Source organism: Cryptomeria japonica, chromosome 8, assembly GCF_030272615.1.
Source record: "Cryptomeria japonica chromosome 8, Sugi_1.0, whole genome shotgun sequence".
NCBI classification, from domain to species: Eukaryota; Viridiplantae; Streptophyta; class Pinopsida; order Cupressales; family Cupressaceae; genus Cryptomeria; species Cryptomeria japonica.
The window spans coordinates 365,860,593-365,932,681 of NC_081412.1; positions in this window are offsets into that span (position 1 = coordinate 365,860,593).

Below are 72,089 nucleotides of genomic sequence, written 5' to 3' on the forward strand. Positions count from 1 at the left end.
TATTAATTGAGTAAGATACATATGCATGTCCTTGTATGTTGTTTTTGCTTTAGTGCAGATAATAATTGATGTTGCGGTGGATGATTTTCTTTCGCGCCTAAGGACTGGAGAATCACGTTCAGATAACTAGAGATCAAACTGAAGGGGATCTAAGCAAGAGCAATGTATGGCATAATCAGAGCAGTTATACTTCACCATGGGAGTTTAACTCTAGTGCATATTGAATTCGCAAAATATTGCTTTGGCATGCAAAGACTGTGGTTCGGTTTCAGATCCACGGTTCCTGCAGCCAAGCTCTCAGTTATCTCCTTCATATAATAATTATCCGCCTCTTCTTCTGGGCGTGATTTGAGTTGTCCATTGTAGTTGATCTTTTCTTTATAATAAGCTCTTCATTATTTCTTAGAGTTAGACAAGATGGAAAGGAATTGAGCAGAGTTTTGGTAAGCATTCTAATTTTTCTCTTTTAGAATATGTAATCATTTTCAGGAAGAAATAAATAAAGAATATGTTGTTCTGATCTGTTAAAAGTATTTTGCTGGAAGTTTGATATCACTCATCCAAGGGGGCCCACTTGGTGAGTGATCCTGTGTTTATGATCGTTGAAGTTAGTTTTTACTTAGTTGCAGTAGAAGTTCATGACTGGATTGTTCCTGCAGCCACTAGAAATAGATCCATTGACTGTTCTTGTAGCCAAGACAGAATGGTGTGATTTTTGTTATTTTCATTAGATCATTCCAACATTGTTTTGTGAAGCTTTCATGTAGCCTTTTATGATTTCCATTCTTGCCTTTCCTTTCTGCATAATGTTAGTTACTGCAGTAATGTAGAATAATCATTTAAGGAGCTTAGTACATATATATTACAGACCCATTTCAAGTTTTGCGTTCCTAGATTGATAACTAAATGAACACCAGCCATGAAAATAGTAAACTCTACCATATGAATGTCCAAACTTCGGATTGAGATTTCATTAAGAGGTATTATTATCGTTATAGTTGAGGTAGACATTTTTGGTGTTGTTGCCGGGGATGGTGCCAAGCTAAGAACCTTTTATGATTATTTTAGTTTCTAGTTAATTGTTTGAAATTTCATGAATCTGCATGCATAATAGAAGAAGAGATGCTGGAGGTAGATTTTTGCCCACTCATCCTACTCATTCAGAAGATAATTTTCCAGATATAAACCCTTTTGCTGAACTGTATCAAGTCCCACAAAATTTGAATCACCCTAAATTTGAATTTCCAGAAGGTAGTCTTCAGTTCCTTTTTGATCCACAAGAAGAAGAATTTCCTATAGTAACAACCACCACATGTCCAATGCAAGGGAACCCTCCTCCTGTTAGGAATAATCCACCACCACCACCTGGTCCAACGTTTGAGTTTCCCATTTCTAACTAGCATGATAATGCTAACCTCAAGAACATTCCAGCATCTTCACTTCCTAAATTCTATGGGTTGGTGATAGAGGATCCAGATACATTTTTGTTTGAGTTTTATGTTCTCTATAGGAGTTTTGACTATACTATAGATGCCCATAGACTCAAAATTTTTCCAGCCACTTTAAAGGAATCATCCTTGAGATGGTTTACAAGCTTGGGTAGTAGCACAATCAATACATGGGATGAGATGAAATGGTTGTTTCTTGCAAAATACAAAGATTATTGTAGACGCACTGATCGTCATGGGGATGATATCTTTAGAATGACACAAACTGAAGATGAGAGCCTTGAGGATTATCTGGAAAGGTTTTTGTTTAGTGTCAAGAAGTCCAAGCATAGTACTCTGAATGAAGATTCCCTCAAATTGATATTTTTGAGGGGAATCAGTGATGAATGCACCAATTCCTTAGATCTTATGGGAGGAGGTGACATTACACAATCTACTTGGGCTAAAATAGGACAAATTTGCAAGAAGTATTCCAGATCTACTTCTAAGAAGAATAGGAGATTTAAGCCAGGGGCACCATCATCAACATCTGAAACTGGAGTTTCTAGATTGGAACTTAGCCATCTATTAAAATATTTCAAGGAGGACATTATAAAAATTATGGCTACTCATTTGGATACATTAGTAGCTATGAAGAAGCATGAGGATGCTGATGCATTTCTTGCAGAATTTTGTCCTCATTGTAAACAGCGGAAGAAAGATTGCAGATGTAAGATGGTTGCAAATGTTGAAGTACCTGATTTCAAACCAATTCAAGGTGAGGATGAACAAGTCTTCTATGTTGCTCAAAGAAGGCTAAGATTTCAAAGACAATGTATGCCACCTGATCCACTTTCCTTTTCTGGTTATACTGGTAATTCTTATGCACCAAATAACCAATGGCAACCACAGTATTCTCAAAATTTTGGTAACTATCCACATTTGTATGGGTCACAAGGCCAAGGACAGCAATTTGCTAATCAAATTCCCCAGTGGTAGCAACCACAAGGAAACTGGTATCCACCTCAGGGTCAAGGGAACCAATTTCAAGGGAATTGGCAACCTAAATCTCAATGGAGGGGAAACCCATCATGGCCATCCCAATCTTCTGGATATCAGCCCCCTGCTCAGTAGCCACACCCTCCTTCTTTAATGCATTCTCCTGTAGATACAATTGTACCTCCTAAGCCAACGCAGTTGCCTACTCAACCGTTGCCTAATCCAAATATCAAATCTCAACAACAACAACAAGCTTATTCAGCTGATGCTAATCAATACCCAGCCTATTCTTTATCACTAGATGATATTCACCTCCGATCGGGGACAACTCTACCTAATCCCTCTCATCCGGTTATTACTGAGGTACAAGAAGAGCAGCCAATCTCTGATTCTAAAGATACAATACCTCAGAATCAAATATTACCACCATTTCCCAATAGACTAAAAGACAAAGAATTTTCCACTGAACAATAGCAAAGCTTTGATATTCTTGATCAACTAAAGCACATTTGTGTTAAAATTCCATTGTTGCAAGCAATAAAGGATGTCCCTATATATGGAAAGGCATTGAGAGAAGCATTCCTAAAGAAACCTGGTAGAAAGAAAAAGGATCCACAAAGAGTTCATGTTATGGGTCAATTGGCTAATATTATGTTAGGAAAAATTGCTATTCCAAAGTATTCTGATCCAGGTAGTCCTGTTGTGAGTATAGTCATTAATGGCAGTCAAATAAAAAAAATTTAGTTGATCTAGGGGCAGCCATTAATGTAATGACAAGGGAAGTAATAAAATATCTAGAGATCGATAGTTTAAGGGCTATGCCCATAGTTCTCCAACTTGCTGATGGCTCTGCAGTAAGACCTGATGGTATCATAGAAGATATAGTAGTTATTCTAGATTCCTGGGAATATCCTGCAGACTTTATGATTTTATCTCCAAAAGCAACATTGGGGGGATATCCAGTCATTTTGGGTAGACCATGGCTTGCCACAACTGATGCATATATTGGGTGTAGATCAGGAGACATGACTATTTCAGATGGCAGTTCCACAAAAACATTAGCCTTGTATTCCCTAGCACAACCTCAGATTGAGCAGCAATAGGCTGTTTGGCCTATCTTGGGAGAGGAATATGAAGAAATTGACTCTATTAATCACCTTATGATTAATAGATGGCCACTCATGCAGTTATATGATGAAGAATCAATTCTTTATAAGGTCCTGATAAATGAATTAATAGAAGATCAAGAATTGTAGGAATTGGTTCTGAATATTGCAGGTTTGGACTTTCCTGCAGCCACTGATATCTTGCATACCTTGTTGCCACAAGAATTGTCTTATTGTCATTTTTATGATATAAATTAGATTGATCTTACTATCAAGATAGAGGTGGAATTCAATAAATATTTGAACATCAATAAGAATATAGCAGATACTCAAAAGGATAGCCTAGTGGACTTGCTCAAACTCCATAGAAATGCTTTTGCATGGGATTACAAGGATAGGAATGGAATTGATCCAGCAGTTTGTACTCATTGTATTTACATAAAGGATGAGTGTTTCCCCCTCAGACAACCTCAAAGAAGAGTCAACCCTGCCTTGAAGGAGATAGTTAAAGAAGAATTACAAAAATTGTTGAAAGTTGGGTTTATCTATCCTATCTCTGACAGTCAATGGGTATCACCTTTGGTGATAGTTCCTAAAAAGGGAGGCAAATGGAGAGTATGTGTTGATTATAGAGCCTTGAGCTTAGCCACAAGGAAGGATCATTTTCCATTGCCATTTGTGGATCAGGTATTGGATTCTCTTGCTGGTAAGAGATATTTTTCATTTCTAGATGGATTTAGTGGCTATAATCAGATACAAATAGCTCCCAAGGATCAGGAGAAGACAACATTTACTTGCCCATGGGGCACGTATGCATATTTTGTTCTTCCTTTTGGGTTGTGCAATGCTCAAGCCACTTTTCAAAGGGCAGTGATCAGTATTTTTTCTGACATTTCTCAAGATATTATAGAAATTTACATGGATGACTTTACAACTTATGGCTCTGAATTTCATCAAACATTGGGTAATTTGAAGAAAGTTTTGCAACGGTGTGAAGACTACAACTTGTCTCTAAATAGTGAGAAGTGTTTCATTATGATGGAAGAAGGAATAGTCCTTGGTCATCATATATTTGTACAAGGCATACAAGTGGATCCAGCAAAAATTTAGGTTATTCAGCATATTAATAACCCTGTGAAGCAAAAAGATGTGATAAGTTTTCTTGGCCATGCTGGATACTACAGAAGGTTTATCAAAGATTTCAGTAAAATTGCAAGTCCCTTATATTCACTGCTTACTAAAGATGCAGAATTTTAATGGACCTCAGCATGCAACGAAGCTTTTTTAAAGCTTAAGCATGCTTTGACTGAAGCACCAGTTCTAAAAGGACCAAATTGGTCTCTACCATTCCAAATCCATACTGATGCATCTTATTATGCCATAGGAGCAGTGCTGGGACAAAAAGTTGACAAGTTGGAAAATGCATTATATTATATTAGCAAGAATTTGCAGGGACCTGAATTGAATTATACAGTTACTGAAATGGAAATGTTAGCTGTCATATATGCCCTTAATAAGTTTAGACACTATATTACAGGGTATCCCATATTTGTGCATACAGATCATACTGCAATTAGATATCTCATGAATAAGCCATCAATCACTAGCAGATTAGCTCGCTGGTTATTGTTGATGCAGGAATTTGATATCATAGTTGTTGATAAGCCAGGGAAGTCTAATGTTGTTGCAAATTATCTTTCACGTCTTCAATTGTAGGAAGATTCTACAATGATAGATGACACTTTTCTAGATGAGCATTTGTTTCTCATACAGGCTCATACTCCTTGGTATGCTGATATTGCCAACTATTTAGCTACAGCTAAGATGCCAAGTTCTTTTTCTCCTAAGGAAAGAAGGTTGCTAGTTGAGAAAAGTTTTAACTTTTCATGGATTGATGATTGTCTATTTTATACTGGACCTGACCAAGTCATGTGAACATGTGTCAAAGAAGATGAAACATATGACATCCTGCATGCATGTCATGATGAGCCATGTGGAGGTCATTTTGCTGCCAAAAGGACAACACTGAAAAATACTCAATACCAGATACTATTGGCCTACATTACACAAGGATGTAGCTCAATACACAAGGAAATGTGACAGATGTTAGTGAATGGGCAGACCTACAAAATCTGATGAGATGCCACTATATCCTCAAATATCTGTTACACCATTTGACAAGTGCGGATTAGATTTTGTTGGCCCCATTGATCCACCTTCTAATGGCAAATCTTATATCTTGGTATATACAGACTATGTAACAAAATGGGTAGAAGCTAGAGCTATGCAACATGCAAGAGATAATAAGGTGGCTGAGTTTCTCTATGAAGAGATATTTACAAGGTATGAAGTACCAAGGGAAATTGTCTCAGATCAGGGACCTCAATTTACATCAACATTGATAAAAGCTTTGGTCAATGAATATAATATAAGACATAGGAAATCTACTCCATATCATCCACAGTCTAATGGACAAGTAGAAGTTACCAATAGAGAGCTTGAGGCTATTCTTACAAAAATAGTGTCTATCCACAAGAAAGATTGGTCTCATTGACTTTCAAAGGCAATTTGGGCATATAGAACAACATGGAAAACACCAATTGGATTCACACCTTTTGAGATGGTTTATGGCAAAAAAAAAATGATGCCTATTGAATTTGAGCATAAAACCTTGAGAATAGCTCTACAACTGAATATGACATTGTGTGAAGCACAGAAAGAATGCATTCAGCAGTTAAATGCTCTTGATGAATGGAGGAAGATAGTTGTTCAACTGATAGAATTGATTTAAAACCAAAGAGCAAGATGGCATGATAAATATATCAGAGAAAAGAAATTCAAAGTTGGTGACTGGGCACTCCTGTATGATTCCAGATATAAAGATGCTATGGGAAAACTCCAAACAACGTGGTTAGGTCCTTATGAGCTAGAAGAATTTTTTCAGAATGGAGCAGTCTATTTGTCCACAATAGATCTTGTTCGATTTAAAATCTTAGTGAATGGACACCACCTATGAATTTATCACAAGCCAGCTACTAGAGAAGAGTTCCTGCAGTAGTTTGCTCCAAAAAGTGAAATAAAAGTTGCTGTAGCAACTGCCAATGATTGAGTATCAATTCATGAGCTTCCTGTTCCACTTGAGCAGATTGATAAAGGTGATGTTCCTACAGCCGTTGCAGTGAACTTATTTACCGTATCATAATAAAATATTTCCATGGGAATATTGTTCTTCGTATATAAAGTTCCATCCACTACATTCCATCCCACTTTCTTACCTGTCACTTCATTTCATTTCGCCATCATTTTCGCCCAATTGCAGGTACGTGTATATTGTACTTTATTTTAATTATGCATTTATTAATTCATTATGATTTTATCCTGTTTAAATCCACTCCAAACCCGAAATCTCATCAGTCTGTGTGGACACGTGCTAGGTTAAGTTGGGGGGGTACTTTATGGTCCTTTTTTCAATAAGATTTATTATCAGTTTTTTTGATACCCTAAATTGATTTCCTGACTGACATTACTTATGATGATTATTATTTCACGCAAGTGAATAATAAAGTTTGCTGCCAAAATTAAGATATGTATGTAGATTTTAGTTTTTTGCAAAACTGTCAAACATTTTGGTGAAGTTGTGGAAGTATCAGAGTAAAATATGGGTGGTGATCTAATTCGCCATGAGCCAATGGTCCATGAAGGGTTACTGCAGGATGTTGTCTATGAGCATTATTTTCAAAACCACGGCTGGTTGGATTATTTCTTGAAAATCAGGGATTACAACAATGAAATAGCTGCAGAATTCATGTATTCCTTTGATGAAGGAAAAGCTACAGTTAAAGGGTTGAGGGTAATTGCTATGGAGTAGTGAATTGTAGAGGTCACAGGGTTGCTGTAGGAAGGAGAACTCTTTCCAAAATCAAAAGACGCAAGGAGTTCCAGGGCAGAGTTCACAATTTCCACTGACAGACCCTTAATGGTGGATAGACAAGGGACTAGAAGGGTTTCTTTACCAGCACATTGGCCTCAGGTAGCTTTGTATGTTATGAAATATATTACATGTGAAGGGCGGTATTCAAATCTACATTCACCTCATTTTAAGTTACTTAGTCATCTGCGTCATGGTCGGTGAGTTAATGTCCCTAATTTCTTATACCATCTCATTTCTATAAGTGCTAAGAAGACTCGAAAGTATGGAAATCACACTGTTAGCCATCATGGACTGGTTAAGTTGCTTGTACAGCAGTCCCTGAGAGATGTTTCACAAATGGAATGGGGTGTATTTGAGGATATTCTACAATTTAGGGTTGATGATGCCCCTGTTGCAGATAATCCACCGACTTAAGAAGAGATTGTTACAGAAGATCCTTCTGGTGAAGATGAGGGTTTGCTTGTTGCTGAAGGAGCCACAATTATTATGGAAGAAAATATTGAAGTAGAGTCAATGGAAGAACAACCCTCTACTTCTCTTCAAAGAGATTCACCCATTTTGCAAAGAGAAGGAAAAGAGTTGGAAAATGATGAATCAGATGAAGAATTTGTTATTCGGCCACAGGTAACACAGATTCCTCCTGCAGCCAAGAGGCGTTGAACAAAAACAAAAACTCTTGCAGCCATTTCAAAAGTGTATGTAAGGAGAACAAGGAGGACACAAAAGACTCAACCTGTGAGTAATTCAGCATAGGTTATTGCAGTAGAAACTTCGGAAGAAGAAGATGCCATAGAGAAATCAATGCAAGAAAACCCTATGGAAGAAGAAATTCAAGAAAACCCTGCAGAAGAAGAAATCCAAGAAGAAATCTAGGAAGAGGTTGTAATGGATAAGCTAGCAAATCTTGCTTCTGTGGCATTGCAATGTGAAGGGATTGTTGATGATGTTCTACAACAACCTGAAGAAAATTTGGGAGATATGTCAACTCAGAATGAGGAGTTCACTGAAGAAATTCCACGGTCTAAGGTAGGACCTATTAGACCTCCTTCATCCCTAAGTAGTTTATCTATTGCTTTAACATTTTTTAGGCAATGGGAAATAGAGAAGGATAGGTTGCAGGGGATAATTAATAAGCAGTAAAAAGAGATTGAAAAGAGAGATAATAGAATTGAGGAATTAGAAGCTAAGGTAGAAGTGATTTATGGTATGGTTCCTGAGATGATGTAGTGTAGGGAACCCCCAAGAGTTTATGCAGTACATTTGAAAGAGCGGTATCTGAATTTCAGACTAAACCGCATTGTTAGGGACCTTAATCCATCCTTGGAAACACTTGAAGAATTCTATCATGCTTATCAAACCTCTCCACATGCTATGAGGAATTTGTTATGTGAATTATATTTACATAACTATCATGAACCCCAAGATAGAGAATGGAATCCTTTATTGTATATTGGGGATATCCATCTCAGAGCTTTAATGTCATGGATCCAAAATGAGATTATCATAGGACCACAAGCCAGGGAGTTTGAAAAATTAGAGCTTGACTGTCCATTACCATTGAGAAGGGAATTAGAAGCACCCAGGGTTCTTTATTATGATTGGCAAAAGTTGCTAATAAGAGATGATGTTAGTAAGATAGTACTTCCAATGAGAGAGGAAGTCTATCAAGCGTATGAGCATTTGGTTCAGACCCATAGGACAACTGCACTAGAAGGGTTAACTCAATGCTGGAATAATCTACCAGATCATTTAAAACTGGGAGAACCTTACTCATTATAGAGTTTTCATGCAGCCATACAAAGAGCCTCCATATACATATAGCTAGGCAAGGAGAAAGCCAACAACTGGTTGCCATTGATCTTTCAGCCTTCGATCCTTATGTGGCCACTTTTGGCATGCCAACCAACAGAATAGAATTATGATGCAGTTGCAAAAGAAACAGCTAGATGGTCCAGGTTGGAACAAATGAAAGGATTTTATTGGAATTTACCTTCCAAGGGAACCGGATAGGACACTGTTGGTGATTTCAGAGTTTCAGCAAAAATCAGAAATTTTCCTTTTGCTGCAGGAGCAACAAACCCTTAAAGTTGGGGGGCATGATAAGTTGATGCTTTGACATGTTTTTTATCATGACTCTTAGGTTTTTGGCATCTTTTGGGTTGCATTGTGATAGTAAATTATTGTGAATTGACTATATGTAATCCATGTTTTAAATCTGAACTTATGAAATCATGGTTGAACTTTGTCGGTTAATTCCTGCAGCCATGCCAATTTATTCTTGCAGCCAACTGATTTGTCCTTGTGATATGCGGATTATTTAGGATAATGTCATATGTGAGTTAATGAATGTATTAATTGAGTAAAATACATATGCATGTCCTTGTATGTTGTTTTTGTTTTAGTGCAGATAATAATTGATGATGTGGTGGATGATTTTCTTTCATGCCTAAGGACTGGAGAATCACGTTCAGATAACTAGAGATCAAACTGAAGGGGATCTGAGTAAGAGCAATGTATGGCATAATTGGAGTAGTTATACTTCACCATGGGAGTTTAACTCTAGTGCATATTGAATTCACAAAATATCACTTTGGCGTGCAAAGACTGTGGTTTGGTTTCAGATCAATGGTCCCTGCATCTAAGCTCTCAGTTATCTCCTTCATCTGACAATTATTCACCTCTTCTTCTGGGTGTGATTTGAGTTTTCCATTGTAGTTGATCTTTTCTTTATAATAATCTCTTCCTTCTTTCTTAGAGTTAGACAAGATGGAAAGGAATTGAGCAGAGTTTTGACAGGCATTTTGAATTTTCTCTTTTAGAATATGTAATCATTTTTCAGGAAAAAATAAATAAAGAATATGTTATTTTGATTTGTTAAAAGTATTTTGCTGGAAGTTTGATATCACTCATCCAAGGGGGCCCACTTGGTGAGTGATCCTATGTTTATGATAATTGAAGTTAGTTTTTACTTAGTTGCAGTAGAAGTTCATGACTGGATTGTTCCTGCAGCCACTGGAAATAGATCCGCTGACTGTTCCTGCAGCCAAGACAAAACGGTGTGATTTCTGTTATTTTCATTAGATCATTCTAGCATTGTTTTGTGAAGCTTTCATGTAGCCTTTTATGATTTTCATTCATGCCTTTCCTTTCTGCATAATGTTAGTTACTGCAGTAATGCAAAATAATCATTTAAGGAGCTTAGTGCATATATATTGTAGACCCATTTCAAGTTTTACGTTCCTGGACTGATAACTAAATGAACACCAGCCATGAAAATAGTAAACTCTACCATATGAATGTCCAAACTTTGGATTGAGATTTCAATAAGAAGTATTATTATCATTATATTTGGGGTAGACACATGATTATATCTATCTAAGTATACATGTAATGACTTAATTGAAGTGTTGTGTCTTGCATCTTACATACTTATTCCACTTTTTCACACACACAATATCCTCCTTATGACTAGTGACATCATCACATGATGAAAAGGTTTTTGACTATAAATTTTGGTGGATAGTTGGGTGGTTAATGTTGGTTCCCAAAATTATAGGTTTGACAAACTCTAAGAGTATGCTAGGTTCTATGGTAAATTTTGAAAATTAACTTTGGCCGATGAATGAGATTAGCCAAAATTGTTAAAACTCCCTTGCTCTTCAAGCTTTGCTTTGTGTAGGTGGGTATACGGGTTGAGAATGGTTTAGAAAATTATAGTTATACAGAGAAAATTTTAGGCATATGATTTTCTAATGTACAAATTGATTCCTATTTCTACTATTTAATTTTGAAAGTAAAAGAAAATGTGTTTGTATGGTTTGTCTCCTAGTGATCGGTGACTTCCATCTACTAGGAAATAGAGTCAATCTCGTCCTCTTTAATTGTTTTGTATCACTTTGTTAGACAATTTTTATATTTACACCTTGTATGAATATATCAATTGCTTGACTCTTTTAAATCAAATGAGTTACACTTATTACTATGACTTATTTAAATGAATTTAATCTCTCCTTGAGAGAACCAAGAAAACAAATCATAGAAAGATATTGAAACCTCTTTGAATGTGAGATACCCTTGAAATTCAAATTAGTCTAATAAGTAAACTCTACATATAGGAATTATCAAATAACCTTGGCTACCCTTGTTGGCAAATGCACACTCCAATGAGAAATTGTAGGTGATTGAAGGTATTGTCATTGATGGAAACCTTACAATCATGTGATACCCGCAGGCAGACACAGGCACCGACACCGACATACTCTACACCGGCATACAGATCACCGACATCAAGAAGAAGATTACCGACACCCTGGCTGACAAGAATTTTGTATAAATATATTTTTGTAATTAATTGTAAAATTTGTTGTAAGCCAACTTAGTGGATTGTAAAATGACTCATATAAGTATGAGATCATTGTAGATAATTTAGTAAGTGCAAAATATGAAAAGATAATAGCAGACCTAATGTGTGAATTATTGGGATAAGGGTTTATGTATATTACAGAGCTTAAACCGGTACTAAATCCGGCATAGTAGATGTTGATCTAAAGCAGTACAAGACATTGGATTTGTATAATCCAATTTTGTAAGTTAGTGTGACTTCTTTCGTAACTGAGCAGTGACCTCTAGGCACTTGACCTTCCTGCATGTGTAGGCTCCTATTGTAAATAGTAATATTCCCTTATTGTCCAATAAGCGAATATTGTGGGTCAGAAATCCCATCGAGGTTTTTCCCACACCGGGTTTCCTCATTAAAATATTGTGTTATGGTGTGTCTCTTATGTTGTGGTTATTATTGTTCTTTACTGCATTATTTTTAGTTTACCAGTACACAGTTTTGAATTGCTATTCATGTTATAATTCAAGTTAATTTACATACCGGTCGATACTGATTCACCCCCCTCTCAGTATCTTTGGGAATCCTAACAATTGGTATCAGAGCCTGGTCCTCTATTTTCAAAATCCTAACAACTTGAGGAAGATCTTGACACTGGTAGAGATAGAAAACTAGAGAAAGCAATTGGAAACAACTCTTTCAGACTATGATGCAGAAAAGGTGAAGAATATCAAACTTGAAGATGATATGAAGGCTACACAGGACATCATTCGAGGACTTCAAGAAAATTTCACTACAGCAAGGAACAAAAGAAGATAACTTTGTGAAAAGATGTAGAACGATGAAGATGAAAAGGAAACTCTTAATGATCTGGTAAACAAGTTGAGACAAGAAAATAGTACAATGAAGAATGAAATGCAAGATATGACTATGAGATTTTGTAAAGAAATTGAAGATAGGAAGAAGAATGAAGAGGACTTTGTTAGAAGACTAAATGATGCTAGAAATGAAAACATAAGACTTAGTCATGAAAATGATATGTTGAAGACAGACTTAATGCATACACAAAATGACACAAATGAACTCATGAGACAGAAAGGAATCTTGGAGAGTGAATTGGCTGCTACAAATCAACACAAGTAGAAATTCAAGAAAAGTTCATAGGAACTTGTTGACATGCTAAAGAATCAGAAATCTAATGGTGATACAAATGGGCTTGGATTTGAATTTGGTGAAATCTCTGGTATTGCAAACAATCATGATCTTAGTAAACCAGTAAGAAAACCTAATGCTTAAAAATTTAATGGGAAATGCTTTAACTGTAACAAATATGGTCATAGAGAAAATCAATGTAGATCTAGAAATTATCAGAACACCAATATACCCACCGGTCAATGCTCTCGGTGCAACAAAGTTGGTCATAATTCAAAAAATTGCAGAATGAATGTAAGATGTTATGTTTGTGGAAGATTTGGACACTTATATAATAAACGCAGTACACATACCAGCATAGGATATGGGAAAGCTATTCAGAAAAACAATGTGACTTGTTATGCCTACAACAAAATTTGACATATTGCAAAATTTTGTAGAAGGCATCACTGACAAATAACAAAGGTCCTATCTTGAAAGGTAAAGAAAAGATTGAAGAGGTAAAACAAGAATTCTCAAAGCAATGGATCAGAAAGTTAGATCAGAATGTTGATGGGAATACTCGTCCACCAGCAGAACAAAGTGTCACTCCACTGGCAGGAGACTCTTCATCTAAGTGAAGGAAAATCCTTTGAGGGTTTAGCAACAAATTGAAAAACATGCTATTATACCCTTGGTTGATGGTGAGAAGTTGAATTACTTCTTTACCGACAGATGAGTTAAGTTGTGACTTAACTAGCAAGCATTAAATGCAGTAGTTGGAGAAAATAACATTATAAAGCAAATGTTTTGGCTCCTTTTTCATTCATCAAGCACTCAAATCTTCGAGAGCACGAAAATTCCCAAGCAAAGGCATCCTTAGCGAAAAAGTGAAGCAATTCATCCAAGCACTCATCCCTAAGGCAGATTGAGGTATTTATAACTATGGCTTCCTCATCCAAACCTGAATTTATTGCAAACCCTACTATGATTGAAGTTATCAAGTGCCCTAGACCTGTATTTAAGCTTGTTCCCAAAATTGCGAAGAAAGATGATTTCATAGGTGCATTTTCAAAAATACCTAAGGGAGTAGTATATGCTGAAGATCCTAAAATATACATACATTGTCATATAGAGGAACTAGGAGATGATGAAATCAAGAACATGTATAGGACTGTGATTTGTGATGAAAATGGCAATATCAAACTGGAAAACAAGGTAGTAGAATCCCTAGATTTTGTGGATATTCTTAGCATCCCTGATTTTCCTAAAGATGTGATAAGAATAGTCCTAAGCCGAGTCCATGGTGAATTATTTTGGTTGGATTCAATTCATAAGATCACCAAGGAAGCAGTTAAGGCAGTAACAGGGTTACCTTCCACTGGCAGCAAACCTAACAAAACTAAAAGAGTCTCAAATGATACAGTGATAGACCTAACTAGCGCAACATTTGATAAAAGGTCTCTAAGGGTAAATGATGTGAAGGACATCAATGTCAGATTTGTTAGTATGATTTTAGGCTACAAAGTTACACATGCAAATAGGTTAAACTCAATATCTAGTCTATGTATTAAAAGTGCATATGACATGGTTAATGATAAGGCTAGAATAGATGTGTGTGAATGGCTCAAAGATGAATTGATAGCCAATCTGAAGAAGATCAAAGGAGATAAGAAAGGAAATTCTAAATTTGGAAATTTGCTTGTATGTTTAATGTTGTACATTACTAAGCAATTACCTAGTATTGGTAGAAGAGATTTTGGCTTTGATATACCGGTAGGAAAGCAACTATTGGGTTTATTAAACAACATGGGAGAAAACAAAGAGAAAAATATAAATGAACATTTTCAAGCACTAAAGGCTTGAATGAAGAAAAGAATAAGGTTGTCTCAGGCAATTGTAGATAAATATCAAAAGGAAATATGTTTTGTAATCATGAAAGATGAAATATGGATGGAGGCAGTTGTCCCTAGAACTATCTGGGTAACTGAAATGGGGTATGAAACATATGATAACATCATTGAAACTTATGCAAAAGCCCTCCTTGAAGCACCAAAGGAACCCTCTAAGAAAGTCTTTGGCAATGTAGAAACAATTGAGAGTGGCATTCAGTTTAGGAAAAGAGTTAAGAAAGTTGAACAAATAGTAAGGAAAGGCACTAGACAAGCAAAAGCAATTAAGGAAGATGTATTGAAGAAAACTAGTATCAAAGAAAGTGAGTTGGAAGGACTTCAACCGGAAACTCATATTTCACCGGTTGCAACTTCCTCTGAGAGTGATATACTGGTGGTATTCAAAAGGGTAGAAAGGAAAAGAAAACCCTCACTGGCACCCTCACCTACACCCAGGAGAACAAGACAAAAGCAATAGGCAATGAGGCCTCCAGTTAAGAAGTTAACTCCAAAGAAGAAGAAGGTAAAACAAGATATTGCTCCACTAGATAAACTCCTTAGTGAAATAATAGAGGATGGAAAGTTGAAAAATATTAGCAAACTATATAACACACTTTCCGCTAATGACATCTACAAGAAATCTTACACTTGGACATCTACAAGAAATTTTTTATGGAAATTGTTGATGAAATACCCACTGATCTCTATAGAAGACTTGAAGCTAGAAGGGTAGCTATTGTTGAGCTGGATAAGGAAATAAAAATTGAGAAATTACTTGCAGTTCACCCAGTGAACTCACCTGAAGAGATTGATCAATTAATCAGTGAGGCCAATCAGACAGTATTTTTAACCGCTCACTGGCATGTAGCACTGATGGCAAGAAGAATGAATGAAATTTTAGAAGAGACTGCGGACCAATGGGACATATTCTTTGTTGAAAAGGAGAAACAGGAAGAACTTAAAAGACCCAAGAGTATCAGAGTATATCAAAAGGACAAGGATAAGGGGAAAGGTAAGGTAGGTGGACCTCCTAACCTAAAAATAACAGACAACTTACCCCCACCTCTTTCTGATACTCCACTGGCATATACTGTTGATAATCAACTGATTACAGAGAGTATGGAGACTCCTCGAGAGGATACAAATCATGAGTCTGAGATATTATATACTATGAATATAGACACCCAAGAGGTGAATATTGTGGTAGATAAAGAAACCACTGAGGATAAGAAGGAAGATGTGGCTACTGAGCCACTAGCTGCAGATGTGGTGATTAATGTTAGCACAGATACAAAGGAACCGATAGAGGACACCACTGAGGAATCATCTAAAGCAACAATAAATGAAACTGAAAAATAATTAGAGGTAAATACAGAGAAACTGGAAGTGCATACAAAAACTACATCTGAGAAACCAGTAGTTGAGAGCTCAAAGAAACCTTCTGAGACACACATGGAGAAACCGGAACAGAAAGAGGTTGAGACACAGGTTTAGACCGAGACAGTGCCACCAGCAAAAACTGAAAAGCCTAAACCTTTGCTAATAGAAATGCAAACACAAACTCACCTACCAGAGGTTGAAACAAGCAAGGTTATTACTACAACTGATAGCATGGAGATTGTGAAAATAGTTGGGCAGACATCTGGTACTTCAATAGCATAATTTTGACCTACAAATGTGACAGAGGTCTTACTGGACTCAATAAAGAAAATCACAGAGTGTAATGCACAAGCCTATAAGGCTATTGATGACAGAATTCCTAATCTTAAATTGATAGCACCCAAGTGCATTGTGGATAATAAAGATTCTTTAGGTCAACTAGACACATTGTCTAAATTCATCACCGGTAACATTTTGATAGTTGATCAAATCAATGAGGACACATTCAAAGAGAAAATGAATAAGGAGAAAGGAAAATTCTTTGAGGAAATAGTAAAGAAGAATAAGGAACAAACAGAAACCTTATTACCGGCACTAGGAGAAATAATTTTGGATTTCAAGAAACTGTACAGGGATACATGCAAAACCGACATCTTGACAGAGGACATAAATTAAGAAATCAGCAAAACACAAACTGAGATTAACAATATTGCTGACAATCTAATAGTTGTTAGGTCATGGAGACAACTGAGAGGGGGGGGGTTAATCAGTTGTCAAATAAATTCAAACCAAAAACAACTTAACCAACTTAATGCTTAATACTGATAAACTAGTTAAGTATGTCGATAGGTAGTTTTAATAGTTAATTGTTATACCGATAAAGATTAATGCATGAAACATAAACACAAAGTCATCCACAACACATGACACCAATATTTGTATGTGGAAACCCTGTAAGGGGAAAAACCACGGTGGGAAACCTTACCGACAATCAGATGATACTACTATAGATAGTAAGTGTACATAAATGGGGTCTGCACATGCAGAAAGGCCAACAGCCTAGAGCTCACTGCTCAATCACAAAATGGGAGTCACACTGACTACAGTTGGATGGTTAAATCCAAGAAGAATGTACTACACAAAATAACATCTTCATATGTTGGATTCAGTACCGGTGTAATGCTGATATGCTTTCACAAAAACCTAGCTTCACCTTCAAATGATGTCTGTGTGTATTGCACTGCTTAATCTCGCATATACCTTCACACAATTCTTTTTTGCATTCCACAAATGTTTTTACAAATAAGATCTTACATTTATACTATAACCTAAGACCAATTTTGGTAGGTCGGCTCTACAAGATATTACAATAAAAATATTTTACAAACAATATAATATCTGATGCAATAACCGATTGAACATGTTGTCTTAATGCATTTACAACAATAATTAATCATCTCCATAGCGTGCCATGCTGATCTGGAAAAGATAAACTTGCCAGTGTAACCCTAGATAACCCTGGACCTATTTGCCGGTAAAAGAAAATATGCAAATATGAATATACCAATGATTAATTCATTAAGATAAGATGTCCACATGATGTCTTTGATATTACTAAGTGTCTTCCATGCCATTCCAAGTACCTATGATCATTATATCCTATCGATGAACCATATACTAGTAATTGTGCAATAGTTACCTGCTTGTCGGTGAATGTTGTTGGATCTCCAAAGTGCTAGTGTTTTAGTAAGTGTTGACATCAATGACAAAACCATACCAAAATACCAACAATCTCCCCCTTTGGCATTGATGGCAACACAAGATGGAAAAACCATCAAAGTGCCAAAACAGAAATGCCAAATACCAAAAACCAACAATCTCCAAAAAGATCATAACCATAAATCAAAATACATACAGATAGTGATAGTCTCTCCCAAACAACAATCTCTCCCCCTGGGAGCAACATGTGTTATCCAAAGTTTTTCAATACCAATTTCTCCTCAAAAGATAATGTGTTTTTCCATAGATATCTCTCCCCCTTTGACATCAAATGCCAAAGTTACAACAAAACTAAGTTCATATACAAAATACCAATCAATTCAATATACCAACTACTCCCCCTAAGAAGTAGCTTCCTCATCAAAAACCAGAATAAAAGATTTGTCTGTTAATTATGTCGGTTGATTAAAATCATCAACTGTCTAAGTCTCTATCGGTGATGGTATGACTCCAAGCTGATCTCTGAGATATTCAAAAGTCTCCTTGGGCAAAGATTTTGTAAACTACAAGCTGTTCTTTAGTATTCACATAAACCAATTTTATCTCCTTTTCTTCAACTTTTTCCCTTAGAAAATTTAGTTTGATAGAAACAAGTTTTGTTTTAGAATGTAGTACAGGATTCTTAGATATATCAATTGCTGCAGTGTTATCACAATATATAGTAATAGGTTCCTTGCATTTTACCTTTATGTCTTTCAACATTTGCTTAAGCCATAGTACCCGTGTATAGTTAGTTGCTGCTGCAACATATTCTGATTCTGCTGTTGATCAAGATGTACAACTTTGTTTCTTACTCAACCAAGAAACTAGTCTGTTTCCAAGAAATAATGCTCCGCCGGTGTTACTTTTCCTATCATCCACATCTCCTGCCCAATTTGCATCTGTGTGTGCACATAATTCAAAAATTTCATCTCTAGGATACCATAATCCAAGATTTATAGTGCCTTGTAAGTACCGGAAAATCCTTTTTACTATCGATTCATGATTTTCTCTAGGATTACTTTGAAATCTTGAAACAATACATACTGCATTCATAATATCAGGTCTAGTTTGTGTCAAGTATAATAAACCTCCTATCATAGATTTGTATCTAGTTGGATTAACAGGTGTAGATTCATCCCTTTGAGATAATTTGTCATTTGTAGTCATAGGTGTGCTTACCAGTTTAGAGTTCTCCATCCCAAATTTCTTTAGTAACTCTTTCAAGTATTTGGATTGACTCAAGAATATACCTTTGTCAGTTTGTGAAATCTGCAATCCTAAAAAGAATTTTATTTCTCCAATCATAGACATTTCAAATTCTTGCTGCATTTTAACAGAAAATTCCTTACATAAACCATTTTCTCCTCCAAAGATTATATCATCAACAAATACTTCTATAATCAAGATGTTATCATTAGTTATTTTGTAAGATAAATTGATGTTTGCATTTCCTTTAGTAAAACCAATCTTTAAAAGATACTTATCCAATCTTGCATACCAAGCTCTTGGAGCTTGTTTTAATCCATACAGAGATTTCTTAACCTGCAAACCATATCATTGTCATCTATCAAATAAAATCCATCAGGTTGTTCAATGTATACTTCCTCTTCAAGATCTGCATTCAAAAATGCACATTTAATATCCATTTGATAAACTTTGTAGTTCTTGTGTGTTGCAAAAACCAAGAATAATATGACTTCCTCAATTCTAGCTATCGGTGCAAAGGTTTCATTGTAATCAACTCCTTCCTTCTGAGAGTATACATTACACACTAGTCTTGCTTTATTTTTGACAGCCTTACCATCTTCATTAAGTTTGTTTCTGAATACCCATTTGGTTCCAATTACATTTTTATCTTTAGGCCGGGGAACTAATGTCCAAGTGTTATTTTTCTCAATTTGTTCTAATTCTTCTTCCATAGCTTTAATCCAAAATTTATCTTCACATGCCTCATTAATAGATGATGGTTCAATTTGAGAAATAAGACATACCTCTTCATTTGCCAATCTTCCTCTTGTCATAACTCCTTTAAACTTGTTTCCAATTATCTAATCTTCAGAATGATTCAATCTTACATACCGGGGTGTCTTGGTTTGCTATTGTTCCTTAATTACTGTAGAATCCTCAGATGGTACCGGGGTAACTAGATCTTCATTCTGTACTGGTGGATTTAGTGTAGGTTCATTTCTCACAATTTCTGTTGCTGGTTCAGAGTCTATATACCTTGAAGTTCCTCTGAATTATTCATCAATCTTTACATTTGTACTCTCAACAATTTTCTATAATCTCTTGTTAAAACATATATATGCCTTGATCTTAGATGAATAACCAAGAAATATTCCTTCATCACTTCTAGGATCAAATTTGCCAATACACTCATCTCTTCTGATATAACATTTTCTTCCAAAAATTTTGAAATACTTAAGAGTAGGAGTATTACCAAACCATAGTTCATGAGGTGTCTTACCGGTTTCACCTTTCATGTGAACTTTGTTGAATGTATAGACCACTGTACTGACTGCTTCTCTCCAATACACATGTGGTAAATTTGCTTCTGATAACATACTTCTTGCCGCATCCAAGATAGTTCTATTTTTCCTTTCAACAACTCCATTCTATTGTGGTGTCTGAGGTGCTGATAGTTGTCTTTTGATTCCATTCACTTCATAGAATGTATTAAATTCCTTAGATGTGAATTCTCCTCCTTGATCTGATCTTAAGCATTTTATTTTCTTACCGGTTTCATTTTCAACCATTGCTTTGAATAGTTTGAACTTTCCAAGTGCTTCTGATTTTTCTCTGAGAAAAGTAACCCAACACATTCTATGATAGTCATCAATGACTAGCATGAAATATCTATCACCTTGTAAGCTTTTAGTTCTAGCTGGACCACATAAATCAGTGTGAATCAAATCAAGAGCATTATTGGATTTTTCTGGAATACTTTTGAAACTAGCTCTAACTTGTTTTCCAAATTGACATTCCTTACATATTGTATTATGAGGTTTGATAATTTTAGGTAAATCTCTAACTGCCTTAGTAGTACTGATCTTTACCATGCAATCAAAGTTTACATGATAGAGTCTCTTATGCCATAACCAACTTTCATCTATATGTGCAATCAGGCATGTCTTTTCACTGCTATTCAAATGAAAGATATTACCTCTAGTTTGATTACCGGTTGCAATTTCTAAACTAGTTCTATTCATGATTTTGCATTTTTCATTTTTAAATTGTAACTGAAATCCTTTCTCAGCTAATTGACCAACACTTAAAATATTATTCTTTAATCCTTCAACATAGCAAACATTGTCAATGTTATGCTTACCATCAAGAGATATTGTACCTTTACCTTTGATTGAACAAGCTTTGTCACCTCCAAATCTCACTAAGCCTCCATTGTATTCTTGAAAGTTCAAGAATTTACCTTTGTCTCCTGTCATATGATGTGAGCATCCTCAGCCAATGATCCATTCATCCTTTACTTCAACTTTAGCTGTTAGGGCTTGTTCTACCAGTTGAGCAGTAGGTGTCGGTTGATCTTCTATTATAGCAACAAAAACCCATCCATTGTCTGTTGGATCCTCATCAGAATCATCAGTCACACCATCATCAGCAATGTAACAAGATTTGTCTTTGTTCTTCTTAAATTTGTATCTCTGATATTCAAGATTAGGCTTGTATGTTCTTCTAGCTTCTTCTCTTAGTCTAGCATGTCCATCAGGGCATCTCAAAGCCATATGACCAATCTTATTGCACTTAAAACATTTAAAGGGTGCTTTACCTTCATACTTACTTCCAACTGGACCTTTTGGCATTTTCCTTGCAAACAGTGCTTCAAGTTCTTCAAGTTCTTCATTTTCTTTCCTGCTTTCTTCAAGTTCTCTTGCATAAAAGGCTTTCCAATCAGATTTTTCAAATGATGGAGCAGATGATGTTGATGCTTTAAAGGCTAAATCTATCTTTATAGTAGCAACAAGACCAAATTCTTCAATTTCAAAAGCTGAAAGTTTCCCAATCAATGTATCCCTAGTTATTGATGTATTAGGCATTGTTCTCAACTCATTTATAGCAGTAACCTTCATTTTATATGCCGGTGGCAATCCTCTTAAAACTTTGGAAACAATTTCATCCTCACTTAAGGTTCCTCCACAACATTTAATTTCCAAAACAATTTCATTTACTCTTTCCATAAAAGCAGAAATCCTTTCATCTTCTTCCATTTTCAGATGTTCATACCTGACCCGAAAGCTTTCAAGTTTTGTAATTTTGACTGTGGAATCTCCTTCATTTAGTGTTTCCAAATGATCCCAAATAGATTTATTAGTAGACCTATCTGATAGTCCCATGATTTATTGATCTGGTAATGTGCTCAAAAGTGCTTCTCTTGCTTTGCAATCATTTTCTTCATCTTTTGTCAAGTTAGCTGGACTGGGTTGAACTAGTACAGCAGCAGTATAACCATTCTTTGTAACTTCCCAGATGTCTTTTCCAATGCAATTCAGATGTGTTTCCATTCTGATCTTCCATATGCCATAGTTGGTTCCATCAAGTTTAGGATTGTCCTTCCTGGAATAGTTAGTAGACATTGGATCTCCTCAAGCTGTTAAACTTCTGCAAAAGAGGACTAAGCTTTGATACCAATTGTTAGGTCCCAGAGACAACTGAGAGGGGGGGGTTAATCAATTGTCAAATAAATTCAAACCAAAAACAACTTAACCAACTTAATGCTTAATACCGGTAAACCAGTTAAGTATGCCTGTAGACAGTTTTTATAGTTAATTGTTATACCGGTAAAGATTAATGCGTGAAACATAAACACAAAGTCATCCACAACACATGACACCAATATTTGTACGTGGAAACCTTGTAAGGGGAAAAACCACAGTGGGAAACCTTACCCACAATCAGATGATGCTACTGTAGATAGTAAGTGTACATAAATGGGGTCTGCACATGCCGAAAGGCCAACAGCCTAGAGCTCACTGCTCAATCACAAAATGGGAGTCACACTGACTATAGTTGGATGGTTAAATCCAATAAGAACGTACTGCACAAAATAACATCTTCATATGCTGGATTCAGTAGTGGTGTAATGTTGATATGCTTTCACAAAAGCCTAGCTTCACCTTCAAATGATGTCTGCATGTATTGCACTGCTTAATATTGCATATACCTTCACACAATTCTTTTTTGCATTCCACACATGATCTTACAAATAAGATCTTACATTTATACCATAACCTAAGACCAATTTTAGTAGGTCGGCTCTACAAGATATTACAATAAAAATATTTTACAAACAATATAATATCTGATGTAATAACCGATTGAACATGTCAACTTAATGCATTTACAACAATAATTAATCATCGTCATAGCGTGCCATGCTGATCTAGAAAAGATAAACTTGTCAGTATAACCCTAGATAATTTAGTAAGTGCAAAATATGAAAAGATAATAGCAGACCTAATGTGTGAATTATTGGGATAAGGGTTTATGTATATTACAGAGCTTAAACCGGTACTAAATCTGGCATAGTAGATGTTGATCTAAAGCAGTACAAGACATTGGATTTGTATAATCCAATTTTGTAAGTTAGTGTGACTTCTTTCGTAACTGAGCAGTGACCTCTAGGCACTTGACCTTCCTGCATGTGTAGGCTCCTATTGTAAACAGTAATATTCCCTTATTGTCCAATAAGCGAATATTGTGGGTCAGAAATCCCATCGAGGTTTTTCCCACACCGGGTTTCCTCATTAAAATATTGTGTTATGGTGTGTCTCTTATGTTGTGGTTATTATTGTTCTTTACTGCATTATTTTTAGTTTACCAGTACACAGTTTTGAATTGCTATTCATGTTATAATTCAAGTAAATTTACATACTGGTTGATACTGATTCACCCCCCTCTCAGTATCTTTGGGAATCCTAACAATTGGTATCAGAGCCTGGTCCTCTATTTTCAAAAGCCTAACAACTTGAGGAAGATCTTGACACTAGTAGAGATAGAAAACTAGAGAAAGCAATTGGAAACAACTCTTTCAGACTATGATGCAGAAAAGGTGAAGAATATCAAACTTGAAGATGATATGAAGGCTACACAGGACATCATTCGAGGACTTCAAGAAAATTTCACTACAGCAAGGAACAAAAGAAGATAACTTTGTGAAAAGATGTAGAACGATGAAGATGAAAAGGAAACTCTTAATGATCTGGTAAACAAGTTGAGACAAGAAAATAGTACAATGAAGAATGAAATGCAAGATATGACTATGAGATTTTGTAAAGAAATTGAAGATAGGAAGAAGAATGAAGAGAACTTCGTTAGAAGACTAAATGATGCTAGAAATGAAAACATAAGACTTAGTCATGAAAATGATATGTTGAAGACAGACTTAATGCATACACAAAATGACACAAATGAACTCATGAGACAGAAAGGAATCTTGGAGAGTGAATTGGCTGATACAAATCAACACAAGGAGAAATTCAAGAAAAGTTCATAGGAACTTGTTGACATGCTAAAGAATCAGAAATCTAATGGTGATACAAATGGGCTTGGATTTGAATTTGGTGAAATCTCTGGTATTGCAAACAATCATGATCTTAGTAAACCAGTAAGAAAACCTAATGCTTAAAAATTTAATGGGAAATGCTTTAACTGTAACAAATATGGTCATAGAGAAAATCAATGTAGATCTAGAAATTATCAGAACACCAATATACCCACCGGTCAATGCTCTCGGTGCAACAAAGTTGGTCATAATTCAAAAAATTGCAGAATGAATGTAAGATGTTATGTTTGTGGAAGATTTGGACACTTATATAATAAACGCAGTACACATACCAGCATAGGATATGGGAAAGCTATTCAGAAAAACAATGTGACTTGTTATGCCTACAACAAAATTTGACATATTGCAAAATTTTGTAGAAGGCATCACTGACAAATAACAAAGGTCCTATCTTGAAAGGTAAAGAAAAGATTGAAGAGGTAAAACAAGAATTCTCAAAGCAATGGATCAGAAAGTTAGATCAGAATGTTGATGGGAATACTCGTCCACCAGCAGAACAAAGTGTCACTCCACTGGCAGGAGACTCTTCATCTAAGTGAAGGAAAATCCTTTGAGGGTTTAGCAACAAATTGAAAAACATGCTATTATACCCTCGGTTGATGGTGAGAAGTTGAATTACTTCTTTACCGACAGATGAGTTAAGTTGTGACTTAACTAGCAAGCATTAAATGCAGTAGTTGGAGAAAATAACATTATAAAGCAAATGTTTTGGCTCCTTTTTCATTCATCAAGCACTCAAATCTTTGAGAGCACGAAAATTCCCAAGCAAAGGCATCCTTAGCGAAAAAGTGAAGCAATTCATCCAAGCACTCATCCCTAAGGCAGATTGAGGTATTTATAACTATGGCTTCCTCATCCAAACCTGAATTTATTGCAAACCCTACTATGATTGAAGTTATCAAGTGCCCTAGACCTGTATTTAAGCTTGTTCCCAAAATTGCGAAGAAAGATGATTTCATAGGTGCATTTTCAAAAATACCTAAGGGAGTAGTATATGCTGAAGATCCTAAAATATACATACATTGTCATATAGAGGAACTAGGAGATGATGAAATCAAGAACATGTATAGGACTGTGATTTGTGATGAAAATGGCAATATCAAACTGGAAAACAAGGTAGTAGAATCCCTAGATTTTGTGGATATTCTTAGCATCCCTGATTTTCCTAAAGATGTGATAAGAATAGTCCTAAGCCGAGTCCATGGTGAATTATTTTGGTTGGATTCAATTCATAAGATCACCAAGGAAGCAGTTAAGGCAGTAACAGGGTTACCTTCCACTGGCAGCAAACCTAACAAAACTAAAAGAGTCTCAAATGATACAGTGATAGACCTAACTAGCGCAACATTTGATAAAAGGTCTCTAAGGGTAAATGATGTGAAGGACATCAATGTCAGATTTGTTAGTATGATTTTAGGCTACAAAGTTACACATGCAAATAGGTTAAACTCAATATCTAGTCTATGTATTAAAAGTGCATATGACATGGTTAATGATAAGGCTAGAATAGATGTGTGTGAATGGCTCAAAGATGAATTGATAGCCAATCTGAAGAAGATCAAAGGAGATAAGAAAGGAAATTCTAGATTTGGAAATTTGCTTGTATGTTTAATGTTGTACATTACTAAGCAATTACCTAGTATTGGTAGAAGAGATTTTGGCTTTGATATACCGGTAGGAAAGCAACTATTGGGTTTATTAAACAACATGGGAGAAAACAAAGAGAAAAATATAAATGAACATTTTCAAGCACTAAAGGCTTGAATGAAGAAAAGAATAAGGTTGTCTCAGGCAATTGTAGATAAATATCAAAAGGAAATATGTTTTGTAATCATGAAAGATGAAATATGGATGGAGGCAGTTGTCCCTAGAACTATCTGGGTAACTGAAATGGGGTATGAAACATATGATAACATCATTGAAACTTATGCAAAAGCCCTCCTTGAAGCACCAAAGGAACCCTCTAAGAAAGTCTTTGGCAATGTAGAAACAATTGAGAGTGGCATTCAGTTTAGGAAAAGAGTTAAGAAAGTTGAACAAATAGTAAGGAAAGGCACTAGACAAGCAAAAGCAATTAAGGAAGATGTATTGAAGAAAACTAGTATCAAAGAAAGTGAGTTGGAAGGACTTCAACCGGAAACTCATATTTCACCGGTTGCAACTTCCTCTGAGAGTGATATACTAGTGGTATTCAAAAGGGTAGAAAGGAAAAGAAAACCCTCACTGGCACCCTCACCTACACCCAGGAGAACAAGACAAAAGCAATAGGCAATGAGGCCTCCAGTTAAGAAGTTAACTCCAAAGAAGAAGAAGGTAAAACAAGATATTGCTCCACTAGATAAGCTCCTTAGTGAAATAATAGAGGATGGAAAGTTGAAAAATATTAGCAAACTATATAACACACTTTCTGCTAATGACATCTACAAGAAATCTTACACTTGGACATCTACAAGAAATTTTTTATGGAAATTGTTGATGAAATACCCACTGATCTCTATAGAAGACTTGAAGCTAGAAGGGTAGCTATTGTTGAGCTGGATAAGGAAATAAAAATTGAGAAATTACTTGCAGTTCACCCAGTGAACTCACCTGAAAAGATTGATCAATTAATCAGTGAGGCCAATCAGACAGTATTTTTAACCGCTCACTGGCATGTAGCACTGATGGCAACAAGAATGAATGAAATTTTAGAAGAGACTGCAGACCAATGGGACATATTCTTTGTTGAAAAGGAGAAACAAGAAGAACTTAAAAGACCCAAGACTATCAGAGTATATCAAAAGGACAAGGATAAGGGGAAAGGTAAGGTAGGTGGACCTCCTAACCTAAAAATAACAAACAACTTACCCACACCTCTTTTTGATACTCCACTAGCATATACTGCTGATAATCAACTGATTACAGAGAGTATGGAGACTCCTCGAGAGGATACAAATCATGAGTCTGAGATATTATATACTATGAATATAGACACCCAAGAGGTGAATATTGTGGTAGATAAAGAAACCACTGAGGATAAGAAGGAAGATGTGGCTACTGAGCCACTAGCTGTAGATGTGGTGATTAATGTTAGCACAGATACAAAGGAACCGATAGAGGACACCACTGAGGAATCATCTAAAGCACCGATAAATGAAACTAAAAAATAATTAGAGGTAAATACAGAGAAACTGGAAGTGCATACAAAAACTACATCTGAGAAACCAGTAGTTGAGAGCTCAAAGAAACCTTCTGAGACACACATGGAGAAACCGGAACAGAAATAGGTTGAGACACAGGTTTAGACCAAGACAGTGCCACCAGCAAAAACTGAAAAGCCTAAACCTTTGCTAATAGAAATGCAAACACAAACTCACCTACCAGAGGTTGAAACAAGCAAGGTTATTACTACAACTGATAGCATGGAGATTGTGAAAATAGTTGGGCAGACATCTGGTACTTCAATAGCATAATTTTGACCTACAAATGTGACAGAGGTCTTACTGGACTCAATAAAGAAAATCACATAGTGTAATGCACAAGCCTATAAGGCTAGTGATGACAGAATTCCTAATCTTAAATTGATAGCACCCAAGTGCATTGTGGATAATAAAGATTCTTTAGGTCAACTAGACACATTGTCTAAATTCATCACCGGTAACATTTTGATAGTTGATCAAATCAATGAGGACACATTCAAAGAGAAAATGAATAAGGAGAAAGGAAAATTCTTTGAGGAAATAGTAAAGAAGAATAAGGAACAAATAGAAACCTTATTACCGGCACTAGGAGAAATAATTTTGGATTTCAAGAAACTGTACAGGGATACATGCAAAACCGACATCTTGACAGAGGACATAAATTCAGAAATCAGCAAAACACAAACTGAGATTAACAATATTGCTGACAATCTAATAGTTGTTAGCTCATGGAGACAACTGAGAGGGGGGGGTTAATCAGTTGTCAAATAAATTCAAACCAAAAACAACTTAACCAACTTAAGGCTTAATACTGATAAACTAGTTAAGTATGTCGATAGGTAGTTTTAATAGTTAATTGTTATACCGATAAAGATTAATGCATGAAACATAAACACAAAGTCATCCACAACACATGACACCAATATTTGTATGTGGAAACCCTGTAAGGGGAAAAACCACGGTGGGAAACCTTACCGACAATCAGATGATACTACTATAGATAGTAAGTGTACATAAATGGGGTCTGCACATGCAGAAAGGCCAACAGCCTAGAGCTCACTGCTCAATCACAAAATGGGAGTCACACTGACTACAGTTGGATGGTTAAATCCAATAAGAATGTACTACACAAAATAACATCTTCATATGTTGGATTCAGTACCGGTGTAATGCTGATATGCTTTCACAAAAACCTAGCTTCACCTTCAAATGATGTCTGTGTGTATTGCACTGCTTAATCTCGCATATACCTTCACACAATTCTTTTTTGCATTCCACACATGTTTTTACAAATAAGATCTTACATTTATACTATAACCTAAGACCAATTTTAGTAGGTCGGCTCTACAAGATATTACAATAAAAATATTTTACAAACAATATAATATCTGATGCAATAACCGATTGAACATGTTGTCTTAATGCATTTACAACAATAATTAATCATCTCCATAGCGTGCCATGCTGATCTGGAAAAGATAAACTTGCCAGTGTAACCCTAGATAACCCTGGACCTATTTGCCGGTAAAAGAAAATATGCAACTATGAATATACCAATGATTAATTCATTAAGATAAGATGTCCACACGATTTCTTTGATATTACTAAGTGTCTTCCATGCCATTCCAAGTACCGATGATCATTATATCCTATCGATGAACCATATACCAGTAATTGTGCAATAGTTACTTGCTTGTCGGTGAATGTTGTTGGATCTCCAAAGTGCTAGTGTTTTAGTAAGTGTTGACATCAATGACAAAACCATACCAAAATACCAACAATCTCCCCCTTTGGCATTGATGGCAACACAAGATGGAAAAACCATCAAAGTGCCAAAACAGAAATGCCAAATACCAAAAACCAACAATCTCCAAAAAGATCATAACCATAAATCAAAATACATACAGATAGTGATAGTCTCTCCCAAACAACAATCTCTCCCCCTGGAAGCAACATGTGTTATCCAAAGTTTTTCAATACCAATTTCTCCTCAAAAGATAATGCGTTTTTCCATAGATATCTCTCCCCCTTTGACATCAAATGCCAAAGTTACAACAAAACTAAGTTCATATACAAAATACCAATCAATTCAATATACCAACTACTCCCCCTAAGAAGTAGCTTCCTCATCAAAAACCAGAATAAAAGATTTGTTTGTTAATTCTGTCGGTTGATGACAATCATCAACTGTCTAAGTCTCTATCGGTGATGGTATGACTCCAAGCTGATCTCTGAGATATTCAAAAGTCTCCTTGGGCAAAGATTTTGTAAACTACAAGCTGTTCTTTAGTATTCACATAAACCAATTTTATCTCCTTTTCTTCAACTTTTTCCCTTAGAAAATTCAGTTTGATAGAAACAAGTTTTGTTTTAGAATGTAGTACAGGATTCTTAGATATATCAATTGCTGCAGTGTTATCACAATATATAGTAATAGGTTCCTTGCATTTTACCTTTATGTCTTTCAACATTTTCTTAAGCCATAGTACCCGTGTATAGTTAGTTGCTGCTGCAACATATTCTGATTCTGCTGTTGATCAAGATGTACAACTTTGTTTCTTACTCAACCAAGAAAATAGTCTGTTTCCAAGAAATAATGCTCCGCCGGTGTTACTTTTCCTATCATCCACATCTCCTGCCCAATTTGCATCTGTGTGTGCACATAATTCAAAATTTTCATCTCTAGGATACCATAAACCAAGATTTATAGTGCCTTGTAAGTACCGGAAAATCCTTTTTACTATCGATTCATGATTTTCTCTAGGATTACTTTGAAATCTTGAAACAATACATACTGCATTCATAATATCAGGTCTAGTTTGTGTCAAGTATAATAAACCTCCTATCATAGATTTGTATCTAGTTGGATTAACAGGTGTAGATTCATCCCTTTGAGATAATTTGTCATTTGTAGTCATAGGTGTGCTTACCAGTTTAGAGTTCTCACAACTATTAGGTCCCATAGACAACTGAGAGGGGGGGGTTAATCAATTGTCAAATAAATTCAAACCAAAAACAACTTAACCAACTTAATGCTTAATACCTTTAAACCAGTTAAGTATGCCGGTAGACAGTTTTTATAGTTAATTGTTATACCGGTAAAGATTAATGCGTGAAACATAAACACAAAGTCATCCACAACACATGACACCAATATTTGTACGTGGAAACCTTGTAAGGGGAAAAACCACAGTGGGAAACCTTACCCACAATCAGATGATGCTACTGTAGATAGTAAGTGTACATAAATGGGGTCTGCACATGCAGAAAGGCCAACAGCCTAGAGCTCACTGCTCAATCACAAAATGGGAGTCACACTGACTACAGTTGGATGGTTAAATCCAATAAGAATGTACTACACAAAATAACATCTTCATATGTTGGATTCAGTACCGGTGTAATGCTGATATGCTTTCACAAAAACCTAGCTTCACCTTCAAATGATGTCTGTGTGTATTGCACTGCTTAATCTCGCATATACCTTCACACAATTCTTTTTTGCATTCCACACATGTTTTAACAAATAAGATCTTACATTTATACTATAACCTAAGACCAATTTTAGTAGGTCGTCTCTACAAGATATTACAATAAAAATATTTCACAAACAATATAATATCTGATGTAATAACCGATTGAACATGTCAACGTAATGTATTTACAACGATAATTAATCATCGCCATAGCGTGCCATGCTGATCTAGAAAAGATAAATCTATCGGTATAACCCTAGATAACCCTGGACCTATTTGCCGGTAAAAGAAAATATGCAAATATGAATTTACCATTGATTAATTCATTAAGATAAGATGTCCACATGATGTCTTTGATATTACCAAGTGTCTTCCATGCCATTCCAAGTTTTGGTGATCATTATATCCTGTCGGTGAACCATATACCAGTAATTATGCAATAGTTACTTGCTTGTCGGTGAATGTTGTTGGATCTCCAAAGTGCTAGTGTTTTAGTAGGTGTTGACATTAATGACAAAACCATACCAAAATTCCAAAAATAGGCACATCAAATTCATTTTTGGAAATAGAAAAGAAAACTACAAATCTTGAAGAGAAAATAAAGCATAAGGCAAAGAGCTTAAAATCCAAACTAGGTCCTAAACTAGATTACCTCATTTCTTTGAGAAAGGAAATTTATGAAGCTTTGGTCCCTGGACTCAAGACACCGGAAGAGAAAATGCACATACTCACCAATACAGTTCAGAGAACACAAGCAACATTAACAGATAGCAAAAGATTCAGTGATAGTTTAAATTTGGTTTTGAATGATATTTTTCAGATTGTAACCCACCAGTTATAAGAATCTAGGTAGGAACCACACTCCACTGACAACGAATGACAACCTTTGTCATTGATGTCAAAGGGGGAGTAGTGAGATGAGAAAAATGATCAGAACAGGACATCATCAGCTCAGGGGGAGCATACATTTTTTACAACACAATTTTGGTAAGATACCTTGGCAGATTCTTTTCGGACATCATTTTGGACACTTTTTTATTTTTCTCATGAGTGTTGTCATCAATGCCAAAGGGGGAGATTGTTGGCAAATACACACTCCAATGAGAAATTGTAGGTGATTGAAGGTATTTTCATTGATGGAAACCTTACAATCATGTGATACTGGCATGTAGACATGGGCACCGGCATCGACAGACTCTACACCGGCATACAGATCACCGGCATCAAGAAGAAGATTACCGGCACCCTGGACGACAAGAATTTTGTATGAATATATTTTATAATTAATTGTTAAATCTATTGTAAGCCGACTTGGCGGATTGTAACATGACTCATATAAGTATGAGATCATTGTAGATCATTTAGTAAGTGTGAAATATTAAAAGATAATAGTAGACCTAATGTGCGAATTATTGAGATAAGGGTTTATGTATATTGCAGAGCTTAAACCGGTACTGAATCTGGCATAGTAGATGTTGATCTGAAGTAGTACAAGACATTGGATTTGTATAATCCAATTTTGTAAGTCAGCATGACTTCTTTTGTAACTAAGTAGTGAGCTCTAGGCACTTGGCCTTCCTGCATGTGTAGGCCCCTATTGTAAATAGTAATATTCCCTTATTGGCCAGTAAGCAAATATTGTGGGTCACAAATCCCACCGAGGTTTTTCCCACACTGGGTTTCCTCATTAAAACATTGTGTTATATGGTATGTCTCTTATGTTGTGGTTATTATTCTTCTTTACTGCATTATTTTTAGTTTACCAGTACATAGTTTTGAATTGCTTTTCATGTTATAATTCAATTAAATTTCCATACCGGTCAGATACTAATTCACCACCCCCTCTCACTATCTTTGGGAATCCTAACAACTCTAACCAATATAACAAGTGAAACCAAATTTGAAAGCATTCAATTGCATTCATTCATAGTTTTAGGAAGAAAGCCAATAGATATTCAGGTGTTTTTTAACAATAATATTATCATATCCTTTCTATTTACATCCAAATGTCAACTTATAGCATAATGATGAAAAAAGACATTCCTTTTCAAATTGTCATTTCAACATAAACTAAAATTAGTAAAGACTAACATGATTAGTCACAACCTTAGATAACATTAACAAACAAAATACCTTAGACATCTCCTTGAATGGTGATCGGCTACCATCATGTTTCTCTAACAATGGAGATATGTATTTAGAAAATATGCTCAATACAACTTTGCCAGGTATATGCAATAACATCATCATCAATGTTGCTAACTGAGAATTCAATGTCATACATCTTCTCCAATTGTGCAAATGTATTCTCTATCACATAATCTACATCATTGATGTCATCTAAGGACTAAGACAACATGAGCTTTCATTCATCTCGCCATTCACCTTGATATTTCACATAACCTGTGTCATTGAAAAATGAGGGTATTCTCACTCCTGCAACTTCACCAAATTCATTAGTCTCTACCTCAAGGATACGATGCAAATCTAAATGTTTTTGCAATAACATGTTGGCATCTTTCAATGATTGTTCATTCACAGATTTTTTACTTTGCTGCTCTTGTATTTTCTCCTTGATCCTTTCTTCCAATCTTTTATGTTCTTTAAGGGCACCGTAACTTCTCATATGGGATAAGCCAAAACCTGTCTATGTGAGTTAATGATTTATTAAATCTCTTCTTTACAAGATCTAATGCTATCTTTTGTCTACTTTGACCTACACATCAAGTTGTTGTTCTCCTTTTTGAATCTTATCAACTTTGTTTTTCCAATAGTATTCCTCTTCTTGTGCTGCTAAAAGGTCTTTGTTAGTTTGATTTGTCAATTCCCTAGGCATGTCTTTTATTTTGTCCTTCAACCTTGCATTCTCCTATTCTAACAACTCACTTCTTGATTTGTACATGTTTTTTTTTTGACCAATTATTCAATTTGAGCTTTGTTCAACTTTGCCACATTTATGTTCAAGTCAACAGTTTCCATTGGATCAGTTTCCCCTACTAGTTGTACCATGAGATGTCCAAAATCTTTACCAGTATCAATGAATTTTGGCCTCTTATTAGGTGGATATAATGCCCATGTGAGTAGAATCTTTTTATCTGGATTAAAAGCAGATCTAGTGTAAATCATATCCACAACTTCTGGATTTAATTTCATTTTTATGTCCTTACTATTTGCGAAGCTATAAAAAACAAGAGTTGAACTTATGTCCCATCCTAGAAATATCATAACACCTACTTCTTACAAAATCTCTCTACCTCTCTTAGGAATCATCTTTCTCATTTCTAAATCAACATCCTTTTGCAACTTTTGTAATAGTTTTGATTCGTTAGTTGGTGTGACTTCAATAACTCTTTTCTAATTTTTTTTCCTTAGTATTTATATAGAAATGCTTTAAACTTCGATGTTTGTACAAAGTCATTATCAGAAATAGATTCTTTACAGGCCTATTGCCTTACATCATTAGTTAATGTATCTAACAACTAGTCAATTACCACCATCCTATCTAGTGGGGGTATGATACTCTCCAATCTCTAGCCTTGGAATTTGTTCACATTGATCACTAGTTGTTACATCCCCTTCTCGTTAAGTAATTTAATTTGTGGAGAAGCTAATTTACAAGGTAGGCTATGGGGAAATGTGCTAGATGGGGATTAACTTCTTTATTATGTTCTTTTATTACCCTTCCCCTTTGGCGCACTTGTTCTAGCTCTAAATACAAAAGATGGAACATCTTTGACTAGCTCATCAACATGTTAAATTAGTGCCTCAACCTTGGCAATAGGTTCAATGATCTCCAGGAAAGCACCATGATAGGATGGATCATGATTCTCTTTCCATGCTTCTTCTTTCATGAACTTGTTGTACATGTATCAATATTTTCAATGGTTTGTGATTGATCTAAGTTCTTTATAAAATTGTCATGTAGAAAAGGTTTATGAGCATATCTACTAAAATTTTGCCTTATTTTAACATCATTGATAAATTCTCTAGGGTCAAAATTCTCCCTTGGCTTCCCTTGTGGAAAATTAAAGTATGCCAATTTGGAATTAATAAGATCGCATCCCTTTGTGGTAGTTCCAATAAAATCTCCAAAGGGGAGGGTACCTGGCATAAGGGATTGTTTGTCAAACCAACATAAATTCATGAAACTAGAATAGGTTAGTCATCTCACAATATCCAAATAAGCCATTATGTTAGGCACTATCTTGGGGAGGAGGAAAGGAGTATCTTCAAATCCATACACTTTGATTTTTGTGCAATCTTCAAAGGAGTACTAGTGTCCCCAATTGTGATCTACTTTTCTTCTCTCATCTTTGTCCTTTGTCCAAAGAAACTTTTGAATCTCAAGTGTCAATACATAATCACTAGGTGGCCAAAAAATTTATATAGTGGCTTGAAAAAATATTCTTCAAAGTACAAGTAATGAGACCAGGTGTACTTGTTATCCTATACTATAGTCCACATTTGTAGAGGCCTCAAATTCTCATCCTTATCATAGTACATAATTATCAAATGTTTTGTCCATGTTTTCCTCTCTTGGCCCACATATAGAATCATATGCATAAGCAAGGAGTAATTATTAAAATATATAAAATCATAATTAATTTGAATTGAACATAGACCTACATTGATCTTGTTTGCCAAATATGTTGCACAATAAAATGGGAAAGCATCATGACTTTATATATCTGTTGCTAAAACCATCGTGATAAGTGGCATGAGAGGAGGGGCATCTAAACCTAAGACATGACAGATTGAATAGTAGGTATACTGAAAGTATTCTTCAAATAATTCCATAGAGAATAGATGATTGTCATCAAAGTCAAACTTTCTAAGTTCTTTTCTATTTATTCTAGGCCAATGCAAAGGTAACCTCCATCTTTTATAAGTACCGTCCATCTTGTGATATTCTTCTTTGAGATCCTCAAGTATTAATTCTTTGTCACAATTATCATCCAACCTAAAAAATAAGGAGATATATTCTCTAGTTATTTCTACAATGGGTGTCCACTAAGCATCACATGTCTGATAACTCAATGATGAATACTGAGTACCAAACTGGTACTGAGAGGATGGGTGAATCAGTACAGGCACAAAAACTTTTCCTGAACCGGTTTGATTGCAGACTGTAAACTACTGGCAATCCCTAACACCAATCCGAACCAAATTACTACCAGTTAAACACAGTGCAACTATGAAAGACATGAACCGGTCAATCTTTTTAACTTTCCATACAACCTCCTCCCTCATTTCCACTTTGTCCTTATGCATAAATAGATAATCTATCATCAGAGACACAATGATTTACCACTAAACAAGAAATAACAAAACATCACATGAAAGAGGCATCACACATGACACACATATTTTTCACGTGGAAACCCAACTGGGAAAAACCATGGTGGGGATGAATACCCGCAAGCTATTTTGAACTCTTTAGAAGTCCACTCTATTAGGAGCCTAGTCTAGTTAAAGACTATTACAATAGGTTCTATTAGGAACCGATCCTATTAGGGATCACCCAGTTAAGGGATGGCTAGAATACCCGGTTAAGGGTTAAACCCTGTTAGAGGTTACCTTGTTAGAGGATTTTATGAACTCAATGGCTTTGAGTCACCCTGTTAAAGGATTTACAGCAAGATGGTTAAAGCTACCCTGTTAAGGGATTTTCCAACTGTTGAAGTGATTAGAGATCAACATGTATCACAATGATCTGGTAATAGCACTCAATGCCAATGTAGATCCGCTTTTGTTCCTTCCTTCTGCACACACACTATGTAGGTATCAATCCTCTCAACTGGTCTGGAAAGAATCACGTATCTCTACACATAGATACACACACAACATTTTCCAACAACCTCAACATGAAACACCACATCAACCTTATAGGAAACAGATAGGTCGGTAGCATAAACCCTAAACCCTAAACACTTAGGTTGAGAAATTTAGTCAGTTCAATCCTGACCATTGAACACTTTGCATTTGAATACAATGGTCTTGAAAAGATCTCAATACATTCTACATCATTCGTTCTTCACTGCTTCTTGGAGGTGATAACAAATCACACGTTCTCCACTGTTTGCAGAGACTTTGCATATTCCCGAGGTAGATAGGATCAATCTCCTTCATGTAAGATCCTTCACATACACGAGGCTAATGTGGCAACACAATCTGATCTCCATTATAATGCTAACTCATCACACAATATCATGTAGGTCCCAGAGACAACTGAGAGGGGGGGGTGAATAGGTTGTCTAATAAATTCAAACCAAAAACTTATTAACCAACTTAATGCTTAATACCAGTAAATCAGTTAAGTATGTCAGTAGACAATGTTAACAAAAAATTGTTGTACCAGTAAGAATTAATGCATGAAACATAAGCACAAAGTCATCCACAACACATGACACCAATATTTGTACATGGAAACTCTGTAAGGGGAAAAACCACAGTGGAAAACCTTACCCACAATCAGATGATACTACTACAGATAGTAAGTGTACAAAGAGGGGTGTGCACATGCAAAAAGGCCAATAGCCTAGAGCTCACTGCTCAATCACAAATGGGAGACACACTGACTATAGTTGGATGGTTAAATCCAATGAGAATGTATTGCACAAAATAGCATCTTCATATGCTGGATTCAGTACCGGTGTAATGTTGATATGCTTCTACAAAAACCTAACTTCACCTTCAAATGATGTCTTCATGTATATCCCTGCTTGATCTCACATATACCCTTCCTTAAATCTTTTTCGCATTCCACACTTGATCTTACAAATAAGATCTTACATTTATACCATACCCTAAGACCAATTTTAGTAGGTTGGCTCTACAAGATATTACAATAAAAACATTTTACAAACAATACAATATACGATGCAATAACCAATTGAACATGTTGGCTTAATGCATTTACAACAATAATAAATCATCTCCATAGCGTGCCATGCTAATCTGGAAAAGATAAACCTATCGGTGTAACCCTAGATAACCTGGACCTATTTGCCGGTAAAAGCAAATATGCAAATGAGAATATACCAATGATTATTACTTCAAAGTAAAGTGTCCACATGATGTCTCTGACATTACCAAGTGTCTTCCATGTCAATGCAGGTATCGGTGAACATTATATCCTGCTGGTTAACCATATACCGGTAACTTTTTGCACAATTTACTGTTTGCTGGTGAATGTTGCTAGATCTCCAAAGTAGGTGTATTTAGCAGGTGTTGACATCAATGACAAAACCATACCAAAATACCAACAATCTCCCCCTTTGGCATTGATGGCAACACAAGATGGAAAAACCATCAAAGTGCCAAAACAGAAATGCCAAGTAGAAAAACCAACAATCTCCATTTCTCCCCCTGGGAGTAATATGTGTTTATACCAAACTCTCATACCAATCTCTCCTCAAAAAGATAATGCATTTTTCATACATCTCTCCCTAATGTTTTTCCATATATCTCTCCCCCTTTGACATCAAATGCCAAAGTCACAAAAAGTCAAGTTCATACAAAATACCAACCAAGTCAATATACCAACTACTCCCCCTTGGAGGTACCTTCCTTATCAAATACCGGAATAAAAGATTTGTCCATTTAATTCTGTTGGTTGATGATAATCATCAACTATCTAAGTCTCTACTAGTGGAGGTAAGACTTCGAGCTAATCTCTGAGATACTCAAAAGTTTCCTTAGGCAAAGGTTTTGTGAAAATATCTGCAAGTTGTTCTTTAGTATTCACATAAACCAATTTTATCTCCTTTTCTTCAACTTTTTCCCTTAGAAAATTTAGTTTGATAGAAACATGTTTTGTTTTAGAATGTAATACTGGATTCTTAGATATATCAATTGCTGCAGTGTTATCACAATATATAGTAATAGGTTCCTTGCATTTTACCTTTATGTCTTTCAACATTTACTTAAGCCAAAGTACCTGTGTACAGTTTGTTGCTGCTGCAACATATTCTGATTCTGCTGTTGATAAAGATGTACAACTTTGTTTCTTACTTAACCAAGAAACTAATCTCTTTCCAAGAAAGAATGCTCCTCCAGTGGTGCTTTTTCTATCATCCACATCTCCTACCCAAATTGCATCTGTGTATGCATATAGATCAAAATTTTCATCTTTAGGATACCATAATCCAAGATTTGTTGTTCCTTGTAAGTATCGGAAAACCCTTTTTATTGTTGATTCATGATTTTCCCTAGGATTACTCTGAAATCTAAAAACTATACATATTGCATTCATAATATCAGGTCTGGTTTGTGTCAAATATAGTAAACCTCCTATCATAGATTTGTATCTAGTTGGATTAATAGGTGTAGATTCATCCCTTTGAGATAATTTGTCATTTGTAGTCATAGGTGTGCTTACCGATTTAGAGTTATCCATCCCAAATTTCTTAAGTAGTTCTTTCAAGTACTTAGATTGACTCAAAAATATGCCTTTATCAGTTTGTAAAATCTGCAATCCTAAAAAGAATTTTATTTCTCCAATCATAGACATTTCAAATTCATGCTGCATTTCAAGAGAAAATTCTTTGCATAATCCATCTTCTCCTCCAAAGATTATATCATCAACAAATACTTCCATAATCAAGATGTCATCATTAGTTACTTTGTAATATAAATTGCTATCTGCATTTCCTTTAGTAAAACCAATCTTTAAAAGATACTTATCCAATCTTGCATACCAAGCTCTTGGAGCTTGTTTTAATCCATATAGAGTTTTTCTTAATCTGCAAACCATATCATTGTCATCTGTCAAGGAAAATCCATCAGGTTGTTCAATATAGACTTCCTCTTCAAGATCTCCATTCAAGAATGCACATTTAATATCCATTTGATAAACTTTGTAATCCTTGTGAGCTGCAAAGGCCAAGAATAATCTAACTGCCTCAATTCTGGCTACCGGTGCAAAGGTTTCATTATAATCAACTCCTTCTTTCTGAGAATATCCCTTACATACTAGTCTTGCTTTATTTCTGACAACCTTACCATCTTCATTGAGTTTGTTTCTAAATACCCATTTGGTTCCAATAACATTTTTATTTTCAGGCCGGGGAACTAATGTCCAAGTATTATTTTTCTCAATTTGTCCTAATTCTTCTTCCATAGCTTTAATCCAAAATTTATCTTCACATGCCTCATTGATAGATAATGGTTCAATTTGAGAAATAAGACATACCTCTTCATTCTCCAATCTTCCTCTTGTCATGACCCCTTTAAATTTGCTTCCAATTATCTGATCTTCAGAATGATTCAGTCTTACATACCGGGGTGTCTTAGTCTGTTGTTGTTCTTCAATTACTGTGGAATCCTCTAATGATACTGGAGTAACTGGATCATCATTCTGTATTGGTGGATTTACTGTTGGTTCATTTGTCATAATTTCTGTTACCGGTTCAGAGTCTATATACCTTGAAGTTCCTCTGAATTGTTCATCAATCTTTACATTTGTACTCTCAACAATTTTCTGTAATCTTTTATTAGAACATCTATATGCTTTACTCTTAGATGAAGAACCAAGAAATATTCCTTCATCACTTCTAGGATCAAACTTGCCAATATACTCATCTCTTCTAATATAACATTTACTTCCAAAGATTCTGAAATACTTAAGAGTAGGAGTATTACCAAACCATAGTTCATGAGGGCTCTTACCGGTTTCACTTTTGATGTGAACTTTGTTGAATGTATAGACAACAGTGCTTACTGCCTCTCTCCAGTACACATGTGGTAGATTTTCTTCTGATAACATACTTCTTGCTGCATCCAAAATAGTTCTATTTTTCCTTTCAACAACTCCATTCTGTTGTGGTGTCTGAGGTGCTGATAACTGTCTTTTGATTCCATTTACTTCACAGAATGTATTAAAATCTCTAGATGTGAATTCTCCTCCTTGATCTAATCTTAAACATTTAATTTTCTTACCAGTTTCATTTTCAACCATTGCTTTGAATAGCTTGAACTTCCCAAGTGCTTCTGATTTTTCTCTGAGAAAAGTAACCCAGCACATTCTAGAATAATCATCAATAATTAGCATGAAATATCTATCACCTTGTAAGCTTTTAGTTCTAGCTAGACCACATAAATCAGTGTGGATTAAATCAAGAGCATTATTGGATTTTTCTGGAATGCTTTTGAAACTAGCTCTAACCTATTTTCCAAATTGACATTCCTTGCAAATTGTATTCTGAGGTTTCACAATTTTAGGTAGATCTCTAACTCCCTTAGAAGTACTGATTTTTACCATGCAATCAAAATTTACATGACATAGTCTTTTATGCCATAGCCAACTTTCATCTATATGTGCAATTAAGCACGCCTTTTCACTGTTATTCAAATGAAAGATATTACCTCTAGTCTGATTATCCGTTGCAATTTCCAAACCAGTTCTATTCATGATTTTGCATTTTCCATTTTTAAATTGTAACTAAAAACCTTTCTCAACTAATTGACCAACACTTAAAAGATTATGTTTTAATCCTTCAACATAGTAGACATTGTCAGTGTTATGTTTACCATCAAGAGATATTGAACCCTTACCTTTGATTGAACAGGCTTTGTCATCTCCGAATCTTGCTAAACCTCCATTGTATTCTTGAAAGTTCAAGAATTTACCTTTGTCTCTAGTCATGTGATGTGAGCATATTGAGTCAATAATCCATTCATCCTTTGATTCAACTTTAGCTGCTAGGGCTTGTTCTACCAGTTGAGCAATAGGTACCGGTTGATCTTCTGTTAAAGCAACAAAGACCCATCTGTTTTCTGCTAGATCCTCATCAGAATCATCAGTCACACCTTCATCAGCAATGTAACAAGATTTATCTTTGTTTTTCTTAAATATGTATCTCTGATATTCAGGATTAGGTTTGTATGTCCTTCTAGCTTCTTCTCTTAGTCTAGCATGTCTATCAGGGCATCTTGATGCCATATGACCAATCTTATTGCAGTTGAAACATTTAAAGGGTGCTTTACCTTCATACTTACTTCCAATTGGACCTTTTGGCATTTTTCTTGCGAATAGTGCTTCAAGTTCTTCAAGCTCTTCATTCTCCTTCCTAGTTTCTTCAAGTTCTCTTGCATAAAAGGCTCTCTAGTCTGATTTGTCGAAGGATGGAGCAGATGATGTTGATGCTTTGAAGGCCAAATCAGTTTTTATAGTAGCAACAGGACCAAATTCCTCAATTTCAAAAGCTGAAAGTTTTCCAATCAATGTATCCCTAGTTACTGATGTATTAGGCATTGTTCTCAACACATTTATAGCAGTAACCTTCATTTTATATGCTGGTGGAAAACCTCTTAAGATTTTTGAAACAATCTCATCTTCACTCAAGGTTCCTCCACAACATTTGATACCCAAAACAATTTCATTTACTCTTTCCATAAAAGCAAAAATCCTTTCATCTTCTTCCATTTTCAGATGTTCATACCTAACTCGGAGGCTTTCAAGTTTTGCAATTTTGACTATGGAATCCCCTTCATTCAGTGATTCCAAATGATCCCAAATAGATTTTGCAGTGGATCTATCTGATAATCCCATGATTTGTTGATCTGATAATGCGCTCAAAAGTGCTTCTCTTGCTTTGCAATCATTTTCTTCATCTTTAGCTAAAGTAATGGGAGCAGTCTGACCAGCTACAGCAGTAGTATAACCATTCTTAGTAACTTCCCAGATGTCTTTACCAATGCAATTTAGATGTGTCTCCATTCTAATTTTCCATATCCCATAGTTGGTTCCATCAAGTTTAGGACTATCCTTTCTGAAATAATTAGTAGACATTGGATCTCCTCAAGTTGTTAAACTTCTGCAAAAAGAGGACTAGGCTCTGATACCAATTGTAGGTCCCAGAGACAACTGAGAGGGGGGGGGTGAATTAGTTGTCTAATAAATTTAAACCAAAAACTTATTAACCAACTTAATGCTTAATAACGATAAATCAGTTAAGTATGCCGGTAGACAATGTTAACAGAAAATTGTTGTACCGATAAGAATTAATGCATGAAACATAAGCACAAAGTCATCCACAACACATGACACCAATATTTATACGTGGAAATCATGTAAGGGGAAAAACCACGATGGGAAACCTTACCCACAATCAGATGATACTACTATAGACGTAAGTGTACAAAGAGGGGTCTGCACATGCAGAAAGGCCAACAGCCTAGAGTTCACTGCTCAATCACAAATGGGAGTCACACTGACTATAGCTGGATGGTTAAATCCAATGAGAATGTACTGCACAAAATAGCATCTTCATATGTTGGATTCAGTACCGGTGTAATGCTGATATGCTTCTACAAAAACCTAACTTCACCTTCAAATGATGTCTTTGTGTATATCCCTTCTTGATCTCGCATATACCCTTCCTTAAATCTTTTTTGCATTCCACACTTGATCTTACAAATAAGATCTTACATTTATACCATACCCTAAGACCAATTTTAGTAGGTCGGCTCTACAAGATATTACAATAAAAACATTTTACAAACAATACAATATCTAATGCAATAACCGATTGAACATGTCGGCTTAATGCATTTACAACAATAATAAATCATCTCCATAGCGTGCCATGTTGATCTGGAAAAGATAAACCTGCCGGTGTAACCCTAGATAACCTAGACCTATTTGCTGGTAAAAGCAAATATGCAAATGAGAATATACCAATGGTTATTACTTCAAAGTAAAGTGTCCACATGATGTCTTCGACATTACCAAGTGTCTTCCATGTCAATGCAGGTACCAGTGAACATTATATCCTGTCGGTTAACCATATACCGGTAACTGTTTGCCGGTGAATGTTGTTGGATCTCCAAAGTAGGTGTATTTAGCAGGTGTTGACATCAATGACAAAACCATACCAAAATACCAACATATCATCGGTTGAAACACATAGGCTCGAAACACTTCAACCGAAAACCCTGAAGTTGAGACTACCAACCAGTAGTCATGCCCTATGAACCCTTGATACAAAACATTCCATACACCGGTTCTAGTTCACAACATCATACCAGTTCACTTTCTCAGTTGCTTAACTTCAATAATCCTATTCACTCTTTATCATGTTACCGATTCAATCTTCAGCATATTACCAGTTCTCTTTCAACATATTGACATCAATGACAACACAATACCATCATGTCAACATATTCTGCACATATGCTAACAATATCCTTTTTTTCTTTGGGTTGTAGTTTCTTGAAATTACCTTCATCAATTTTACATTTACATATACATTAGGCACAACCAATATTCCCAAATTCAATTGCCATGGGTTGCACACAAGTTCATGCCTGAACATTCTTATATAATGGAATATAAGTAGGTCATACCCTCTCTCGGGTGTCCATATGTCCCCTAAATTTTTATGTGTGTCTTCTAATATTTCAACATTGGGGTTTAATTGTGCAGATTTTCTTGATTTAGGACTAGCACTAGGCAATTGGCCTATCAAATCTTGGTTTGCGTGTCTTCCTTCCTTTTTCTAGCTCTTGGCTTTAGGTTTCTCAGGGGTTCCTTCCATGACTTCATTTCTTTTTTTTCTTAGTTGAAATAGAAAACCCTAGGGAAAAATTTTCCCCAATTATCAAAATTTAAAAGGTTGGATCTAGATACTTGTAATTATAATCCTAAAGTGGTCGTTCCAATCCTCAACTTGATTCCTCCAATTTAGTATTCCGCAAGTCATGTATCCCTTTGCATCCTTCAAATTATTTCTATCTTTTCCACCCAAGTCTGTGTATAAATTTCCCCTCATGTGATCATTACTATCAACAGAACGACCATTAATGCATTCAAATTTTTTAATTCTCTTTGATGTGACAATTCTTATTAGTGAGACGAGGATGGATTCTCTTCAATCATATTGTATCTATTTGTCACTATTTTCTACATAGCCTTTTTGTGTTCTTATATCTGATAGGGGAGATAATTAAATTCTCTCATCGATATCGAATGTCTCCTCAATAAAGTCTTTCACTAGCCTTGTGGCCAATCGAGGAGACCCATCAATATTTGTTTAATGTAACTCTATCTGGTTGATTCTCATTCATAAGATCAGAGAGGCTTTAAGAAATTCTCCTCTAAGTACTAATGTCTCCTTGATGAATTTTTTCACTATCTTACATTATCATGTTGAAGAGACTTGGAGTGTTTCTCTTTGATATTATCAGGTGTCTCTTCTCGGGTTGCCATTTTTACTTCGAAGGGACTTTTGTACTCTGTCTTCGATCACATTCTCTTTGTGATAATCCTCATTTATCCCACTCACTAATTGATCGACAAGACTTATAAAAGGTCTTATTGATTTCAAAAGTCTTTTCAGTGAGCTGTTATATGTATACTATAATGCCCCTCCAAGAAACCCTAAAGGATTAAACTAAAACACTAAAAAAAGAGTGGAAATAATTTTTTTTTAAACATTACTAAACTAAAAGATGCATTAAGATAAGCATTGCATTTAAATTGCACAAATAGAAGTCTTAACTTAAAATCCTAAAAGGTTTCTCAACGTGGATTACTTAATTAAACTAATCTTTACTTAAGGTCAATTAATCCACTTAAGATATATTTAACCATTAGGAACTTAATTACACTAAACAATGATAGATTCATACTTTTGCATGTGATAACATTAACATTTCTATGCTTCATTCATGATAATAAAATTCATTTACATTACATCAATATTTCTAATCTAAGATATAAATCCTACCATCTAATTCTCATCATAATACACTGCAAATACATTACAAGGTCTTCATAAAATTACAATGCACTTAAAATACCAAGTCTCATAAGAGTACATAATGATTATATCAAAATTACATATTTCCATGAAGGAATACATAAGAATAAGATACATCTCACCACATAAGGTCCAATTAAATACATAATTGCTCCAAGAAGAACAAGAGGAACCAACTAGAAATATGTGATGCTCGAATCAAAAAGATCAACTGGAACACCTGTAAATCCAACTCTTGCAAGAAGGAATGAACACTCGATGGAAAGTGGCACTACCACCCGACCATGTGGTTCAAAAAGAACCACCCCACTGTGCTAGGAGATAGTAGTAAGACCCTTTAGCAAACTACAAAGAATAAACACATGGTCTAAACATGACATCAGGTAACTACATAAAGCATACATACACAAATATGACTCCACAATAAAACTCTAGGTGACATCAAAAAGTCTACACATCAGTGAGCATAAGGGAAGAGTGTCATCGCATAGCTTGGAATGGTTATCCTGGTAGGCCTCCATAGGCCCCAACCCCCATCTTGGGTTATCCTGGTAGCCTCTCCCAAACCCCCAGCCCCATCCAAGTCTCATGCAAACCCAACAACCTTTTGTGAGGACATGGTTGTTATTTTTTTCATTCCAGGGATTTCCACTACATCCTAAGTTTGTACAAGCACTCAACCATGAGCGGGGTACAATTAATCTTAATTAATGTTTAAGCTACCCAAACCCCCTAATACATTATTAGGTTATCACTTAATTATCCAACTACTAAGGGGTTTATCATGTCAGCCTCTTTGGGCCCGACCCCCACTCGGAAGCCACTCTTCCTTATGAAACTACAAAATACCAAAAGAACTCCAAGGCAAAATACAAAAACCATCCTTACAAAGGGGGTTTAAAAACAACTGAGTAATACACATGATCCCACGAACCCTTTCATCTAGGTTTAACCAATTGGACAAATCGGCCTACTCACAACACATGACCACAAAAGAAAAACAACATGAAGAGGTCTAATACCACATATAACTAATTAACTTGCAATGTGACTAAATTGTGAAGCTAATCATGTAAGAAACAAAAATCATCATTACATTCAAAAATAGATTTTGTTTGCTTTCCATCTAATTCATATTTGACCAAGTTTACTAAAATTTCTAAATTTGATATAAATCATTTACTAACAATAATTTCCCAAATTCAATAAAAACTTCCAATCAATATTCACTAACATCAATTTAAAATTCTAAAACCACAATAGATAAATTTGAGTCATATATGTGTGTGTGTGTAGATATATGAAAACATATATATATTTAAATCTGCTAGTTAATAAAATAAAATTATCCATTTTCCTTATTTTCTAAGCATATATATATATATATATATATATATATATATATATATATATATATATATATATATATATATATATATATATATTAATAATAAAAAGAAAACTTAAATTAAAAATTATTTAATCTGTTGTCCACATATGCAAAGGGGGACTATGGAGCCCACGTTGTGGGTTCCACCCCATAGCCGTGGGATTACTCACGGATTGTGGGTCACGCTGCCCACAGTTGTGGACTCCCATGGTGGGAAGCCACAGTCATGGATACCACAGTGGGGAAACCCACTCTAACAAATTTTTTTATTTTTTTTTATAACCATAAAAAAATAAATTCTCGGAACTGTAAAAATAAATAATCAAATTTTTAACAACATAACCCCCTCATTTAATAAAAACCCAAAATTTTATTCCTCTTTCTTCTATAACAAAAATTACAGAAAAATAAATAGAACCAGGCAAAATAAAATGGTTGATTTTAAATAGCAAAACAAACAAATTTCCTCAAGGAGATTTAAGTTTACCCAATTGCCAGCCACAAACTAGGCATAAATTTTTTGAGATTTGAATATCCCCAAACTCAGGTTTAACCAAAATTTATTTTCTAAGACTCTCAAGGAGAAATTAAAACAAACTAATAGGGAATTTCCATTACCACAAATAAAATTCAAACCTTTTTCTTCCTTCTACAAAATTCTACAATAAATTCCTCTACAAAACATAGCACGCAAAATAAATCACAGAGAGTTCATTATTAGCATTAAAAATTCTAAAAAAAAGTTTAAAATCCAACCTTACAAGCTATTCCTGGAAGAAGTTTGAAGATGAATCCCAAAGCTCTCCACCAAATCAAACCTTTCACAAAAATTTCAACTCCTCCAACAAAATCACATTCCACAATAAAGAGCCATTTTTTTTCCCAAAATGAAAGAACTCTATAATCTAGAGAAATTCCCAAATATAAAGGATTTTGCCCAAAAATATCTTTTAGGGGAAAGTTCTTTTCCTTATGCAAATTCCCCTTTTTTGTAAAATGAAAATTAAATTTCTTTCTTCCAAAAAACAATACATTTAAATTTTAAATTGAATTTAAATTCCTTGCACACAAAGGTCAACAAGATATTTAATTTTACTTAAAAGTAAAAAAATGATTTTTCTTAAATGAACAAGGAAAAATATAAATTCCACTTGTTGGAGCTCAAAATCACTAGTTTGATGATCCCTAAGAGTATTCCACTTTCTATGATTAGGATCAACAACTGATTTTGGCCGGATAGTGGAATGATCAATTTGATCTTAATTCCCTTAACTTCTACCCTTGTTAAGCCAAGGCGGGTATACTTTATCACCAAACCTTCCTTACTTATGCTATGGTTGATGATACTTAGACAAATTATGTTACAATGTTTCTATAAGTGGTCACTCTCAAATGACATGAGAATGAGAATAATCTTGAGCTTATCTTTTACTCCTACTTTGCAAAACTGAAACTAAAATAAAATCTTACTTCCTACTTTATGGAATTGAAATGAAATATCTTATTTAGATTTGATAGAATGCAATATTGAATATGAAATATTGACCAACGTCTTCCTCTTAATTGGGCACAGTCTTATGGAACCCCTTTCTTTTTGTCTCCCTGCTAGACAGTCCTACACAATCATCCACTATTGACCTTCCTACACTTATTTCTCTTATTATGACAATCACTATATAAGGAATTTAATCAAACTTATACAGTACTCATCCAAGAATGCATGCCTTCTTGTTCATTGAATGAGAATAACAAGATAATAATATATAGAAAGAATTCTCAATGCAACCTTCAATCTTCTTAGTATCAAAATAGCAAGTAGATTCAAAAGATGAACCACAACATTCTGACTAAAACAAATAAGCAGGAATATTTTTTATTCTTGTATTACTTATAGCACAATTGCACCATAAAAGTATAAAATGCTTCTGTAATGATGAAAAAGGTGAATTATGGAGAGATCAAGAGGAAAGTTTTTCTTCCCTCTGAGGAGAGATGAAAGTTTCACTACGGATTTCCCTTCAAACACTTTATCCACATTACATTTAAAAGAGGGGGGAAATTTAATAGATCCAATCTCTTGGAAAAGAGATTGAATACTAATGAACTGATAATGAGATAGAAATGACAAGCTAACCCCTCTTTTAGAATTTAAAATGATTGAATTATGTGTTTAAGATGAAGTGTAAAAGTAGCAAAGAATTGATTATAACTCGAGATAGAAGCATGGGATGCATATGTGCACCTGAATCTCGCTATAATATGTCGATATGAAGCTGCCCTGTGAATTTGAGGAAAATTTATCAGGATTGTGCTGAAAGTGCACACGATCCTCCAAAAAATCTGCGAAATGAAAAGGATTTTTCCGCCTCTGCAAATGGAGTCCAAATCTACAAACATAGTTGCACACCTGCAACCTAAACATAGAAGAGAGGAAAAGGGGTTGGGATTGGGGGTTTTCCTTCAGGTCAAACCCCAGTTTTGGAATTAACCAAATGATGAAAGAAAGTACTTGCAAGTAAATGTAAATGAAAGACTGAAATGTAATTCACCTCAAGTGAGGTTGTAGATAGAATGTAGGTAGATTTTCTTGTATTGAATTGAATGTTGAAAGGGATCTCCTCTTCAATGGTTGAATACTTGACTTGAATGCAACACCCAACCTTGAAGGGAGACTTGAAAATGCTCGATGCTAGAAAGGAATGCCTAAATGCTCTTGAATGCTTTAACTCATGCCCACCTCATCACTTATTGAACTTCTTCACTTATCCAACTCATGCAAATGGGAGGGTAAATGTGAGTTATATACTCATTAATTAGGGTTAATTGACTAGTTTTTCGTCACAGGCTGACACAGGGAAAGTTTTCCCGATTTAAGCAAAGATAGGACAGAGGGGGCCCCAAAATAGGGCAGGGACAAGGGTGTCACACCCCTATCCTTGGAGGACAGGGGCACCATGCCCCTATCCAGCCCTTGTCTTGGGACAAGAAGAAGGTTTAGGCAGTGTGGAGGGAAGAACAAGTGCAGTTTCTGGGGGTTGAGTAAGTCTCGGGTTTCCGATTAGGCTTGGAGATTTGAATCGCCAACGTGAAGACCCTAATGTGGTCGCAAATTGCAAGGGTCACAATTTTATGACACTACATTTAGCCCCCACTTTAGCAGGAGTATAAGCGTATGCCAATACTGTCAGTAAAGTACAAGGAAACAAGTTGAAAGACTTCTACCACATCAAGGAGGCAAGATGCACCAAGCCCCTAGTGGACTAAGGATCTTATGACATCCATTGACAAAGTAAAAGGGAAGATCAAGAAGGGAAAACCATACTCTAAGTAGCAGGGTCCCCTCACTATGAGTCACAAAAAGATACCAAAATTATAAAGCAAAGCCGAGTTCACTAAATAACTCTAAGTACCAAGAAGGAAAATATGAGCGGAGTGTATGCCCCCACGTTAAAGCGATCACACATGCCTTATCAGGAGTAATGGCTTTAAGGTAGGATACACCCAAGAGAGAGAAAAAAGAGGCAACACGTTATCGTCAGGATTTATCCCCCAATCAAGGAATAAACCCAAGGATAATGAACACAAAACATGAGGTAGTTTCACTTTCCTCAGGGTCAGTATGTTGTATGATAACTCATGTATATCATATATGTATATGTTCATATAATAATTGGCATTCCCCAAATAATGGATACTACCTTGGAAGAAAGGGAATAGAGGATGTCTTTCGAGTCAACATGAAAGAGACCAAAGGAGATCTCAATGCTTTGTATCATCCTCAAGTAGACATTGAGGGAACACATAGAAGGATAGCCACAAAGACCAAGAGAGGAGAGAAAGAGGATCTACAGTGCTAATATTGCTAATCTAGCATGACATCCGCCTCCTGATCTTGTTGATCACTATTTTGGGAAGGAGAGCACAATGCCAGAGGAGCGACATCGAGCACAACAGATGGAGATATCACAAGATCCAAACAAGGACTATGCTCATGGGCTAAGTCACTTTGTTTGATTCTAGGAGCTAGGATTAGGGTTTGTGAAAATTTAGTCGATAAATGCTTGTCCACATCAACATATTCATAGTCACTATCAAAAGCATTAGGAGTTGTATTGTCATTATGAATAACATTTGCACTCATTTCTTCATCAAAATTTATAGAAAGAGGAGCATGAACATGAATAGGAGTAAAACCATCACATGTTTTGTGCAACTTATGACTTGGAGATGTAGGTTCAACATATTGCTTAGGAGAAAAAAGAATCATGTCAATTGTTGGAGTCTTGGGAGATTGAATGGTTTGAGGAACAACTTCACAAGATCGAGCATGATGTCTTCATCGATGGTCTCTCACACAATTATATTATCGAGTCTTAACAGAAGACTGGGAAGAAGGAGGAACATTTGTTGAAGGAAGAATATTCTCCTCTTTGATAGTTGAAGGTTTAGGTTGAGGTCATTTAGGTTGGACAAGAGGAGAGGTGGGCCTCATCTCTCTATAAGAGCAAGGAGGTGGAACTGCACCATATAAAGGAGGAATATTAGGTGTAGGAAGGATACTGGGTCCATCATGGAGTGGTGGTACAGGTCTAACCTTAGACAAAATATTGTTGTTCTTCTTAGGAGAAGGCATAGTCACATCCATAGGAATAGGTTGACGATCTTCCTTAGGAGGAAGATTAGTCCTATCCTTTAGGGGAATGATTTCATCTTCAAGAAGGATGGGGATATCAATTGTTGGGGATCTAGGTTGACTCAAGGATAAAATCATATCTTTCTTCCATTTTTGATAAGGTTGGAAGAGAATCGCTCCTTTGTGGAAGAGATTGAAATTGCTTAGGCCAAAAGAGATCAGTAGGAACACCTGGGCTTCTTTCAGATGGTCAAAATAAGTTGTGGTGAACAGTTATGATTTCTTCATTCTGGGGAAATTTCAAACACTTATGAATTGGAGAAGAAATAGCCTTCATGGAAGATATGTTGGCATTTTTGATGTTTATGTTGTGATTTTCATTGATGGACACACACTTACATTGAGATCTCCTTTATATGTATGAGTTAGAACACAACTGGTATTTGTTCCAACCGGTATGTTGTATTATAGTCTTTAGACTATTGGTGTTTTGCAGAATGTGTTTCCCGGTTTGAAGCGGCATGTTGACCCCAAGCGGTTCGTGGATCCAGTCCTAGTTAGGTTTATTTTGTGGAAAGGATAAGAAGATCAAACCAGAGTATAATATTTTTGAGAAGAAGAAGCTCCACAATGTTGTTTACTTTCTAGAGGATTTCATAGAGGATCATATAAGGATCACTCTGAGTAGAGTCCATGGTGACAAGATGTACCTGGAGAGAACACATGATATCACGCCATAGGCAATTCATGCAGTTGCTGGATTCTACAACATAGGGGAAGTGCCAGCCCTAAGGACGGTAAGCAAAACTGAAATGTCCAAGCTCACCGGTTCAGTGAGCGGCTCACGAGGCATGATAGTCAATTCTATCAAGGATGATCTGGTTAAGTATGCCTGCATGGTGATAGGCTATCGAACATTCTCTGCTAGTAGAATTAACTTTGTATCTGGTGCAGCGATAAATGCCGCTTACTGGATGATAATGGAGGATGCATCATTTGACTTGTGCACCGGTATGTAGAGACAACTCCTGTTGAATCTGAAGTCGATCAAACAGGATAATGCACTAAGGTTCAAGTTTGGACAACTACTGGCTGGGTTGTTCTTCTATTTCCAAGGCTACTTTCCAGGAGTAGGCGATGTCTAGTGGTCTGCTGACCAACCGATGACTAAGCAAATTAAGGAAAGCATTCAAGCAATTGGAACCGGTTTCCTAGGATGTTCTGAACAAGTATTTTGATGAGTTCAAATGGAAAATGAGCCAAAGAATGAGAATATCTGGTGACATCATCAAGAAATATGAGGACGATATCTGTTTCACCATCAAGGTGGATCAATGCATAATGGAGGTTGTTGAGCCTAGAATGGAAGAAGTGGAGCCAATGGGCTATGAGGTGATGAACGATATGCTGGAAGGGTATGCCTCTACCCTTATTGCCTTGCCGCTTGATCCTAAGGTAAAGAGGACTAGAACCTATCTGGAAAGAGTTACATCAGTCGAGGAACCCTCTGCAAAGAAAGGAAAAGAACCTACAGTGAAGAAGGAAAAGGCAGTGCCTGCAGCATCATCACCGGTTACTACTACAACTCCAAAAGTGACCAAGCGGTCACCAGCCAAGAAGAAACTGGAAGCAGCACTAGCTAAAGTCTTTGAGAGGAAAAGGAAGACAAAAAGCAATACACCAAACTCAGAGGAAACTGTGTCTAAGGAGCAGCCCAAGAAGGCGAGACAGACAAGAAAGAAGACAACGAATGAACTTGCATCATCTACACCGGTAAATATTGATAGCTCCTCCTATAAACCTTTGACACATTATCAAAAAACAATAAAGAATATTAGGAGAAAATTGATACATGATTTAATTGAGTATTTTGATGACTTTAATGATGATGAAAAGGAAGCGGTTGAAAAGGAAATAATTTAGTACTTATGTGTTAATGACCGGTCACCTTTAGAAATTAGATCTGAAACACCAGATTCTTTGTATAAGTCCTTAGACAATAAATGGTGCATTTCCATTGAGTAGGAACAGGAAATGAGAGAAAAAAAATTTGCTGAACATTTTCCTGATGTATCAAATTCGGAACTATTCGATGTATTGAACAAATACAAAGTTCTTTTCTTCATGTGAAGAAGAAGACTCTTGTTACTGGAAGGGAAGGGTAAGGAAGTGCTCAAGGATACATACACTTGTACTCTACAAGCTCTTAAGATGCATCGAGTGGCTAGAGCCAACTAGCAAGCTAAGAAAGAACCGGTTATAACTAAACCAGATGAAGCATTTGATGATGAAGGAAACCCAGTTGATGAACCGGTTGACACTATTGATGTCAATGCCCTGTACGTAGAAGATGTTACTCAGGAAACACCATCTGAGACAACAAGATAGGAGCAACAGGCTAAACAAGTTGATAAGCAATCTGAGGACAGATAGGAAGTGAAAAAGGAAGAGGCCAAGCAGAGGAACAAGGATGAAGAAGAGAAGAAGAAAAAGGATGAAGATGAGAAGAAGAAAAAGGATGAAGAAGAGAAGAAGAAAAAGGGAAGAAGAGAAGAAGAAAAAATATGAAGAAGAGAAGAAGAAGAAGAAAGATTAAGAGGAGAAGAAGAAGAAGGATGAAGAAGAGAAAAAGAAGCAAGAAGATGAAAAGAAAAAGAAAGAAGAGGAATACAAGAAAGAGGAAAAGAGGAAGGAAGCAGAGAAGAAGAAGAAGGAAGAGGAAGAAAAAGAAGAGGAGAAAAGGAAAGAAGCAGAGAAGAATAAAGCAGAGGAGGATAAGGAAGTGGAGAAGAGGAGAGAAGCGGAGAAGAAGAAAGTAGGAGAAGCAGAGAAGAGCACCCAGATGGAGAATCCAAAGGCAACCGGGAGTCAAACCAAACTGGCTGATCTCACCAGTCCTATCGATCTCTAGTCTACGAGTGAAACAAAGCTAATGCAGAGCATCAAGGTTTCTCAAGAGTTCCTTGAAATTATTCAAAGGAAAAAGGAGCAGGATGTAATTCAAGCGGCTGTGGAAACTCTTACCGATTCGATACCCGATACAAATATTCCTAACACTGATTCATCACTAGCTAAACTTAAGATCCTATGCATAGTAGTGGGTGATCAGGTGTAGAGCCTAGAAGAGGAAACAAAGGCAAATGTCAAGAAGGAGCATCAAAAAGCTCTTAATATAGCTCTGGTGAAGAAGTTGAATGAGCTTCGGTCTGAACTGAAGAAAGAACAAAAGGATATAAGGGACGCTCTAGATGAGGGGAATCTGATACTGAGCAAGATCTGCCAACCCCATCTGTTCTATGATGATGTGCTAGCTCAGAAGCAAAACCTTCAAATAGACTTGCAGTCCTACATGAGCACATTCAAGCCACCTTATGACTCCTTTACAACTTATGGGCAAACCGTTCACTGGTTTCACATCTAGTCAAAAAAAATGGAGCAAGAGATCAGCATCCGGTCTAGAGATTTGCAGGAGCTAAAACTGGTTCTACTCCCACGATTGCAAATTCTTCAGAAGTGCTATCTGAACCCGGATGCCTTGATCATTTCATAGGAGATGAACACAATTGATGCCATGGAAGAATAGGTCTCCTAGATGCAGACAGAAAAAGAAGTAGCCACCTCCCTTCTTGAGTCTTGGTCTCTGTCGATGAAACAATTCTTGCAGGACTTTAAATCTATTTTTGACAAGTATTATGCCTTATTGTCATAAACTTTTATTATTTTAATATCAAATGAAAACAAGGTTGTTCAGTTGTACTTTGTCATTGTTGGCAAAGGGGGAGAAGAATTCTATTTGGGAGAAGTATCTGGTAATCAAAATTTTGATATATGCTCTGAATATCTTAATGTTTATGCTCTATATGCAAAAGTGTTATACATTGTATTGTTAAAGGGATAGTGTATATGCTTAGGGGGAGCAATTTTGCTAATGGCATGATTTTGTTGTAAAACACTTAGATGTCAAAATTTTATTTTCCTAAGTATTGCCATCAATGCCAAAGGGGGAGATTGTTGGCATTTTTTATGTTTATGTTGTGATTGTCATTGATGGACACACACTTGCATTGAGATCTCCTTTATATGTATGAGTTGGAGCACAACCGGTATTTGTTCCAACCAGTATGTTGTATTATAGTCTTTAGACTATTGGTGTTTTGCAGAATGTGTTTCCTGGTCTGAAGTAGCATGTTGACCCTAAGAGGTTCGTGGATCCCAAGTGGTACAAGGGTTTAAAGTGGCATAACACATTTTTACCAGTCTTCATTTATGTCAAACTGACAACCAACATTTTATATGAACCGGTAATACTCTGTGATGAGTTACCAACCGACATTCTGTGATGAGTTACCAATCGGCATTTTGTGATGAGTTACCATCCACTCATTGTTTGACGGTGCCGACACTTTAACGGTGCTTTTTGTGTCGTAGTACCAAATATGTCCAGGTTCATTGAACCTAGGAAATTATTATGTAATCCTATTGGACTGACATGAAATCAGATTCCTTTATAAAGACATCATGTCTAGGGTTTTAGGTTGTTGCTAGGGTTTAAGGTGGCTGAGGAGTTGGAGAGAATATGAATGTGTAGAAGACTAAAGTAATGCTGGAGTGAATAAGGAACGAGCTATCAAGGATCTAACCGAGCAATCTGTGCTACTAGCTAGATCAAACACCTGTTGATTACTCACATCTTTGACAAGTTTGTAGCCCTTAACCGGGTAGGCCCAAAAGCCTTTTGTAAATCAGCTAACAAGGTGGTTCACATCTATGGATCTCAAATCCTCTAGCAAGGTAATCTTTAATCAGACTTATCTCCTAATAGAGACTGAGATTCCTAATAGGATCTGTTCTGGCAAAGAACATTGTAAGACCTTAATCGGTCTGGTTCCTATTCTGTAGATAGTTACTTGTGAGTTCCATCTCACCATGGTTTTTCCCATTTGGGTTTCCACATCAAAATCTCTTCTATTATGGTGTTTTTTCATCTATGGGTGAATGCATTATTAGCTATTTGGTTTGCACGTGTGTTAATCGGTTTGTCTGCTAAACTGTTTTATCAGTTTACTATTAGTCTTGCAAAGTGTTTAAGTGCAGAGATTTTTGGCATACTAATTCACCCCCCCTCTTAGTATTCATCAAGATATCCAAGGGTAGCCCAACTTCACATGGAATTGCTTAGAAGAAGGAATGATAACAAAGGTGACATCTATTGATTTAGTGTGCACTTCAACAAGAAGGGTGATAGAATCGATGGTAGGACAAGAGAATCCATCAAATAACTTCAGAATCACATTAGTGTCATCATAGATCGGTTTATGCAATTGTAAAGAGAAAAGATTCTTCTCAGTGATGACATTAACCATGCAAGAGAGGTTAGCAAGAGAACCATGATAAGGTATGTCCTTAACCTTCTTAATTATATATAAAGGGCCATCAAGTGCTTTAATGGTCTCACTAGGGTAAAATATAATACAAGTATCCTTAGGTGTCTCTTGTTTCTCTACCATGTTCACCAAATTTGGAGTTGTGGTAGTAAGATCAGAAGGAGAGAAAGAGGTATGCTCGATCTCAATCATGTTAGAGGTATGAAAAAGAAAAGGATCAATAAAAATCTTAAGATTTTGATTAGGAGGAGTTGCTGCTACATGCTACTCTTAGGTGCTTTGGATGAAGAAAAACCTCAAGGACATATAGGTAGACATCTTTGATCCTATTCCCATCCAGTGTGATAATTCAAGTGCCATCAACATATCAAAGAACCTGGTGATGCATTCAAGAACAAAGCATATAGCCACCAAGTATCATTTTCTTAAAGAGAAGGTTGAAGGATGGGAAGTAAAGATGGAATATGTCCCTACAAGAGAACAAGTCGTAGACATATTCACCAAACCTTTACCAATAAGCACTTTTGAGTACTTAAGACACAAGTAGGGAGTTGTGTCACCTTCCTCATGCACTTAAGTTTGTATGGAGATATATGGTTTAGGAGGAGTTCATAGAAGCATCTATATCTCTTGTACCACATCCAGATCATAGGGAAAGTTCAAGGTTGTATGTCTTAGTACTGGTTGTAATCACTAAGAGAAGTTTTGACTAAGGGGGAGATAAGTATGTGTCAAAGAAGGAGAATAAAGTACCTTGACCCTTTGTCATTGTATCAAAGGGGAGAAATCTACCAGTGTGAAGACTTGCATTGAGTTGACATCAATGCCAAAGGAGGAGATTGTTGGCATTGTTGGCATTAGGTTGTCATTGATGTCAACTGGTATGGCATGGTCACTGATGAGTAAGTTGTGGTGACCGATATGAGTGAAGTAAGACATAATCATGTCAACCAATATGTGTGTAATCATACATAAAGGTATGTTACCGATACACATTAAATGCATCATCTATCGGTAAAGCAAGACCACTAGCAAGGAAAAGAAAGCAAGAAAAGAAGAACAAAAGGATGTGAACCAGTATACACAGAGAAGTTTAATGCTATCGGTAAATAAGTTTAGTAGATGAACTAGCATGATTGATGGAAGGCCAAGTTGATGCATTGATAGAGGAGAGGTCAGCAGGTATGAAGGTCCACCGGTGAAGTTAGGTTATACTGGTAAGGTGAGCTGAACCAGTAGATAGTCTTGTTCAGTGAAGGATGCCTAATAGACATAGAAAATTGAAGATGATGCCAAACCAACATAGCAAACCGAGCATAGGTGTATGTCGACAAGGATAAAAGGTGGAAACCAAGTGGCAATCAAGTAGAGGTTGGTGAAGTATTCATCGATGTAGCAATCAACAAGCAAGTTGGAATTAATGAAGAGCCCAAAAATCTTGGAAGGATGGCAGAATGTTGTGGCTCAAGAAAGACAAGCTAGCAAGGTGATTGAACTGACCTTGCAAGACAATTTGATCTTTGTTCCTATTTGCTGAAGGAAACAAACAAGACATTAATGGTCATTGACAGAGAAATGCATAAAAGAATGTCAAAGACATCCAAATATAGAAAATGCACATTGGAAGGCAAGGTGTTGGAGGTGTTGATTGATGACATGCAGATCATCATTCCAGAAAAGCAGATCTGATTAGATTTGATACAGATTGAGTTGGTGGAGGAAAACCCTAGCATGCCACCATTTGAATGTCGCCTTTGGAGGGAACATTCAACAATATATATGTGAACTTGAGATTGAAGATGATTGATGCTAGATGTGAGGTGTGAGAGAAAAGAGAGCCTGAGCAAGAAGAAATACTATCTACCTAAGAGTTATTTCTCAGAGAGTTTGAGTGTGTCTTAGCAAGTTGAATTGGTGAGAGGGTCTAACCGGTAGATACAGAGTAACTGGTAAACTGTTACAGTCTTAGCAATCAAGCATACCTGTAAGGAGTGATTGGTTAGGAAGGCATCCAAGAGTGACACTGTGAAGTGTGAGGCTTAGAGAGAGAGAAGAAAGGCTAAGAGTAATCGATGAGTGATCAAAGAGAGTAATCTGATAATTGGCAATGTGAGAACTAGTGAAGAAGAGAAGGTTGTTAACTAGCAAACATCCATTGATGAAGTGTTGCAGAACTCATTCTCAACTAGGTGCTTTCATTGCATTAAAATTGTATTGCATTATATTACACCGAGTTGGTGCTTGGTGCAGGGGTTTGTGCTCCTTGGGTTGGGGCCCTAAATCAATAGGGGTTGGTTCCCTAAATCATTGTAATTTGTTATTTCATTGTGATGATGGATTGGAGCAGTAGATTCCAACAACATTTCTCACCAAGGTTTTTCCCATATTGGGTTTTCCTTGTACATATGGTGTTGTCGGTTATGTATTTGTGTGTTTGGCTCTTTTGATATTCACTCTTATCATACTGGTTTGATTGTTTAGTGTTTAGGTTGTTAGCTGATACTCAAGGCTTGATTTAAAAGGAAAAGATTATAGGAACCACTGATTCACCCCCCTCTCAGTGATACATTATGTTCAACAATTGGTATCAAAGTAAGGTTCCTGATCGAATAAAGCTTTCTCTAGCTTGGGTAGACTCTGGTCAAGGAACACAATGGCAAGAAATGAGTCTGCCTCCTCAAAATCTCCCATGCTTCAAGAATATAACTATGCCTTCTGGAGTAGAAGAATGGAGACCTATATATCCTCTCTTGGTTTTGATGTGTGGATACCTATCAAGAATGAGTATACTATCGCTAGTGTTCCTCCCACTTATCTGGATGCCTAGAAGGAATATGAGAATAATGTAAAGTCTAAACATGCTATATTAAGCGGCCTGTCAAATAATGAGTTTGCCAAGGTCATGCATTGTGCATCTGCCAAGGAGACTCAAGATAAATTGTAGAGATTATTTAAAGGAGATGACAAAGTCAAAGAGGCCAAACTACAATCACTAAGAGGTCAGCTTGAAGGCATCAAGATGAAAGATGAAGAAAAGATTGCAGACTACCTTCACAGAGTAGATGTAACTATGAACACCATCAGAGGACTTAGAGAAGAAATTGTTGATGAGATTATTGTCAAGAAGGTACTTAGATCTCTCACATCTAAGTATGATACCAAGGTTTCTTCCATTGAGGAAGAAAAGGATCTGAAAACCTTTTAAATGGATGAGCTATTTGGTTCTCTAATTGCCTATGAAATGAGGACAATTAGTGAAGCATATTTAAGGAAAGAGGTAGCATTCAACTCCACCAGAAAGGGTAAGGAAGAGGTTTCTCATAAAGGATCCAGTGAAGACTTGGATGTAGAGGTAGCTATCTTTATCAGAAAGTTCAAGAGAGGATCCAAAAAGTATAAAGGAAACTTACCACTCAAATGCTTCAATTGTGGTAAAGTTGGACACGTTGCTGCAAAATGTCCTTATAATGAAACTGGTGGAGATGAACACAAAAGTTTTGGCAGATCTGTTGGTAAAGACAAAGAAAGGAATGACTACTAGCAAGGAAGAAGAGGCTACCAGAAGCAGAACAGTCTATATACTATTGAGGATGATGCCACAAATGAAGAAAGTGCATCAGAAGTTGACTACCATGAGAATGAAAGAGAAGTTAATCTCTTTATGGCACTAGATGAACTGATGAAGAAGATGACATTGAAGCCGAAGTGGATCTATAAGGTAAGCTCATAAGTTCTCTTGAGGATATAAGTAAGACTAGAAGAGAATTCAAGAAAGTCAAACTTGCTACAACAGAAGAACAAGATCACTTGAAGCAATTCCTGGATGAGTCCAATCAAGTTATCTCTGACTTAAAACTCCAGTTGGAAGAATCCAAGAGGATATGTGAAGTTACATCCTCTGATTTGATGAAGAAGGAAAAGGAGCATCAAGATCTGGAAGTAGAAATAGTGAATCTTAGAAAAGAGTAAGGATGAACCGAAAATGAGGAGAAAATATGAGGGTAGCACAAAAGCCTTAGACAAGATGTTGAGCAAACATAAGCAATCTAAAGATATCAGTGGCTTAGGATTTGAATAAAGACAAAGTTCAAACAAAAAAGACACATTCGGTAAGGAGATATAGTTCACTTCCTCTAGTGAAGGTGAAGAAAAGAAAACATTCATAGTAAGCAAGGATACTGGTAAGAAGACTTATGCAGAAGCTGTTATAAACAGTCACACAAACCTTTATACACAATCAATGAACCGGAGGCCACACTCAATGTACCGAAATCCAAATCTAGGGAGAAATGCAATGGTTGATCATGAAGGATTCACTAGAGTTATTACCATGAAAGGAAGACCCCCGGTGAGACAGACCTTTGCAGGACCCAAGCAACCTAATGGGTATGTTCCAAACTTTCATGGTTATTGTTATCGGTAACAAATTTGGAGATGGGTTCGCTGATTCTAGATTAACAAATAAGCCCATTATGAGTTATGAATGTAGAAATCCATTTAATGCGCTCTGGGATATGGATTTTTTCTGTTATCAGTGCAATGGATTTGGTCATAGGAGTTTTGAATGTAGGAAGAGTAAACCGATGTCCTACAATAGTTTAAAAGATTCATCTTTCAATGTAAATGTGAAATGCTATATTTGTTAAGAGTTTGGACATATAGAAAAACTTTGTAAGAATAGGAAAATCAAGCAGAAGAGGATAGCTCCTAATGAGGAACTGGTAGTCAAACCAGAGCACAAAATTGCAGTTGATACGGAGAAGGAAACTCAACCGGTTTGGGTTAAGAAATAAAAGGACAAAGAAGAATCAAATCTGATAGTGCGGACTACCCTACATGCCAAAAGAAGAAATCTATGGGTTATAGACAGTGTCTATTCCAACCACATGACCAGTGATAAAAGGAAATTCTTCAGACTTGAAGACTAGAATGGTAACTCAGTAAGGTTTGGAGACAACTCATCGATCAAGATAAAAGGAAAAGGTAGTCTAAATATTAATGGCAAACTGAAAGAACATGATGTGTATTATTTGGAAGGCCTAAAGCACAATTTCCTAGGTGTGATTTAGATGTGTGACAAAGGTTATAAATTCACCTTTGATTCTACCGGCTTTCAGATAAAGAAGGAGAGTATCGGTCAGATTGTAGCTGAAGGTAAGAGGATAGATGGTAATGTATACAATCTAAAAGAATGTTTTGAATCCTAATGCATGTGGGGACAAGTGGATGAAAGCTAGCTATGGCACAAAAGATTAGGCCACATAAATTTTGATAACCTAGTTGTAATAAGCAAAAAAGGCTATGTGAGAAACATTCCACCTATCATCAAACGGGTAAGCACATTTTGTGATGAATGTGTGAAAGGAAAGCAAACTAAGGTGAGCTTCAGGACAAAAGAACACAACACTTAAACTCCACTCAAACTTGTGCATACAGATCTATGTGGTTTGATTAGGACAATGACTCTCATCGGTGAAAGATAATGTATTCTCTTCATTGATAACTATTCAAGAATGACATGTGTCACTTTCCTACAAGATAAATCACCAAGCGTTCGATAGATTCAAGATCTTTCGAAAGATGGTAGAGAAGGAAAGTGGGTGTAATCTGAAATGCCTAAGATCAAACCAGGTTGGAGAGTTCACATCAAATGAGTTTGAAGATTACTGTGAAAGACATGGAATCAGAAGGCAATACTTAGTCCCAAGGACACCAAAACAAAATGGTGTGGTAGAAAGGAAGAACATGACAGTCAAGGAGATGGCCAGAACCATGTTAAATGAGGCCAGTTTGTCAGACATGTATTGGAAGGAAGTGGTTCATACTACTGCATATACCTTGAACCAGGTTCAACTAAAAAACAAACAACAGAATGACACCTTATGAGTTGTGGTATGACCGGAAACCATCAGTCAAGTACTTCAAGGTATTTGGAAGCAAGTGTTTTATCAAGAGATATATGGATGGTTTAGGTAGTTTTGATTCTAGGAGTGATGAAGGGATCTTCCTTGGTTACTCAACTAAGAGTAAGGCCTATAAATGCTACAAAAAAAGCCTAAGAAGAGTCATTGACAATGTGCATGTAAGAATTGATGAGGATATGCATAACGAAAGACAAGCACAAGTGAACCAGTATGATGATTTCGGTGATGAAGGTGCAGAAGCTCAGTTAGACAATGAACTGGAAGAAGCATCCAATAAAGTTGCTAACTGGTATGTGAAGAAAAACTACCCAAAAGAGAATATTTTAGTTAATAAGAGTGATGGTGTGCAGACTAGGAGATGACTTGCCTGGAATGATGAACAAGTCAATTTCTGTCTCATGGCTGAAGTGGAATGTAAAACATTCAATGAGGCTAGCAAAAGTCAGAAATGGATAGATGCCATGGAAGAAGAGCTGCAGCAGATTGAGAAGAATAAGACTTTGGAATTAGTCCCTAGACTGAAAGACAAGAACATAGTTGACACCAAATAGGTCTAACAGAATAAGATGAATGAATAAGGTAAAATTGTTAGGCATAAAGCTAGACTTGTGTGCAAGGGTTACTCTCAATTAGAGCTCATTGATTTTGAAGAAACATTTGCACTAGTAGCTAGATTAGAAGCAATTAGGATGTTTATAGATTTTTTAGCCTACAAGGTTTATAAGGTATATCAAATGGATGTAAAATCTACCTTCCTCAATGGAAATTTGGAAGAAGAAGTGTACATGGAGCAACCAGAAGGATTTCAGTTAAATGATGATGAAACCTTTGTGTGCCAGTTGAAAAAAGCCCTATATTGTTTAAAGCAGGCTCCTAGAGAATGGTATTCAAGGCTAGATTAGTACCTAAAGGAGCAAGGATTGAAAAAGGGGAGTGCTGATAGTAATCTATACATCAAGGTAGATGGAAATTACATGATCATTGTGGTTGTGTATGTAGATGACATCATTTTTGGAGGCAACAAGGACACTTTTTGCAAAGATTTTTGTGATTAGATGCAATCAAAATTTGAGATGTCAATGCTGGGAGAATTGACATACTTTCTTGATTTACAGATATCAAAGTTGGATAAGGGAATCTTTATCTCAAAAACCAAGTATGCAAAGGATATGGTAAAGAAGTTTCAAATAGAGGACTACAAACTGGTGAGTGCCCCCATGGTGACCAAAAGCAACTTAAGTAATAATGATGAATCACCAGTGGTGGATCAAACATTGTATAGATCCATGATAGGTAGTTTATTGTATCTTACTACTTCTAGACTGGATATAGTGTAGGCAGTGTGTATGGTGTGATAATTCAAGTGCCATCAACATATCAAAGAACCCGATGATGCATTCAAGGACAATGCATATAGCCATCAAGTATCATTTTCGTAGAGAGAAGTTTGAAGGACAGGAAGTAAAGATGGAATATGTCCCTATAGGAGAACAAGTGGCACCCATCTTCACCAAACCCTTACCGATAAGCACTTTTGAGTACTTAAGACACAAGTTGGGAGTTGTGTCACCTACCTCATTCACTTAAGTTCATAAGGAGATATATGGTTCAGGGGGAGTTCATAGAAGCATCTATATCTCTTGAACCACATGTTGATCATAAGTAAAGTTCAGGATTGTATGTCTCAGTACCAGCTATAATCACTAAAAGAAGATTTGACTAAGGGGGAGATAAGTATGTGTCAAAGGGAGAGAATGAAGTACCCTGACCCTTTGTCATTGTGTCAAAGGGGGAGATATCTACCAGTATGAATAATTGCAGTGAGTTGACATCAATGCAAAAGGGGGAGATTGTTGGCATTGTTGGAATTAGGTTGTCATTGATGTCAACTGGTATGGCATGGTCACCGATGAGTAAGTTGTGATGACTGGTATGGGTGAACTAAGACATAATGATGTCAACCAATATGTGTGTAAGCAGATGGAAAGGTATACTACCGATACACATGAAATGCATCCTCTACCGGTAAAGCAAGACCACCGATAAGGCAAAGCAAGCAAGCAAAGAAGAACAAAAGGATGTGAACTAGTATACACAGAGAAGCTTAATTCTACCAGTAAATGAGTTTAGTAGATGGACCAACATGTTTGATGGAAGGCCAAGTTGATCCACTAATAGAGAAGAGGTCAGCAGGTATGAAGGTCCACCGGTGAAGTTAGGTTATACGGGTATGGTGAGTTGAACTGGTAGATAGTCTTGGTCGGTGAAGGATGTCTAATCGACATAGAAGACTGAAGATGATGCCAAACCAATATAGAAAACTAAGCATAGGTGGGTGTCAACAAGGATAATAGGTAGAAACTAGGTGGTGATCACGCAGAAGTCGGTGAAGTATTAATCGACGTAGCAGTCAGCAAGCAGGTCAACATTAATTTAGACCTCAAAAATCATGGAAGGATGGTAGAATGTTGTGGCTCGAGGAAGAAAAGGTGGCAAGGTTATTGAACCGACCTTGCAAGATGATCTGATCTTTGTACCCGTTAGTTGAAGGAACAACCAAACTATTAATGATGATTGATAGAGAAACACAAAAATGCATGTTGAAGACATCCAAATATAGAAAACGCACATTAGAATGTGAGGTGTTGGCAGTTATGATTGATGACATGCAGATCATCAATCCAAAAAAGAAGATCTGATTAGATTTGATACGGATTGAGTTGGTGGAGGAAAAACCTAGCATGCCACTATTTGAATGTTGCCTTTGACGGGAAAATTCAGTAATATATATGTGAACTTGAGATTGAAGATGATTGATGCTAGATGTGAGGTGTGAGAAAAAAGAGAGCTTGAACAAGAAGAAAGACTATTTGCCTAAGATTTATTTCTCAGAGAGTTTGAGTGTGTGTTAGTAGGTTGAACCAGTGAGGTTGTAACTCATAGAGATAGAGTAACCAGTAAACTATTACAGTCTTAAAAGTCAATCATACCGATAATGAGTGATTGGTTAGGAAGGCATACAAGAGTGACACTGTGAAGTGTGAGGCTTAGAGAGAGAAGAAAGGATGGGAGTAATAGGTGAGTGATCAGAGAGAGAGATCTGATAACCGGTAGTGTGAGAACCAGTGAAGAAGAGAAGGTTATTAACCGATAGACATCTGTTAATCAAGGGTTTCCAAACTCATTTGCAACTAGGTGCCTTTATTGCATTAAAATTGTATTGCATTATATTACACCAAGTTGGTGCTTGGTGCAAGGGTTGGTGCTCCTTGGGTTGGGGCCCTAAATCAATAGGGATTGGTTCTCTTTGGGTTGGTGCCCTAAATCATCATAATCTATTGTTTCATTGTGATAATGGATTGAAGCAGTAGACTCTAGCAGCATTTCTCACTGAGGTTTTTCCCATATTGGGATTTCCTCATGCATCTGGTGTTGTGGGTTATGCATTTGTGTGTTTGGCTCTTTTGATATCCACTCTTATCTTACTGGTTTGATTATTTAGTGTTTAGGTTGTTAACTGATAGTCAAGGCTTGGTTTACAAGGAAAAGATTTTAGGAACCACTGATTCACCCCCCTCTTAGTGGTACATTGTTTTCAAGAATTGGTATCAAAGAAAGGTTCTCAGTTGATTAAAGCTTTGTCTAGCTTGGGTAGATTCTGATCAAGGAACAGAATTCCAAGAAATGATTTTGCCTCCTTAAAAGCTCCCATGTTTTATGGATCTAACTATGCCTTCTGGAGAAGAAGAATGGAGACCTGTATATCCTATCTTTGTTTTGATGTGTGGATGTTTGTCAAGAATGAGTATACTATCAATAGTGTTCCTCCCATTGATCTGGATGCTAAGAAGGAATATGAGAATAATGTAAAGGCTAAACATGCTATCTTAAATGAGTTGTCAGATAATGAGTTTGTCAAGGTCATGCATTGTGCATCCACCAAGGAGACTTGGGATAAATTGGAGAGATTATTTGGAGGAGATGCCAAAATCAAAGAGGCCAAACTGCAATCACTAAGAGGTCACCTTGAAGGCATGAAGATGAAACATGAAGAAAAGATTGTAGACTACCTTCACAGAGTAGATGAAACTGTAACAACATTAGAGGACTTGGAGAACAAATTGTTGATGAGATTATTGTCAAGAAGGTACTTAGATCTCTCACATCTAAGTATGATACTAAGGTTTTTGTCATTAAAGAAGCAAAGGATCTAAAAACTTTCACAATGGATGAGCTATTTGGCTCTCTAACTGCCTATGAAATGAGGACAATCGATGAAGAATCTTCAAGGAAAGAGGCAGCATTCAACTCCACCAAAAAGGGCAAGGAAGAGGTTTCTCATAAAGGATCCAGTGAAGACTCGGATGCAGAGGTAGATAACTTTGTCAAAAAGCTCAAGAGAGGATCCAACAAGTATAAAGGAAAGTTACCACTCAAATGCTTCAATTGTAGTTAAGTTGGACACTTTTATGCATGATCAAAGAACATTTGGCAGATCTGTCAGTAAAGAAAAAGAAAGGAATGTCAATCGGCAAGGAAGAAGAGGCTACCAAAAGAACAACAACCATATACTATCGAGGATGATGCCACAGATGAAGAAAGTGCATCAGAAGATGACTACCATGAGAATGAAAGAGAAGTTAATCTCTTTATCACACTAGATGAACTGGTTGGTGAAGATGAGGAAGAAGAAGACATTGAAGCCAAAGTGGATCTAGAAGGTGAGCTCATAAGTTCTCGTGATGAGTTAAGTAAGACTAGAAGAGAACTCAAGAAAGTCAAACTTGTTGGAGTAGAAGAACAAGATCACAAGCGGTTGTTGGATGAGTCTAATCAAGTTATCTCTGACTTAAAACTTCAGTTGGAAGAATCCAAGAGGATATGTGAAGTTATATCCTCTGATCTGATGAATAAGGAAAAGAAGCATCAAGATCTGGAAGCAGAAATAGTGAAGCTTAGAAAATCACTTGAAAAGAGTAAGGATGAACCAAAAATGAGGAGCAAATATGAGGGTAGCACAGAAGCCTTTGACAAGATGTTGAGAAAATAGAAGCAATCTAAAGATACTAGTGGGTTAGGATTTGAAGAAAGACAAAGTTCAAACAACAAAGACACATCCAGTAAGGAGATACAGTTCACTTCTTCTTGTGAAGGTGAAGAAAAGAAAAAATTTAGAGTAAGAAAGGATACCGGTAAGAAGACTTATGCAGAAGCTGTTAGAAACCGTCACACAAACTGGTATACACAATCAATGAGTCGGAGGCCACACTCAATGTACCAGAATGTAGATCTGAGGAGAAATCCAAGGGTTGATCATGAAGGATTCACTAGAGTTATTAGCATGAAAGGAAGACCCCCAGTGAGACAGATGTTTGCAGGACCAAGGCAACCTAATCGGTATGTTCCAAACATTCATGGTTATTGTTACCGGTGTTACAAATTTGGACATAGGTTAGTTGATTGTAGATTAACAAATGAGCCCACTATGAGTTATGAAAGTAGAAATCCATTTAATACGCTATGGGATATAGATATTTTATGTTATCAGTGCAATAGATTTAGTCATAGGAGTTTTGAATGTAGGAAGAGTAAACCAGTGTCCTACAATAGTTTCAAAAATTAATCTTTCAATGTAAATGTGAAATGTTATAACTGTCAAGAGTTTGGACATATAAGAAAGCTTTTTAAGAATGGGAAAATTAGGCAGAAGAGGATAGCTCCTGATCAAGAACCGGTAGTCAAACCGAAGCACAAAATTGCAGCTGAAAAGGAGAAGGAAACTCAACTGATTTGGGTTGAGAAAGAAAAGGACAAAGAAGAATCAAATCTGATAGTGCAGACTGCCCTACATGCTGAAAGAAGAATTCTATGAGTTGTAGATAGTGGTTGTTCCAACCACATGACTGGTAATAAAAAGAAATTTATCAAACATGAAGACTGGAATGGTGGCTCAGTAATGTTTGGAGACAACTATTCAATCAAGATAAAGGGAAAAGGTACTCTATGCATTGATGGAAAATAGAAAGCATATGATGTGTATTATGTGGAAGGCTTGAACCACAATTTTCTAAGTGTGACTCAAATGTGTGACAAAGGTTATAAATTCACCTTTGATTCTATCATCTGCTAGATAAAGAAAAAGAGTACCGATCAGATTGTAGCTAAAGGTAAGAGGACACATGGTAATGTATACAATTTGAAAGAATGTTTTGAATCTCAATGCATGTTGGGATAAGTGGATGAAAGTTGGCTATGGCACAAAATATTAGGCCACATAAATTTTGATAACCTAGTTGCAGTAAGCAAAAAGGGTTGTGTGAAAAACATTCCACCCATCATCAAACCGGTAAGCACATTTTGTGATGAATGTGTGAAAGGAAAGAAGACTAAGGTGAGCTTCAGGACAAAAAGACACAACACTTCAAGACCACTTGAACTTGTGCATACAAATCTATGTGGTCTGACTAGGACAAGATATCTTGTCGGTGAAAGATATTTTATGCTCTTTATTGATAACTATTCAAGAATGACATGGGCCACTTTCCTACAAGATAAATCACAAGCGTTTGACAAATTCAAGTTCTTTCGAAATATGGTAGAGAAGGAAAGTGGGTGCAAGCTGAAATGCATAAGATCAGACTGGGGTGGAGAGTTCACATCAAATGAGTTTGAAGATTATTGTGAAAGACATGGAAACAAAAGTCAATACTCAGCCCCTATGACACCATAGAAAAATGGTGTGGTAGAAAGGAAGAACAAGATAGTCAAGGAGATGGCTAGAACCATGCTAAATGAGGCAAGTTTGTCAGACATGTATTGGAAGGAAGCAGTTCATACTATTGCATATACCTTGAATCGGGTTCAACTAAGAACAAATAGTAGAATGACACCTTATGAGTTGTGGTATGACCGAAAACCATCAGTCAAGTACTTCAAGGTATTTGGAAGCAAGTGTTTTATCAAGAGAGATATGGATTGTTTAGGTAGTTTTGATTTTAGGAGTGATGAAGGGATCTTCCTTGGTTACTCAACTAACAGTAAGGCCTATAAAAGCTACAACAAAAGACTAAGAAGAGTCATTGAGAGTGTGCATGTAAGAATTGATGATGATATGCATAAAGGAAGACAAGCACAAGTGAACCAGTATAATGATTCTGGTGATGAAGGTGAAGAAGTTTAGTCAGACAATGGACTGGAAGAAGCATCCAATAAATTCCCTAACCGGTATGTGTAGAAAAACCACCTGAAAGAGAATATTTTAGGTAATAAGAGTGATGGTGTGCAGACTAGGAGAATACTTGACCGAAATGATGAACAAGTCAATTTCTGCCTCATGGCTGAAGTAGAACCTAAAACATTCAATGAGGTCAGCAAAATTCAAAAATGGATGGATGGATGCCATGGAAGAAGAGCTGCAGCAGATTGAGAAGAACAAGACTTGGGAATTAGTCCTTAGACTGGAAGACAAGAACATAGTTGGCACACAATGGGTCCACCGGAATAAGATAAATGAAGAAGGTAAAATTGTTAGACATAAAGCTAGACTTGTGTGCAAGGGTTACTCTCAAGTAGAGGGCATTAATTTTGAAGAAACATTTGCATCAGTAGCTAGATTAAAGAAATTAGGATGTTTCTATCCTTTTCAGCCTACAAGGGTTATAAGGTATATCAAATGGACGTAAAATATTCCTTCCTCAATGGAAATTTGGAATTATAAGTGTACATGGAGAAATCAGAAGGATTTCTATTACATGATGATGAAACCTTTGTGTGTCGGTTGAACAAAGTCCTATATGGCTTAAAGTAGGCTCCTAGAGCATGGTATTCAAGGCTAGATTAGTACCTGAAGGAGCAAGGATTCAAAAAGGGGAGTGTTGACAACAATCTATACATCAAGTTAGATGGAAATCACATGATCATTATGGTTGTGTATGTAGATGACATCATTTTTTGAGGCAATAAGGACACTCTTTGCAAAGATTTTGTTGATCAGATGCAATTAGAATTTGAGATGTCAATGCTTGGAGAATTGACATACTTTCTTGGTTTGTAGATATCAAAGTTGGATAAGGGAATCTTTATCTCACAAACCAAGTATGCAAAGGATATGCTAAAGAAGATTCAAATAGAGGACTGCAAACCGGTGAGTACACCGATGGTGACTGGAAGAAAATTAAGCAAGACTGATGAATCACCAGTGGTGGTTCAAACACTTTATAGATCCCTGAAAGGCATTTTATTGTATCTTATGGCTTCTAGACAGGATATAGTGTAGGAAGTGTGTATGGTGGCTAGATTTCAAGCAACACCTAAGAAGTCACATATGAATGTCGTAAGCAAAAACTTTAGGTACCTGTAAGGGGCACTCAATTATGGATTATGGTACCCTTAACAACGGGAATTCATCTTGGAAGCATATATTGATGTTAATTGGGCAAGTTGTATTTATGATTGGAAGAGCACAAGTGGTGGTGAATTCTTCCTAGGTGAAATTTGGTCTCATGGTATAGCAAGAAGCAAGATTCAGTCAACCTATCAACTACTAAAGAAAAATACATTGTTGCTACCAAATCCTACTCTCAGGTGCTTTGGATGAAGAAAAACCTCAAGGACATACAGGTGGACATCTCTGATCCTATTCCCATCTTGTGTGATAATTTAAGTGCCATCAACATACTAAAAAACCTAGTAATGCATTCAAGGACAAAGCATATAGCCATCAAGTATCATTTTCTCAAAGAGAAGGTTGAAAGACAGGAAGTAAAGATGGAATATGTCCCTATAAGAGAATAAGTGGCTGACTT